General features: G+C 37.6%; 5 protein-coding genes across 6 annotated transcripts in view; 3 read left to right on the top strand and 2 right to left on the bottom strand.

The window, feature by feature from the left end:
• Positions 1-21,817: 21,817 nt before the first annotated feature.
• LOC140990764 (protein REVEILLE 6-like) lies at positions 21,818-25,490 on the top strand. The gene is made up of 8 exons (XM_073460622.1): positions 21,818-22,113; positions 22,780-22,837; positions 23,286-23,409; positions 23,496-23,672; positions 23,766-23,849; positions 24,345-24,454; positions 24,774-24,833; positions 25,096-25,490. The coding sequence occupies exons 1-8, from the start codon at positions 21,896-21,898 to the stop codon at positions 25,192-25,194; spliced, it is 930 nt and encodes a 309-aa protein (XP_073316723.1). The 5' UTR covers positions 21,818-21,895; the 3' UTR covers positions 25,195-25,490.
• A 357-nt stretch (positions 25,491-25,847) lies between these two features.
• On the bottom strand, positions 25,848-29,954 carry LOC140990554 (uncharacterized). The gene is made up of 8 exons (XM_073460292.1): positions 29,742-29,954; positions 29,475-29,579; positions 28,974-29,152; positions 28,394-28,524; positions 27,838-27,985; positions 27,582-27,748; positions 26,253-27,213; positions 25,848-26,144 (listed from the first exon to the last, which is right to left on the bottom strand). Exons 1-7 carry the CDS (start codon positions 29,819-29,821, stop codon positions 26,263-26,265), a joined length of 1,761 nt encoding a protein of 586 aa, XP_073316393.1. The 5' UTR covers positions 29,822-29,954; the 3' UTR covers positions 25,848-26,144; positions 26,253-26,262.
• A 22,934-nt stretch (positions 29,955-52,888) lies between these two features.
• Positions 52,889-54,744, bottom strand: LOC140989157 (uncharacterized). The gene is made up of 3 exons (XM_073458274.1): positions 54,403-54,744; positions 53,731-54,298; positions 52,889-53,650 (listed from the first exon to the last, which is right to left on the bottom strand). Exons 2-3 carry the CDS (start codon positions 53,920-53,922, stop codon positions 53,021-53,023), a joined length of 822 nt encoding a protein of 273 aa, XP_073314375.1. The 5' UTR covers positions 53,923-54,298; positions 54,403-54,744; the 3' UTR covers positions 52,889-53,020.
• A 3,821-nt stretch (positions 54,745-58,565) lies between these two features.
• LOC140989362 (small ribosomal subunit protein eS10z-like) lies at positions 58,566-60,562 on the top strand. Its single transcript, XM_073458562.1, has 5 exons — positions 58,566-58,659; positions 58,773-58,821; positions 59,023-59,302; positions 59,581-59,716; positions 60,285-60,562. Exons 1-5 carry the CDS (start codon positions 58,657-58,659, stop codon positions 60,339-60,341), a joined length of 525 nt encoding a protein of 174 aa, XP_073314663.1. The 5' UTR covers positions 58,566-58,656; the 3' UTR covers positions 60,342-60,562.
• Positions 60,563-68,216: 7,654 nt separating this feature from the next.
• LOC140990637 (glutaminyl-peptide cyclotransferase) overlaps positions 68,217-72,089 on the top strand; it is a 4,335-nt gene continuing 462 nt past the window's right edge. Inside the window, exons 1-9 of one of the 2 annotated variants that reach the window (XM_073460429.1) lie at positions 68,217-68,588; positions 69,017-69,073; positions 70,000-70,035; positions 70,198-70,262; positions 70,565-70,628; positions 71,315-71,432; positions 71,525-71,622; positions 71,725-71,795; positions 71,881-71,908. In XM_073460429.1, coding sequence (XP_073316530.1) covers positions 68,310-68,588; positions 69,017-69,073; positions 70,000-70,035; positions 70,198-70,262; positions 70,565-70,628; positions 71,315-71,432; positions 71,525-71,622; positions 71,725-71,795; positions 71,881-71,908 — 816 coding nt within the window. In that variant the 5' untranslated portion in view covers positions 68,217-68,309. The remainder of the gene's footprint in view (positions 68,589-69,016; positions 69,074-69,999; positions 70,036-70,197; positions 70,263-70,564; positions 70,629-71,314; positions 71,433-71,524; positions 71,623-71,724; positions 71,796-71,880; positions 71,909-72,089) is intronic. The other variant, XM_073460430.1, reaches the window with a different exon arrangement.

Here is a 72,089-nt window from a genome sequence, read left to right as displayed (position 1 = left end):
TTGTGAGTTGACCAATTTTTTATTTAAATCTTCTAGGTGGCCGAAATTTTTAAGTAGAATGGAGGTAAAAATATTGCTTAAATATTAATTATTGATGATTTAGTGTGATGAAATTATCTCTCAAGAATAATAAATAAGAAAAGGTACTTAAAGAATAATTTGCCCCACTATTTAAAATCATTTTTAAAAAAATAAAGAGGAGGGCCGAAACTTTTTTTTTTTTTTAAAAAAAGGAGGGGAAATATTTCTTAAATTTTGTATTTTAATTCTTTAGAGTTTGATCTACCCATTAAATATTTTAGTGAATAAATAAATTAATTAAGGAATACCATTATCTTGCATGCATGGATAATTCTTTAAATTTTAAACATTAATTAACTATCATATTAAATTATAATTTCTTAATTAAAATAAGTCTAGATTAACTTATCTCAATTGATCACATATTTTATTTTAGGCTTTTAATTAAATTATTGAACCTAAAAGAATTCATTTACTACTTATCTCTAATTAATTAAATGATTCCCCTAAACTTTCTTTTACAATAAATTAAATTATTATTTATCTTAAATAAATTCTAGGAATATTTTCTTAATATTAAAATTTACCTCTTTACCCTAACTCCGGTCCGGCCTCACTTATTTAACTGGAAAAAGGTAGCAACTAAACTGCTGCAAGAAATAAATATATTTAAAGAAAAGAATTTAAATACTCATGCAATAAAATCATTTTAATTTAAATACTAGGAATTATGCATGGCTTATACGTACACTAATTTACGGGTTCTGCAATCTTATCCCCCTTAAAAGAAATTTCGTCCTCGAAATTAAACTCACCAAATAACTCGAGGTACCGACTCCTCATCTCTGGCTCAGACTCCCACGTAGCTTCCTCCTCTGAATGGTTAAGCCACTTGACTTTAACTCGCTTAATCAGTTTGTTCCGAAACTTCTTTTCCTGTCTGTCTAGGATCTGCACTGGTCTTTCCTCATAAGACAGGTTCGGAGTAAGCTACAACGGCTCAAAGTTCAGGAAATGCGAAGGATTTGAGATATACTTCCTCAGCATAGAGACGTGGAACACATTATGTACTCCGGCCAGATTCGACGGAAGAGCAACACGATAAGCTAGCGTCCCAACTCTGTCAAGGATCTCAAATGGTCCAATGAATCTCGGACTGAGCTTCCCTTTCTTCCCAAATCGCATGACACCCTTCATAGATGCCACTTTCACAAAGACATGGTCGCCCACGGCGAACTCTAAATCTCCCCTCCGCTGGTCCGCATAACTCTTCTGTCGACTCTGAACAGTCCTCATTCTGTCACGGATCTGGGCTACTACATCGACAGTCTGCTGAATAATCTCTGGACCCAACTCTGCTCTCTCTCCTACCTCATCCCAATGAACAGGAGATTTACACTTGCGACTATACAATGCTTCATACGGAGCCATTCCTATAGACGACTGAAAGTTGTTGTTATAGGTGAACTCCACTAATGGCAAGTTCGACTCCCAACTCCCGGAGAAATAGATAACACAAGCACAGAGAAGATCCTCCAAAATCTGAATAACTCGCTCTGACTGCCCGTCTGTCTGAGGGTGGAAAGCTGTGCTAAACAACAACTTCGTACCCATCGTCGAATGCATACTCTTCCAAAATGAGGAAGTAAATCTGGGGTCTCTGTCAGATACGATAGATACTGGAATACCATGAAGTCGGACTATCTCCCGGATATACAACTCTGCATACTGAATCATGGTGAAAGTCGTCTTAATAGGCAAGAAGTGCGCTGATTTGGTAAGACGATCAACAATCACCCAGATAGCATTTGATCCTCTGACTGACTTCGGTAAACCGGTCACGAAGTCCATGGTAACATTCTCCCACTTCCACTCGGGAATAGGAAGAGACTTGAGCAAACCTGCTGGCCTCTGATGCTCTGCCTTCACTAACTGACAAGTCAGACACTCGGATACAAACCGTCTGATGTCTTTCTTCAATCCTGGCCACCAATATAATAACTGCAGATCTTTGTACATGTTGGTACTCCCAGGGTGAATAAAGTACGGTGACATATGGGCCTCTGATAGAATATCCGCTTGAATGGAAGCACTGTTAGGAACCCATATCCTGTCTCTGTATCTCACAATACCGTCACTAACTGAATACAAGCCACTGCCCTTGGCCTCATCTCTCTGCTTCCACTTTGCCAACTGCTCATCTGCTGACTGACCACTGCGAATACGGTCAATGAGAGAAGACTGGGTCGTCAAGGTGGATAGACGGGGAACTCTACCTTGAGGATATGCCTTTAGATCACACCTCTGCATCTCAGACTAAAGAGGTCTCTGAATCGTCAAATGGGCCATCACTACAACTTTCCTGCTCAGTGCATCCGCAACTATATTAGCTTTACCCCGGTGGTAGCTAATGTCACAATCATAGTCTTTCACAAGCTCCAACCAACGCCTTTGACGCATATTGAGCTCTTTCTGCATAAAGAAGTACTTGAGGCTCTTATGGTCGGTAAAGGTCTGGCACTTCTCTACGTACAAATAATGCCTCCAGATCATCAAAGCAAATATAACGGCTGCCAACTCTAGATCATGGGTATGGTAATTCTTCTCATGAGTCTTCAACTGACGAGAAGTATATGCTATCATCTTCCCATGCTTCATCAATACTGCGCCAAGACCAAGTTTCGAAGCATCGGTATATAGAACAAACTCACCGGGCCCTGATGGCGTGGCCAAAACTGGTGCTGAGATAAGAGCTTGCTTCAAAGTATCGAAGCTCTTCTGACAATCATCGCTCCACACAAATTTCACATTTTTCTTGGTCAAAGCTGTAAGTGGAAATGCGATAGATGAGAATCCCTGAATAAACTTCCGGTAATATCCTGCTAAGCCAAGAAAACTGCGAATCTCAGATGCATTCTGTGGTACAACCCAATCTCTGACTGCTGCAACTTTTGCTGGGTCTACTTCGATACCACTGCTAGAAACAATGTGGCCTAAGAACGCCACCTTCTCCAACTAGAATTCACACTTACTGAACTTCGCGAATAACTTGTGCTTCTGCAAGGTCTGCAACACTATGGTCAGATGTCTGCTGTGATCCTCTTGATTCTTCGAGTAGACGAGAATGTCGTCTATGAACACTATCACAAACTGATCAAGATACGGCTGAAATACGCGATTCATGAGATCCATGAAGATCGCTGGCGCATTCGTCAAACCGAATGACATCACAAGGAACTCGTAATGGCCATAACGAGTCCTAAAAGCAGTCTTCGAAACATCAGTATCTTTCACCCTCAACTGGTGATAACCGGAACGCAGATCAATCTTGGAGAACACCGAAGCTCCTTGCAACTGGTCAAATAGATCTTCAATCCTCGGAAGTGGGTATTTGTTCCTCAGTGTCACCCTGTTCAACTCCCGGTAGTCAATACATAGTATCATGGATCCATCCTTCTTCTTCACAAACAAGACTGGTGCGCCCCATGGTGAGAAACTCGGTCGAATGAACTCCTTGTCGAGAAGTTCCTGAATCTGCTTCTTCAGCTCTGCCATCTCTGTCGATGCTAGTCGGTACGGTGCTTTTGAGATCGGTACCGTACCTGGCATAAGTTCAATAGAAAACTCCACCTCTCTCTCGGGTGGCATACCAGAGACGTCCTCAGGAAAAACGTCTAAGAAATCTCTAACAATCGGAACATCTGCGGCTGACTGACTAGGTGTCTCGGGGACAGATATAAAAGTTGCTAAAAATGCCCGACACCCCCTATGCATGAGCTTCCTAGCCTGGACATAAGGAATAATGCACGGTAAGGGAAAGTACATGTTCGGCTCAAATAAGAACTGTGTCATCCCAGGCGGTCGGACTAGAACAGATCTCCGCTGGAAGTCTATCAACACTTTGTTCCGCAATAGCCAATCCATGCCTAATATGATGTCAAACTCTGGCATCGGCAAGACAATCAGATCCGCATAAACAAGGGTGCCATGAAGCTCCAGATCTATGTCTCGGATCACATTGGTGGCTGTCATCTCCTCCCCCGAAGGCAATACCACTGAGTAGGCTACATCTAGCCCAACGGTCTTAACTTTAAGAAAGTTCGCAAAGACCTCAGAAATAAATGAGTAAGTAGCCCCTGAATCTATCAGGGCTTTTGTAGCTGAGCCAGCTATGAAAATTCTCCCTGAAAGGTTAGAACACTAGGCTGAACCCAATAATCACAAAACTAACTTAAAGACATGCAAAGGCCAAAGTTCTTCTAACTTAAATTCTCCAAAAATAATACTAAGTATAGCATGCAATCCTATCGCAATACTAGGTTCAAAACCTCACCCAAAACATTAAATCCCAAATATAAATTTAAAGCTTAAAGGTACCTGTCATAAGCATGGTATCGGGGTTCGTCTCCGCTGCATGGAGAGCAAATACCCTGCCTTGGGTAGGCAGATTCCTCTGAGGGCACTGCGGTAGCACGTGGTCTGAGCTACCTCACTTGTAACACTTCCCAGAGCCATACATACATACTCCAGGATGGCGGCGTGAGCATTTAGGACAAATCGGATGCTCAATAGGCTTAGGGACTGCGCGTCCCCGCTGCTGCTGCTGGTGGTGGCCTCTGTTTCTAGGCGGGCCATGGAAAGGCCTCTTATTCTGCAGCTGAGGAAGAGGGCGGTGCGGTACCTGGACTGGTCACTTGCCCTGGCGGTCTCTCTCGATATCACGCTGATCTTGCTCTGCGGCTAGAGCTCTGGAGACAGCGACCTCATAAGTAGTAGGGTCAGATACCCTAACATCACGGCGCAAGATCGACCGTAAACCCACCAAGAAATGCATTAACTTGGCCTTGGCATCATTCGCGATCAGGGGTACAAAATGACAGTCCCTCTCAAATTTACAGATGAACTCCGTAACAGTCAAATCTCCCTGTCTCAGGCTCATGAATTCCGTGGTCAACCTGGTGCGCACTTTCTCAGTAAAATACTTTGAGTAGAATACCTCCGTGAAACGCGCCCAACTCAGTGTAGCCAAGTTTAGGGCTACTGATGCTCCTTCCCACTATAAGCGGGCATCTCCTCCGAATAGGTAGGTGGCACAACGGACTCTTTCCGCATCTCCAAGCTCCATAAACTCGAAGATAACCTCGAGGGACTTGATCCAGTCCTTGGCAATCATGGGGTCCGTCGTCCCTGAAAACTCCTTAGGACGCATCTTCGTGAATCTCTCGCAGACAGCCTCAGGCCCAGTCGGCCTGGTCGCCACAGCATTGTTCCCCGCAAACTGTGTGAAGAACCGAGTCATCCCAGCTAGCATCTGGGCATTCATATCTGGTGGAGGAGGTGGAGGTCCGTGCCTCTCTTGCCTCTGATCCTCACCGTCCTCATGACGGTGCTCAGCATCACCTCTCGGGCGTCCAACCTGGCGTCTAGGCGGCATACTGTTCCATAGCTTTGCTCCTTTTCTTTCTTGCTTTCTTTTCTCTCTTCTTTTCTCCCTAGCTTCTCACGTTTTTCTCTCTATTTTTGCCATTGAATTTTTCGAAAATATGGAGAGATGGTATGGCTAGGAGACTAAATGGAAATTTGCAAGATCAAGGGGGAAGAATAAATCTTTCTAGCTTTTTAATTTGTGAGATAAGGAAAGGGTTTGATATCAAAGATTTTGAGGGGTAATTAGGAGGGTGCATTGGGTTGAATTTGAGTCTAGGTACAAGGGAGAAAATAGCTTAATTAATTATTTGATAGAGATTTAAAAGTGGAGAGAATAACTTCCTAGGAAAAATTAAGGGGAAGAATAATAAAGAATGAGTTGTTAAACAAAATTAAATCTTTTAAAATAGGGGTGGTCGATTTTTAGCTAAAAAAAATAAGGAAGAATATTGCTTAATTGTTTAATTATTGAGGATTAAAATTGAGGGATTATCTACCAAAATTTTGGATAAGGAGATCAAAGTTGTGAGTTGACCAATTTTTTATTTAAATCTTCTAGGTGGCCGAAATTTTTAAGTAGAATGGAGGTAAAAATATTGCTTAAATATTAATTATTGATGATTTAGTGTGATGGAATTATCTCTCAAGAATAATAGATAAGGAAAGGTACTTAAAGAATAATTTGCCCCACTATTTAAAATCTTTTTTAAAAAAATAAAGAGGAGGGCCGAAACTTTTAAAAAAAAAGGAGGGAATATATTTCTTAAATTTTATATTTTAATTCTATAGAGTTTGATAAGAACATTAAATATTTTAGTGAATAAATAAATTAATTAAAGAATACCATTATCTTGCATGCATGGATAATTCTTTAAATTTTAAAGATAAATTTACTATCATGTTAAATTATAATTTCTTAATTAAAATAAGTCTAGATTAACTTATCTCAATTGGTCACATATTTTATTTTAGGCTTTTAATTAAATTATTAAACCTAAAAGAATTCATTTACTACTTATATCTAAATAATTAAATGATTCCCCTAAACTTTCTTTTACAATAAATTAACTTATTATTTATCTTAAATAAATTCTAGGAATATTTTCTTCATATTAAAATTTATCTCTTTACTCCAACTCCGGTCCGGCCTCACTTATTTAACTGGAAAAAAGTAGCAACTAAACTGCTGCATGAAATAAATATATTTAAAGAAAAGAATTTAAATACTCATACAATAAAATCATTTTAATTTAAATACTAGGAATTATGCATGGCTTATACGTAGTCTAATTTACGGGTTCTACATTAAAACTGGAACATGCAGAAGTATTCAACTCAGAAAAGATGAAGGCTGTTAATGCTACCGTGACCTCTCTTTCCCTTGCTATATAAGAGATTAGAAAGAATAGAGGCTTAGCTGAAAGTCTCTCTGTCACCAAAGATGTAATCAAGAAGAGAATTGACTTCGTGGAGACATCTGTTTTCCGAAAGATAGACTTGATGCAAACCACTATGCTGAATGCAGTATCAGACGTAGCCACTTCTGTTAAAGTTCTGTCAACTGATGTTAAAAGATTATCTATCAGAATGGAGGCGTTTGACAAAAAGGGGGAATAGAGACCTAAGCTACAGTCATTTACTTGTACATGGAATCACTTATACAGATTATTTCATTCTTTCATTGTACGAATCTGTACACGAAAGTTATTATTTTATCTACAACCGATTTGAAAGAAGTTTATTAGCTTAACTGATCAGTTATCATTTGCTTAGTGTTGTCAAACACCAAAAAGGGAGAAATTGTTGGAAACTTAATTTCGGCTGTTTGACAAACCATTTATATACGGAACGAACTGATCAAATATTCGTATTAAGCAACTGAAGTATCACGTGAAGTATCAAGGCAACCGAATCCAGCTGAACTGAACTTTCGAAGTTAACTGACTAATCAGTTAGAAACTGATCAGTTGAACCTAACTGGATTCCTGAAGACAGCTAACTGATCAGTTGGAAACTGATCAGTTGATTCACTCAGCGTAAGCTTAGCAGCTACTTTCATCAGCTGATCGCTCAGCCTTAACACGTCATCAAATGAAAGGGATGTTCAACCGACATCAGTACAAGCAGACTGCAACTTGCAGTGGAACGCCGCATTTCAGAGTCTACAGTGTACGATTGTCAAAAGAATATCGACGTGGCAAATCAACGGATATAAAATTCAAATATTATATCAAGTTACCGTTGGAAGAGAAGCCTATAAATAGGCGACTAGAGCAGCTGAAGCACACGATACACAAGAACTACTATTTTACTCAAGTTGTTACTCTGCTGAAATCAAAAGCTCACTCTCTTACTAAGTTCTATCTGTAGCATTCAAGGCTACCATCTTTGAGCTTGTTAGCACACTGTAATCTCTGCTATATTGTTAAGTTGTGCTAAGATCAGTCACGAACTGAAATAGTCTGTTGTAACTAAGAGTTTCAGTTGTGGTATTGATAAGACCAAACTGAAGTGGGTCAGTACAAACATTGTATTCGATCAAAGTCTTTTAGTAGAAATCCTATCTTCGTGCTAGAAGAGGTGACGTAGGAGTTATTCCATTCTCCGAACATCCAGAAACAAATCGCGTGTTTTTTACTTCAGTTACCTTTTATTTTAATTGTTCTATCTTTCATTCAGTTTACTTCCGCAACTGTTTTTTCAGTTAAACTGATTGTCATTTACTTATGAGATATTAAGTTTCAGTTTGTCATTAAACTGAACTCAACCTTCGAAAAACGAACATAATTTGTGAGTGTTTATTCAACCCCCCTTCTAAACACATTTCACTTATTAACCAATCCTTTCACATTTAAATACATTCAATATTATCGTTGGAAGCAAAGCCTATAAATAGTAGAGAAGATCAGATGAGAACAAGTTCTAGCAAGTTACAATAGCTACAATCAAGAATCAAGTTTTCAAGAACAAATTCTGCGCGCACATTCATTCTAAGTAAACTATTGAAATCAGTTGCGAAAAGCTCACACTTATCAGATATATTCATAGCTTTCAGGCTATATTTTGAGCACCAAACATTTATTGTTGTTATATTCAATCTATTTTAGATCAGTTGTGCTTAGAAAAATACATCAGTTGCGTACTGATAATATTGTATTGATACTAAAATTTCAGTTTGGCAGTGTTAAGTCCAAACTGAAGTGAGTTATTACAGTTGTTGTAATTTAATCAAAGTCTTTTAATAAAGATCCTATCCTTGAGATAGAAGAGGTGACGTAGGAGCATTTGAAGTCTTCGAACATCCATAAATCTTTCTGTTCTTTGTTTTCAAGTATTCAATTTGTCATTCAGTTTATTTCCGTACTATTTCAGTTAACTGATTGATATTGACTTCAAGTATTCCATCTATAAATCCGATTACCATGTCTTCCTTCAATAAGATATCCATGTTTTCCAGAGAAGAGTTTGATGTCTGGAAGATAAGAATGCAGGCTCACTTAGCTGCATAGGATGATGACATGTGGTACGTCATAACTGACAGACCAATGAAGATATTAAAGGCAAATACAGTAGTTGCCATAACTGATGGTGCTCCCCATCGCATAGAGAAACCACGTGAAGAGTGGACAACTGAAGATAAAAGAAAAGCCAACCTGGATAATATGGCTAAAGATATTATGTACAAAACCTTGGATAAGGTTACATTCAGTAAAATCAAAATGTGTAGAACAACAAAGGAAATATGGGAGAAACTTATCCAGTTATGCGAGTGAAATGAGAAAACTAAAAAAAATAAACTCTCCGTCGTACAGGAATTTGATAATATCAAAATGAAGATTGGAGTGTCGATGAATGAGTACGAAGAAAGAGTAAGTAGCATTATAAATGAACTGAATTCACTTGGGAAAGTGTATTCAAACAAAGAAGTTGCTTTAAAGGTAGTTCGAGGTCTTCTCAAAGAATGAGATGTTAAGACCATGGCTGTGAGAGAATATAAGGACCTGAACAAGGTTGAATTACATGATTTGTTTGCTAATCTCAAAGCCTATAAGTTTGAACTACAACCAAGATGAGAAGTCTGTTGAACAACTGAGTAATGACGCGATGTCATTATTTGTCAAAAAATTTGGTAAAATTATGTGAAGAAATCAAAGCTCTTTCCAGCGACAATATCAGAAGAATAATTCAAAGGAAGAGCCAAATGTTTGCTACAACTGTGGCAAGACATGACACTTTATTGCTGACTGTGCTAAACGAAAGAAGGACAGTCGGCATTTAACTGAAAAGGAAAGAAATTAGTTGGATACAGAAGATGAGATAAGAATGAGAAAAGATCATTCAAGAAAAGACATGAGGTCCTGCTAGCTGAAGAAAGCAAATAAAAATGGGCAGAGACTGATAGTGAAGAGTCATAGTCTGAGAGCTTGAGTAGCTCCAGTGATGAAGAGGAAGTAAAGTGCCTAATGACAGATGATGCAAAACCGGAATCAACAAGTGAACAGGTATTTGATTTTAGTTCTACTGACTTTACACGAGAAAAACTTATTTCCACACTTCATGACATAGTTAATGAGTATCACAAGCTTGCTCTATCATTTGAAAAATCCAAAGCTAAGCAAACTGATCTTCAGGACAACAAAACTGAAACTGACGAGTCAATTGAATTGTTGAGTCTAAGAAGGGAGATTGCAAAGCAAAAAACAGAAATGACAGAAAATCAATCCTTGATTCAACAGTTAAAAACTGAAATTTCAAAACAAACTGATCTAATTCAAGCATGGAACAAGTCATCAGTCACTCTGACTGAAATGCAAGGTTTACAAAAATCAGTTACTGACAGAACTGGTTTGGGCTTTAACAGTCATGATGAAACCACTGCAAGTGATGCAATGCCATAGTTGAATGAGAACGAAGGGGAGTATATTACCTTTGTAAAATCAACTGTGGTACATGAATTTTCAGAACCAAGTAAGCCTATTGTCCAACTGATTGAAAATACGGACAAGGCAAAACGATATGGAATTGGATATAGCCCTGAGAGTCCAACTGATTCACGAAGCTTTTCACCTAAACTGTTCAGCTACAAAAATCAGCACTCTAGGAATGACTATTACAATTATTACAACTGTAAGCCAGTTCAGAAGAGATATCGGAAGAACAATCAGTTGAAAAAAGTTAACAATCATATTGTTTCATCTGCATACAACACACCAAACACACACAAATCGAGAAAAACCATTTGAAACAAAACAACTGGAAAGTCAGTTAGACTAATTCAAGTCTGGGTTCCTAAAAGACTAATCAGTTTAGGACCCAAATAGATATGGGTACCGGAATCATTTATTGTGTGTGATTGCAGGTGACAGGTACATCAGCAAAAGAATCAATTGGATACTTGGACAGTGGATGCTCGCGACATATGACAGGAGATGCAAATTTGCTATCCAAACTGATCAAATATTCTGGTCCAAACATCAGTTTTGGCGACAACTCTAAAGGTAGAATTGTGGGTAAGGGTAAGCTTATCCATGATAACATTATCATTAATGATGTCTTACTTGTTGATAATTTGAAGTATAACTTGATTAGCATCAGTCAGTTACGCGACAATAATCTTTCAGTTCAGCTCAACCAGCACACATGCACAGTTAAGAACTCAACTGATGAGATCATTATAACTGGCAATCGTTGTGGTAATACTTACAAAGTCAGTTGTACTGATCAACCAATTGCACCAGTTTGTTTTATAGTTTCAAAATCTTCTAAGAACTGGTTGTGACATAAAAGGTTGAATCACTTGAACTTCAAGTCCATCGCTCATCTGAGTAATCATGATCTTGTAACTGGTCTGCCTAAGATCGATTTTTTAAAAGATAAAATTTGTTCAGCACGTCAGTTTGGTAAACAAGTAAGATCATATTTCAAAAACAAGGGTATTAAATCTTCCTCCAGATGCTTAGAACTGCTGCACATGGATCTTTTTGGTCCTATACCAGTCATGAGTTTAGGGGGAATGAAATACACCTTGGTAATTGTTGATGATTTTTCAAAATTTACTTGGGTAATTTTTCTCAAATCAAAAGAGCAAATCGCTGCACAACTGATTAAGCTTTTCAAAAGATTATTAAATGAAAAATCAGTTAGAATTGAGAGAATAAAGTTTGATCGAGGGATTGAAGTTTTCAATCAAAATCTTTCTCAATTTTTAAAAAATACTGTTATTAAGCATGAGTTCTCAGCAGCTAGAACACTTCAGCAAAATGGTGTAGCTGAAAGAAGAAACCGTATGCTTAAAGAAGCAGATAGAACAATGCTTGCTGATTCTGGTATTTCTCAAAGATTTTGGGCAGAAGCAGTAAACACTACATGTTATACTCAGAACAGATAAATGATTAATCAAAATTATTTGAAAAAAACGTATGAGATCTGGCATGGACAGAAAAGTGTGGTGTCCTACTTCACAATATTTGGCTGCAGATGTTTTATTCACAATAATGGAAAAAATCTTTTAAAAACTTTTGATACTAAATCTGCAGAAAGAATATTTCTTGGTTATTCATCAGTTAGTAAAGCTTATAGAGTGTTAATAAAAATACTTTAAATGTAGAAGAGTCAATTCATGTTGTATTTGATGAATCTGCACTAACTAATAAGCGAACTGATCTAGTTGAGGTAACTGATCGCTTTACAGAAATCAGTTTGGAGGATGGTAGTCATAGTCCAGTACGGCGAAAACTAGGGGATTTCATAGATCGATATGCGATTCACTCTTGATAAATAATTAAAGACATTTAATTACTTCACTAAGTAGAATTAGTTTGGCATAGCTCGAGAGGGTGTGTTCAATTGAACAGGAAATCCTGTCGGAAGCGTAAATCACTATCGAACGAATTAATTAATGAACGAGGGGTAGGTGAACTGAAATTCTCAACAAATTCACTTCTCATTGAATTTTAATCAACCATTCTAGACACTATATCTCATTATTTAATTCCTGAAACTTTTTATTTGCATTTTTATTTGAGTATAGTAGTAATAAACAACCATTCAAATTTCGTTGCTAAAGATTTGATAACTAGAAATAATAATTGTCAGATACAGTCTTCAGTGGAACGATACTCGTACTCGCGTACATTATACTATTATTTGACATCGTGCACTTGCGATTAATTTTTGAGCATACAAAATCATATTTTTATTAAAGATTCCACAGTGCAAGTTTTACTCGATCAGTGGCTCGATCATGGCTCGGTGGAATTAGGAGTTGGCTCGGTGATCTTCATTAAGGGTCATATTTCAAATGTAATGAATAAAAATCAGATCCATGGGTCCACGGGTGCGGTTCATGGCTCACAAGGGTAGTTTAGGTAATAAAGAGTCTATGTTTAAAGTTTGGGAAGAAAATATTAAGTTTGGAGTTTATTCGGGAATTAAACGCCTCACGAATCGTTAATTAAAGAATTAATTGAAAAGTCTCGAATTAAGCTGAATAAAATTATGAAAAATTAGATTTAAGCTTAAATAATTATTTGGGATAAGCCCATGTCATTAAAATTTAGAAAAAGATAAAATCGAGAAATTTTATGTCTAGGGACAAAACAGTCATTTTACACTTGAGAAATACGTAAAAGTTTGGCAGCGTCCCGAAGGATCATAATGCATGTTAAATGATTTAAAATGATGATTTTGATGAAAATATGATGTTTTATGATTTATGATAAAGCTGTGCAATTTTTACTGTTAAAATGCTATTTTTGAAAAGTTATGATATTTTATGCTTCTAAAAGAAAATGAAAAATATTTTGAGGGATGTGAATTGACTGTGACAAATGATATATGATATATGATTTTGTGGGGATATCGAGAGGGCCAAGGCCCTAGAGGGACCCCATTTACGGGACAAGGCCCCAGAGGTGAAAGAGGATCGGTTACGGTGCCTGGATGCGCAACGGAAATTCGAAAATCATGTTTTCAAGCAAGAAAAATCGAGCACCCATTATTGTGTGTAGCAAATAACAAAAACACAAAATGTCATACATAGTGCGTTAAGAAATGTACCTATCAATCAAAAAGATTGATTATTGGCTCCAACTAAGTTGTAAACAACTTAGCTCTTGAAGGTAGACAATCTACAAGCTTCCCTTGAGCAGTCCTTGCTCAAATTCCTTATTTTCTTCAAATTAGATCCACCACTAACTAGGAAGATCCACTCTAATTTTGCACTAGAAAAATTAGAGCATTTTTCTTTGAGATGTGTATATTTTTTTCAACTATTGAAGAAGGAAAAATGAGAGAAAAGAGGATGAAAATTTCGGCCACTATGCTTGGAGGAGAGAGGGAGGAAAAATTTTCTTGGTGCTTGAAAAAGTTAAAGTGCATGTGAGAGACCTGCCTTGTTTATTGAAAAAATTGTCTCCCAACTCTTCACCTCCCCATGCATATTATTTGGGTTTGTAACATTTAGAAAGCCTATGAACTTTTATTTAAATATCTCAAACACATTTGAGATCAATTAAATCTTTACTTGAATTTATTTAACCCACTAGTTGAATAATTATTTTCAATTGGGCTCTTCAAGACCCAATATTATTTAATTAATTCAATATTTTAATTAATTTAATTATTTGGACTCTACTAGGTCTACTACTGTTTAATTAATTCAACACTTGAATTAATTTAATTTAGTCCATAACAATGTTGATGAAAATCACAACTTTCAAATACATTATTTATTTGAGCCAACTTTGAATTTAGTAACACTTTCACAAATTAAAAGTTACATTCTCCGTAATCCTCTTATAGAAGTCATACTTCTATTTTTTTTTGTGCTTATAAACTCTTTTATAAGCCGTTCAACACATTGAACTATTTTCCTTCTCAACTGGATCTAGAAAGTTAGCGTTTGTGTGATCCTCAATGGTTCATTGATACAACTAGCAGTGGGTTCACATCTCAATGTGATTCAGGACTAAACATGTCCTTTATGAGCATACCCAAATTGCTCCATTCTTACTAATCAACTCATTGATAATAAGAACGTCAGAACTCAAGTCTGATAGTACCCAACCAATCATGTTAAACGCCTAGCATCATCGCTTACATGATTCCCTAGGTATCAAATGATAATGCCTGCAAGAACCATTCTATTATGGTTAGCGTACAGTACGGTCCCTTCATCTCGTATATCCCGACCGATTCGACAACTATGGGTATATTGAGAGCTGCCAAAGAATCGATACTATGTGTCATGTCGTAGTTGCATCGATGGTGTAATCAAAGAAACCCCTTTCTTAATTACCACAAACACTCTGATCAAATATTTCAAACTACATACACATGAGATCACATAGGATATCTATATCCGAAGGTAAGCGGTAAATCCCCGACTACAATGCATAGACTTATATATGTTTCGACAAAACACCCAACCTTGCCACCTGATGACCCCATATGAGTTGGTAAACAAGTCAAAGTGCAATGCTAGCATATAGAGTCACAATGTTGTCCCAGGTCATAAGTACTAATGTTGTACAACCATAAACTAGGACGTTTCCACTCGATAAGTGAGAACCACTTGGAAAGTCCTTTATGGAGGGTTGTTCAGTGCACTCTACAAGGAGCACCTATCTGCATGCTCGGACATCACAATGTCCCCTACCAATGAAACATGGTACTCACATCGCAGATACTAGTCTCAAACTCGAACGGCCTTTATCCTTCTTAACGGCGGCTGAATCGACTAAGAACTGTTTAGAATATACAGTATTCCAAATTTGAGTTTCATGATACTCATCATATTAGCATCTCATATTCTTTCTACTATTTGTATATTCAAGGACTTTATCTATGCAACTAACATCGGTATACAGATAAAGATGTGCCAAAACAATAATTTCAAATATTATTAAAATAAAGATTGTTTATACATAGAGTTTCAATGTGAACCCTCGGCCAACACTTGGCTCGACGGGCACATACTCTAACAAGGGGGACCCCAACGATTGTATTTCCATGGTGGAGCCTATTGCTCACCCCCATGGGCCATGTGGAGCTGAAGACTGATCAGTCGACCAAAGGATAAAAGCTAGTCACTTTCAAGGATCAAACTTCACCCAAAATGATAAAAGATTGAAATCTTTACGATTAAATGATTTTTCGATATATGATTTATTTATGCTGAAAATGATTTTAAATGGTTTATTTATGCTCAAGAGCTATTTTAAATAGAAGTATGATTTTTAAATGCTTGTGATTGTATATGTATTATTTGCTACTCATGTTTAGAATGTGCTGAATCATTGGACTCGTTAGGTTTGTAAGATGCATGATTTGATGATTTAAGGAGGCGCTGGTGCTTAAGTGGATCGAGTGTAGCAGTACACTCCCGAGGGACCTTTATGTTTCCGCACTAGTTTGATAGATAAAAGATTTAAAGGATTATTGTTAATGATTTTATTAGAGATTTTTCTATGCTTTAATTTTATGTTAGTTGATCTTTTTAAAGGTCGACGTAGGAGTTTTGGTTAGTTGATGATTTAGGTATATTTTTATACACTTGAGATTTTATATGTTAAATTATTATGATTTACTAAAATGTTAAGTTATTTTATTAGTAATTTTTGAGTTTATGATTTAAAAAAAAATGTCGAGGTCTTTTCAGTATTGATGTACGGATACATTGCCCCTATATATACAAGATCAAGACCATCAACATACAGGTGTGGAAAAACTAGTGTGTGCGGATGAACACAGATAAGAGAGGGCACGCATAATGCGTATCAGCTTACAAGAAGCAACTAGCCCAGATTTGAGGGAACACTTCAGTGTGTTATCATCTTAGATTAGAAGCACAATTCTCTCAGTGTGTGAGAACACCTTTGTGTTGTATTCATAAATCAGTTCTCTCGCACGCACACACAATCACTCACATATACACACAGAATTGAGCTTATCGAATAGCTGAGTGAGTCTTGCACAAAGACATTAAACTTGTGTATGTAGTCTTTAACACATAGACATTAAACAAGTGTTGGCTGGAAGGTGTTGCCTTTAGTCTTGGCCAGGAGTTCGGTTAGGTAGTAGCGTAAGTCCTAAGCTGAGTGGGTTTGTACAAGACGTTGTATAAATCAAAGTTTTCTAGTGAAACCTATCCGAGGAGGTAGAAGGGGTGACGTAGGAGCAGTTGAAGTCTCCAAACATCCATAAACATATCTTGTGTTTTTAACTGTTTAACTATTACTTTAAAACTGATTTAATTAGTTCAGCTAATATCAGTTCAGTATCTCCCTTATTTCAGTTATTCAGTTTACACAAGCTAAAAGCTTTAAACTGATCAGCTTTTTTAACGAAGGATTACTTCAAGTATTTTCCGTTTGATTTAAAACCAAACTCGATTTAATTCATCGGTGTTTACATTCTTAGAATATGAGTTATTGCAGCTCATTGAGAATATTATGTTTTAAACATCCTTGCAGGTGCCTAGAACTGATCCCATCAAGTTGTCAAGGCACTTCCAGGACTGCTAACATACTAAGTTTCAAAAATGACCTGCTCCCAATCACACTTATCGAACGTCTTAAAAACCTAATTGTAACCATTTCTTAGATGTAAACTCGAGCTCAAATCTTAACTTCTATAATTCACTTAAAACTTAGATCGGAGGCCCCGTTTTAGTCCGAATTTAACCAAACTTAAACCATATTTCAAAGGCTCCTAACCAAACCCTGTAGGACCCAATTAAACCATCAACAAACTTGAACACAATGACATATCCACACCCAAAACGAACCATGCTCCTCAAAATCAAATACTCTCAAGTGCAGGACTAACGCATAGGCGCTGGCTGAGTAGCGTCGCGGCGCTTGTAAGTGCCTAGGCTCCATGCATCAGCGCTGCGGCGCTATAAGAGCCGAAGCTCAAGCGCTGCGGCGCTAATCCTGTGGACAAAAACCCCAATTATCGACCTCAAAGCCAAACCATCCTATGCTCATCCGGCCCGGACTAGGCTCGAACCAACCCATCCCAGACCACAACCAAACCTTCCTACACTGCCCTAGCCATTACCTCAACCCCATGCCCTTGAATACACTTGAACCACCCAAACTCTCCAAAACCAAGCCACCAACACGGAAATTTCGATCGGTTCTCATACCAACACAATCCAGCTATGGTATCAGCACTTAGAACTCCATAAAACTTCTTTAAATCGTCCCCCACCAACAAAGCTGGCAGCCCCTTCAACCATAACAAAAACGTGAGAAAACAAGTGAAGAAAACTCAAATTTTTCATGTAAAAGCCATGTAAATTCGGTGCATAATGGTAGATCGAAAAATATCCTGCATAAACATTCAAAATGCATATTGTGATGTGATCGATGAGAAAAAGGGTATAAGGCGTGCCTTATTGCAAAAACGTATGAAAAACAATGACCAACTGAGTGAGAGACGAATACCGGAGGACGGGGCGACGTTTCTACCAACTTTTCTTGCAAAATGGGAGCCAAAGCTGCTGGTGTTTCGAGAGGGGATGGCGGCCGAGTGTGTGAGGGAGAGATCATGGTTTTGGGGGTCGGGTTTGATATTAAAATAAGTGTATATTGGGCCCATAATTAAAATTAATGAGGATGTGTAGGAGTCTAGGCCCAAAATATAATAAAATAGGCCCACTAAATCCAATAACACACTCGTAAAATATTTTGTTTAAATCCATTTTCAAAAATATTACCCAAACGCACCCTCAAAAAGTCATCCGCTTTGCTAAAAATCGTCTACGGGTTAAAAATAAGGTTCAACGTGTAAAAATACTGCAAAGGGCCGATTTTTGAAATTTTCATAACAAATACACCATATATTAAATAATTAAAAATAATTATTTAATAAAAATATTTGTCTCAAACTGTCCCCGGTCTCCATTCTTTGTTCGAGCGTGAAATACTGCTAAAAGTCTAATTACATGCAATCTAGTAATTCATGAAATAAAAGCACATATTCATGTCATAAACATGTATTTAAAAATCATTAAATAAGCATTTTAATAAAATCCTAATGTAACGTACCGTATTTTGAACAACTTTAAAATTTGAGAAAAAATAAAAATTTTCTTAAATAAGAAATAAATCTTCAATTACGATAACACTAAATCGTTCATCCAAAATATTTGCAACAAAAATTCACAAATAAAGTTTGCTAAAAATACGTGTTTAAACATCGTAAACAAAAACGTGAAATCAGAGTATTTGAACATGCATAAAGTCTTAAAACATGGGCGGTCCTCGGGTTTATCCTCCTGCTCAGTCCAAGCCGGCTCATTTGTCCCCACCTCTCGTTTCCTCAAAGTCATCCTCACCTGTATCGATCAAGTCTAGTGAGTCTAAAGACTCAACACGTATAAACTGGATATAACAAGTAATACGTAATAAAACCACATGCATATTTAAAGTAGAGAGTACATACTTGAAACATGAACATAATAACGTAATCATAGACGTGCCATCAACGTAAAACTTTTCATAAACATACTTGCATCATACATACTTGAACATGCATAAACTTCATCATTTTGCGTAAAGATATGTTTCAAAGCAAGTGACCCATACATAAATGCGCCTGATCAGACTAAACCACAGTACTGGGCTGACAGGAAAAATCTACTGCTACATACATGAGATCCCCGGTCATGCTTTACCAGGTGGATCGGTCCCTGGTTATGCTTTACCATTTTCCAATCCTGATCTAAATCCGGTCATGCTTTACTGGGGTGGAGATGTCCTCGGCCACGTTCACCGACTTCCAAACCCGTTCATAGTTGGAGAGGTCCTCGGACATGTTCTCCGGCTTCCAAACCCGTTCATAATTGGTCACAAGACATTTAGCATACCTCAAAAACATAAAATATTTTTTTTTGCACGTCGACCATACCTCCTTGGCGTTGAGGGATTCGTTGGATCTCGCTTGGGACCACTGCTGCACATAATAATATGAGTTCAAACACTTATCTTTCATAACTTAGACGTATTAGTCATGCTCACACCCGAAATGAAAAATTTTCTTATGACGTTCTAAATTTCTTGGGACTTGACCTCGTTTAATCATCGTACTAAATCATGACATCAAACCCCAAAACAATCCCTAAAAAAAATAAATTTTTTTTTGGAAGACACTGACCCCGTGTAAAGGTCCGGGTTTGAGTCCGTGTAGGCGCTGGAAATTCACATTTCGGAAGAAACAAGGGCACGGGCCCCGTGTAAGGGTCCGACTTTGGGTCCTTGTACATGCGGGAAGGGTAAACCAAGGGAAAAACACTACATTAGTGGCTTATTCCTCCAAACTCAATCATACGGTTCATGAACTAATACCTCGAGACTCATCCTAGGATACTATGGCATTGACTCAAACCCGTACAAACGTCCCAAACGACGACACACACCAAACAACGCAACACCACCCGTAAACACGACATTTTGACACCAAAACGCATCCTACGACTTCTAATGCAATCAAGTGCCTATCGACACGAACCGACACACCAAAAACCATCCCAACATCATACTCAACATACTTAAATGCAGCAGTGATCACCCGTCGATCCCAAGGAAGCCTGCAACAATAAAACTTCAAGAACACCTTTTCAGAAAATTGCAGTTTGAGCAGTCCCACGAAAACGATCATAACTCACTTATTTTTTATTCAAAAATTTTGAATTTACTGTCAAATCGAAGGTATTAAAAAGTTCTACGTTTTTTATGTTGAAAGTGTTTCCGAAAAAATGACCGAAAAGTCGCAGTACTTAAAATGACAGCAAATTTTGAGTTTTGAGATCCGAAAATCATTTCAAAAGCGATCCAACCAATTTTGCTCAAACTTTGCACAACAATAATGAATTTTTATACATAATAAACATAAGAACATATAATATAACAAGATCGATGCAGAAACAAAAGATTATACATGCCTTTTAATATTTAATGTTACCGAAACGACGATACCGAAGCGGAACGAGTGCGAGGTTGATCCGGAACGATTTGTAGCTCGATTCTCTTGAAGAAAACTCACGAAAATTGGTGGAAAAAATGAAGGGAAAGGGGGCGGCTGCTGATAACCTTAAGAACCCTAAACTTCTTATAAAAAAAATTGAAATGAAATGTGTATGTGTGTGTTGTATGTGCTGGACGGTTAAGGGTGTGTGTAAATGTGTGTGCGCGTGTGTTAAGGGGTAATTAGGGGATAAAATTGCTTAAAAGATAATTAGCATGCTATTTAAAATACTAATAATCACTTAATATACTAACCAAAATACTAATTCTCCACAAAATACTAGCATCTTAAAAATTGAAATAAAATACAAAATTGATAAACCTTTTAAAATTCTGAAACTTTAAAATCACCTAATAATCAAATTAGGCTTTTAAAATGCTAAAAACTAAATAAAACATTTAATATGTCCCAATCCTAATTTAAAATAAAATACCACATTTTAAAATCACCAAAATCGTTGCCGGTCTCTTTTCCTCGATCCTGCATCGAATAATCGCCTGAAACATGAAGTTCAAGAAACATTTTAACGTGCATCACAAAACATAAAAAATTTAAATAATGCAAAGAAATAAATCATGTATTGCTAAAAATCATTTTAAACTTGAATAAATAATTTAACAATTAAATAATGCATGTGTTTTACGTGTACTGAATTTGAGCTCTACACCTAAATTCGCATTAAGTCAGATTACGTCGTTTGAATTTCTAGACCTTATAGTTATAGTTTGATCTTTTTATTTTTTTTAAAAAATTATAATTTTTAAAAAACCGACTCAAAAACATTGCAAAATTTTTTTAAAAAATTAAAAAGTTGAATATGTTTTTCCTCGGCGCATAAGATTATATAAATAATATGAATTTAATGGAATTTTGAGCCATCGAAACTAGTAAATCCAACATATTTACATGTAGATTAAATTTAATATAAAATATATGTTAATATGAGTAAATTTACTTATGAAATATGATACTAAGTAATTTTTTTAAGTTAATATTTGAATAATAATTTTATTATTTTGATTTCTTTTAAAAATGCTATTATAGTGGGTGAGATGATTTGGAAAAGAGAATTTGATATTTGTCAAAAACCTGTGTGAGACGGTCTCACGGGTCGTATTTGTGAGACGGATCTCTTATTTGGGTCATCCATGAAAAAGTATTACTTTTTATGCTAAGAGTATTACTTTTTATTGTGAATATGAGTAGGGTTGATCCGTCTCATAGATTAAGATCCGTGAGACGGTCTTACGTTATACCCAATCTTTGATATTTGTCAAAATTTATTTATCATTAATAAATCTCTATAATATATTTGAATCAAAGTACGGTAGTCAAGTGTTGTTTATTTGTGCCATGATTCGAATCTAACTACGACCGAACTACTGTTTCATCTCAGCTGAGGAGAACCCGGCGCATGTTATCACTCACCACAAACCCACCAGATAGCTTCCCCTTGGATTCGGCGGCGATGGCCTTGCCGAATCTCGGCTCCTTCTCTTCTCCCGGGGTCTCCAATGCCATATGTTCGCCCGACGACCCGAATAAGAAGATCCGAAAGCCCTACACCATCACCAAGTCGCGCGAGAGCTGGACGGAGCCGGAGCACGACAAGTTTCTCGAGGCACTACACCTGTAAGTTTGGAGGTTCAAAATTCCCTTTTTCACTTCAAAATTCCGTAATTTATTGTTCTAAATATGAAATTAGGGTTTTTATTTGTGTGGTGTTTGCCGAGAGATGAGGGATGAGGTCTCCTTATTTGGATTAGTTCGAATTGAAGGCTGTGGTTTGTGCGGTTGCATTAGGGTTTATGAGTTGTGCAGTGTGGATTTGAATTGGAATCACCTGAATTGGGAAATATGATTTCAGAATATCATGAGTTTTGTGAATTTCATCCTTTTATCTCTTGTGGTTTGAATTATATTTATTTTTCGTACGACGGTGCAACATTTTAGAGATTAAATGAGTTCAAATGAAGTAGTTTCTCAGCTAAATTACCGAGTATATTGTTGATTCAACCAGTTATTTTGACGTCGAGGGAAGGTTCATAGATCTCGTGACTTGCTCAATTTCTTCGAATGAAAAATTGTATACTTGTGGGCACTTCTGGATGCAAGATTAGTTGTTATAGAAAATAATGATGGGATTTTATATGTTTCTATCTTTAAGGTTGTGAGTTGCTTCATTACATTGTCACTGTCTATTGCACGATGTTTTTATGTTTTTAGTTATTAAAGTGTTCTCGTTTTTTTACCTTTGTGGTGCAATTATCGGATTATGTTTGTTTTTGCTGATAACAGTTTTGATCGTGATTGGAAGAAGATTGAAGCATTTGTTGGATCAAAGACAGTCATTCAGGTTATTTCTTATCTTCAGCTAGCCTATATACTCCACAGCTCCATTTGATCGTTTTGTAATGCAAATAGTCAATGCATTATTGTCCCCATTGCGTCTATATTCTTCCTGGACTATTTTTTCAGAAGTTTTTGGTGTGAAGGAAACTTATTTCCTTGATTGTTTGAGGGTCGTAAAAAGTTTTGATTTTTATGCAAGTACGTCCCTGCTAGGTTTAATAGGAAAATTAACCTTTTATTTTCCGCTGCCGAAATTCATTTTTGTTTTATAGGTTATACTGCCACTGGTTTTTTGCATGTTTTGCCATATTGAGTCCAAGAGTTATGCGTTCGTCATCGAACAATTTTTTTAACATAGTTATGGCTAATATAGTAATATTTTGTTACATTGGACTTTAAAAGCAAAATATTTCTGTCACTGTATATATGAGATGGTTTATAACTTTTTGTAGATTCGTAGCCATGCACAGAAGTATTTTCTGAAAGTTCAAAAGAGTGGAACAAGTGAACATTTGCCTCCACCTCGGCCAAAAAGGAAAGCTGCCCATCCCTATCCGCAGAAAGCTTCTAAAATTGGTATGATTTTTCTGTTAAACTGTGAATTCTGAATGCTGGAAGCTGGGATGTATGATAGCTTAAAAATTGGCTTGATATGTTTTTAGCAACTGCGGTCACGCAAGCAGTGTCAGCTTTCCAGTCATCCCCTGCTGTTCCTGATCCTGGATTTGGAAGGAGGCCCAATTCTTCACCGTTATTGATGCATTCTGATGCTGCAGCATCCAACCATAACTGGACAGACAATTCTGTGCACACTACCAGTTTGTCACATGCAACTAGAGGTCCATTAATTTTTGTTGCTTATATGAAAAGTTATTTTATTGCTTTAGCGTAATAGTATCGGTAGAGAGGTCCAAATGTCTGTTGTGTTGCAGATGATGTAAAATTTGCTACACAGTCACTGCCCAGTAATTACTATTGCAGCAGCAATGAGAGCACTCCACGTACAAGGCCAACAGGTGAGGCGACAGAAAATATTGATATAGAATGCGAATGAATGGTGATGTCTATGTTGTATTGGTTTTTTGTTTCATTATACATCGACCGAATCTATCTTGGTCATTTCTTGAATATCTCGTGAAATTCATTTGCTTTTTTAAGTTGATGGTATATATTGCTCTTAAATTCTTGCACTGCCCGATGTCTAAATCATTATTATTTCCTGGATACCAAAGGACACTGTTTCCTTTATAGATGGATTGCTTTCTGGTAGCGATTATCCACTCTTTCGTCTGATATTCCTCACCATTGTCTGCCTCATGCATTCTGCTTTTCCTTTGAACTTGTTCTTTTTTACTAATAATAGGTCTGAGCTTTTCATTATCATGTCTGTCATATCTTAATATGATCAATAACTTATTGATTAAATGGGATCCATCGACCTAGTGGTATCGATACCATCTTTAAACTGATGCCTTCAGTTGCTTATCACCTTTTAATTCTGTCTTATGCAGTTCTTCCTGATTTTGCTCAAGTATACAGCTTCATAGGAAGTGTCTTTGATCCAAATGTGACGGACCAATTGCAGGAATTGAAGAAAATGGACCCAATTGATGTTGAGACAGTATGATATCATTTTTACCCAATTGAAGTTATTATTTTGATAAGTGAATGTAAAAAATTCCATATAAATATGTTGTCCATCTGCATTTAAAATGTTTCAAAGAAGTCATGAGTGACACTGTAGATGAATCAGGAACAGAGAATTGAATTTATTAAATTCTCAATGTTCATTTTGCTTATGATAACATATTTACAACTCGTTCATTCCCTCGCTCTGTCCGATAGATAATACTATCATCTTTGTCAAATATTCCAAAATCAATGCTTTAGTTTTTTTGTGAATGCCTTAGCATCTTACAATCCCTTGGAATCTTGAGCAGGTGTTATTGTTGATGAAAAATCTATCCATCAATCTGGCCAGTCCTGATTTCGAGGATCATGTAAGTGCTAATTTAGCATTTGGTTCAGCACAAGTTTATCATGCAGTCTCTCCTTCCTATTTCCCTATACTTGAATATGCTTCTTCCATCTCTACTATTTGTACTGTCTTCTTTTGGTTTCTGTTATCACTTAATCTTCAACGCGTAAGATGTACATGCAATGTTTGCCATTAATTCGTCTCCATCTTTCCTTGAAGGCATGTATTAAGGTATAATGAGCTGGTGATATTTTTTTACTCACAATATCATTTTACTATTGCAGAGAAGGTTACTTTCATCATACGAGATCGACTCGGAGAAAGATAGTGCTTATGATGTAATTGATCACATCCTTGGTAGTGAATCTGAGGATGCGACGTAATTTATGATGGTATTGGTGTGCGTATGCTCCTTTGGTCATTTTAGAAGTGAGGTGCACCATGGATCCATCAGTGCATGAATGGCGCATTCATCTGACTTTGGATGTCAACTCTCTTTAATGACAGGATAGGGGCAAACTTTTGGAGACTCCCCACTCCTTAGAAAAGTTGTCAATATTATGTATTTGTTTGTATTGTTTCTCGTCACAAGTTTTGTATCTCTACTATGTATTTAATGGTTATGTATATATTGTAGCGTACATATAAATTATTTGTCTATAAATGCAAATTTTGCCTTGTTACTGTAGTTAAATTGATGTGTTCAATTAGTTTGATTGTACTAACAGGCAAGTTTCAAGAAAATAGGCGACGTTCTACATCACCATCCTGGGTTTCGATTTTATTGCCTATATCCTAAAGGCAGCTGGGAGAAATAATTGTAAAAACACCTCCCACGTGGATGTCATTGTAAAGTTCACCGCATAGCGGTTTTTCAGTCGCTACCCAGATAGTAGTATCTTGAGGAAGTATCCAAGATTCTTATTATTTTCCGGATATAGGGAGTCATTTTAATTCTTTCCTGAAATCAAGTTTTTCAAAACCAAATCCTTTGATACAAATATATCGTAAGTGCAAACCATCCTTAATATCACGCAGCGGAAATGTCAATGTATACAAGCACATTATTGTAAGTTCTCCCTAAACATTTCAGTTTCCGAATCTTCGATCTATGAGCTTATTGTGTTTTAAACCTTTAGCTGTATATACTCCTAATATTCAGAATCAAGATACGTAGGACCGAGTAAGGAGATTACTTAGCAAAAACAGCAACGAAACGTCGATCATTGTTGTAGTGATGTTCTACCGCCTGGTTGTGTTCTTGAATATGGAATACTACAACAGAATTTGTCAGCATATAGCATGCTAGACGCCTTTTGATCATCGAATCCACCTGTAACAGCACGATCGGATCAAACGGATTGGGTGAAGAATCTAAGTTCACAATGCATTGATGACATGGAAGATGCTTGACGATCTCAAATCAACAAATATTATATACCTGAAAGTGATTATCCAAAGCCACGAAAGGTTGCTTTATCTGAAGAATTCCACACATACGGTCGCTCTATCTGATTATGTTGCTGTGGACAGATATACGGTTGCTGTGAGTAATGTACGTCAGAGTCATTAGCTTTTGGTTTTGTTAGAGCTGTTCCGTGGAAAGACGTTGGACCAGCATTAGAGCAAGTATGGTGATATGGACTAGGTGGTAAATATCGGGTGATGGTTGGGGTGGTTAATGGATGGTGAAAATTCACTCGATCATTCCCTAGATTGAAATATGGCATTTTTGAATGGAGCATATCATGTGATTGATGTTGCAGAGAATGCAGCTTCCCCCAAGTAACCAATCTTGGGGCGTCAAGAAACGGTTGAACTTTAAAACTGTGTTTTGAAGAATTTAGAGCTTCTGGATTTTTTGTGATCTTGGCCGCCAAATGTGATGTTGATGAATCATCTTCCCCCCAATTACAATTAATTGAAGAAGTTGGGAGAGGAGGAAATATGAAATCATCGTTTGTGATCAAGGTGTCTTCATCTGGCAAATTGATTTCAGCACCTGAATTGGCTTCTTCATCTGAATTGTACAAAATATTGAAGTCCAAATTTTCTGGTGAATGGTTTCCAATTTTTGAATTTGATATGTGATAGACTCGCTCCAGTTGGAGAATTTGTGATATTTCAGCCCATTCATCATCAGAGGGGCATTTGTTATCCTTGATTATTCCCAACTCAACATTGTCTCCCCCTCCTTCATTTGTCCAGGAGGCTTCACATTCACCAAGAATCGAATTTAAGTAAATTTCTACATCTGAGAAAGGAAATTCATACTCAGAACTGTCATCTTCTGTTGTGCAACGGACTAAATCTCCTTGGTTATTCTCTATTGTGGAGAAACATGGTTTCTTAAAGACTTCCATCCCATGTTCTGAACAATAATCAAGAAGTTGTGATGTCTTCTGCATTGATCATGAAAGAGGGAATGGTACATCATCATAACGAGCGATGAAATAGCATAATGCCTCACATTCTTGGTTTAATTTCTACTCCTTTTACACCAATCTATTGTGATAGATCAGTTACAATGTATTTCTCGAAGGAGCGCATGCACTGACAAAAAAATGGCGATTATATGATAGTATAAAGGAGAGAAAGTAAAGAATAAAGCAACACCTTGGAGTTTTCCTTTACCTAAGTAAAAGACCTGCTATCAGTAATGTTTCTGAAACCTACACTATATGATAACCACAAAGATATATAACACAAATAAGGAATCTAATAAAGCAAAAAAGCCAGAGACTTGATCCAAAAGAGGAAATATGAGTACCTCAATAAGATTTGTAGGGCAACCACTATTAGTTTGCAAATGACTTGGGGGAGGATTATTTGGCGGTGCTGTAGAGCGTCGGTTGCTGGAATCTGTAACACTAAAACTCCCCATAATTTGGTTGGCGCCAGATCCTTTGCTGCTATTTTCTTGAGCAACACAAGCTTCTAGAAAATTAAAAGCAACATCAGAAATTTCCACAAATCCCATAAATCTGTCTAAGGTTACTTTTGCTTAAGCATGTTCTCAACCTTACCGGTCTTATCCAGGACAAAATTATCAGCAGTTGCAGTCTCACATTGCTCAACAGTCACTGACCGCGATTTCTCCAGGAAGGGTTCCTTCTTTTTTGCCAAATCAGTTTCCTCAAGTGAAGCATCAGAGTGAAATTTCACATTATCAATCTGTTAAGCCAAAATGATCTCAGCTCGTCTCAACATTATATATATCATGGAGCTCACATTCATGTTTATTTAAACGGAAATTCAGTAAAAGATGCCCCCCCCCCCACCCCTCAACCCAGAACAATATGCATCTATGCTGGGGATATGATATCTGGAAATTTTTTTTCAAAAAAACCAACTTAATCATTCTGATTACGACTAAATACAGTGGCAGCAAAACTTTATGTTCCAGGTTCTTAAATCTTTTGCAGGCATTTCCTTTCTTCAGCACTTAGGACCAGAGAAAGCATTTTCCAAATTGTATGTCAGGCCCAAAAGGGTACAGCGACTGGGACAGAACTCGACGGTATCAGGATTAGTTGAACAAATAGAGGCTACTAAGAAAGCTTCAGAAAAAAAATACCAGACCTTGAGACAATGCGGAGGGCGGTAAGGGTTGCCACTCTTTCGAAGTTGAAATTGGTCACATTTAGGGGCCGAACTTCCAGCTTGATATCCACTTTGTCCGAGTAAAGGCTGAAATGTGGCACCTCTCTTCTCTGTGATACAGATTAGATAAATTACGTAATCAATGCTATCAGAAACCCATAAGAAAAGGTAGCTTCCAAACCATTCTGAACAATATAACAGTTAGGTAGGTATCCAAACGACTGCTTTGATCATGCAATTGTCAAACATTACAAGCAAGACTTATTTATAGAATCATATTAATTGTTGAAAGAAATATGTTTCTTAACAATAGGCCTTGGTGACTTTTTGGTTCTTCTACAATAAACATGAGCAGTCTGGGCCAAACAGATACTTAGAATTCGTGGCACACAACGTACAACAACATGTTTATCATTAAATCATGAAAATATCTACCACTCCTCGAGAAATATCCAGAAATCCTGGTAAAAAATTAACAGTTCTACAGATATTATTACGGGACATGAAAGTTCTACTATTTGAAAACTGTTCTTGCAGGTGATTACAAATAATTGCTGACCTGAAGGGAAAGTTATTTGTGATTGACTCCCTTTACTAAGAACGAATGACCGACAATCCCACCTTTCAGCTGGTAAATTAAAATTCCATCTCTTGGACGGCAACGGACACCAGAGTGATGGATTGCTAGATCTCCTTTTGCCTTCTATTTTATCCTCCTCAGATGCACCATCTAGTTCACTACTTCAAATGAGCATCAAATTAGGAATCATTAAATAACACAGCCACTACATTTCTAACACAACTCCGGCGTCAACTACGAATACTGCTACAAAGTCAGAATTCATAATCGTTCAGATAAAAGCTAACTACTCCTGTGAAGTTATGAAATAAATAAATAAATAAATAAACATAAAAAGAAGACCATGGAGCCTAGCTAGCGATACATAGTTTACAGTTAAACAAAAAAAAATTCAGCTCAATGCTGGATCCTTGGCATAAATCAGGTCGTTTACTCTAACCTCTGGATCACAAACAACACCATAGAAGGAGTTTCACTTACCGCAAAGTTAACAGATCAAAATCTGGAGGTAATTTTCCGCGAAACTCCTTATCGCAAAATTCCAAAAGAAATGCTCTCGTATACTTATTATTCGACTGTTTGAACCTGCACGGTCAACAACATAACATTTCCGTCCGTAGAATATCGGTACAATTAACCAAATCACAAGCTAAGCTGCACGCATGAACTCAATACAACGTCATAATGCAAAAAAATTCAAGCATTGCCAACACCGTTAAACTACAATCAATTGGCGATAGAAATTACACTGGAAACTGCTCCGAACTCTGCTCCAACCCCGGAGTCTCCAACTCCGGTAAACTTCGGTCTTCAATTTCTTCGCTCATCTCACGGAGCTCGATTACGCTTTGGAAAAAAAGAAAATGTGACTAAAATGCGCAGATTTGTGCTGAAAATAGTCGTGAAATGGAGTTTAAACAATAGGTTTGATCGTAGCGTTTTGAGGAAGAAACAGTGATGGAAAGTAACCGCATGCACCCTGTGATAGCCAGTCTGAAGGTCTGAGTGAAGTTTAACACATTCTTAGTGCATTATATACTCAAATATTTTGTGAGCTCTTATCTCCACGTCATAAATCAAATACTGCATTTACATTTATAACCCTCACTGTTATTTTATCAATGAGTAGGTCTCTTGTTAGACGTTTTCACGAATTTTTATCTGTGAGACGGGTCAATCCTACCGATATTCACAATAAAAAGTAATACTCTTAGCATAAAAAGTAATATTTTTTCATGGATGACCCAATTAAGAGATCCGTCTCACAAAATACGATCCGTGAGACCGTCTCACACAAGTTTTTGTCTTTATTAATATTCATGTATATTTCCAATATTAAAATAAATTGATTGTATATTTTATTTTTTAATCTTTAACTTAATATTGAATATATATATATACACACACACACACACAAACATCTAGTACAAATAATTTATTATTAAAACTTTATTTTTAAAAAATAGTTCAACATAGCAATACGAAATTTTATATATTACGAAATGATACAAAATATTTTATAAATTATTCATTCACTCTCAAATAATGATAATTTTTTATAATGTTGCCTGTGTCTTCGGGGAATGTTGTCTGTGTTAGATTCTACAGGATCTTGAGACATTGTGAAATAAATGAAGTGTTCGGTGTATAGTTTTTTTGGTGGTAAAAAGATTGGTGTTGAGGTTAAAATGAGTCATAGAAAAATGATGTATTTATAGAATTTTTCTAAAAAAAAATTGTCGCAACGGGTAAATTAACTGTTGCATTAACGGACAAAAATGGAAGCTACGTTCATTTACCAAATTGAAGGAACGGTCGTTTACCAACGNAAAAAAAAAAAAAAAAAAAAAAAAAAAAAAAAAAAAAAAAAAGCTGAGCTTGCAGCATGGATGGCTTCCACCCGCTGAACGCACGATGCAGCTCACGCTACCTGCTCCAGTTTTTAAATTTTTTTTTTTTAAAAAAAAAATGGGAAAGTCCGGACACTCAGTGGACATTTCTTACATTATTACATGAAATTAAAATAATAATACTATGAAAATTATACTTATTTTTTATATGTCAAATATTCACAATTGTTGAAAACATACGACAACTTAATTCTCGAGATCTAGTCTTAAATTTGAGATATTGTACCGAGGAAATAGTGTTTTTCTATCACCACGGTTCGAACATCGACATCTTCCATAATCGATTTAGGATTTGTGTCACTTTACTGTATGGGTGATGGCAGCTAATAATTTTTCTCAGAGTTTCTAAATCACTTAATTGTAGTTTCCTATTTCGTTGCATGAGTTTTTACAATTCAGATAATCTATGTGTTGGAGTATTATTTTAATTAGGCTCAAAAATAAACAAGCTCAAGTCCAAGGAAAACAGAATGAGCCCATCAATAATTTAAATTAATTTGATTAAGTCAAAAGACATGCAAACATGAGAAGATAGTGGAGCAGATAGAAGAGATTATGGGAGAATGAAGAAAACTGACAGCAGCCAGAAGAAAAGAATCGGCCGACACAGGGAAAAAAAACACAATTCTACGCACAAAAATCTGCAAAAAGCTCTCTACTAATTTTCAGTCTTCAAGCATTAGTTTTTAAGCTTTTCAGTAGTTGTTCTAGCATTCTATATCTTCTCGTTTTAGATTTCAGCAATAATTTATTATATTTTTCATGTTTTGATGAATTCCTACAGTTTTTGTAAACTCAAAATTATGTTAGGGAATTATTTCCATCTTCGCACCTGGCACGCCCGCAAATCAAATATTGTGCAAACAATTTTTGGCACGCCCAATAGGACCCTCACTATGCCGCCAAGAAGACAAGAAAACGTCAATCATAAGAGCGGGGAGACTTTGGCTAATCAAGAAGGAACTCAGGTTCAACAGCCTGAGCAGCCTGTTGTTGAACCACAGGCTGAAGAAGTTGATATGATCAAGTTTCAAACAGAGTGATGGAGGAATTGACTACTATAAAGATTGAGAAAATTTCACAGGCATTATCTAAGGCAATGTCTGACTGTTTGAAGACTCTACTGAGTAAGCTGAATCAGTCTATCCGAGGGGAGAAAAATACCACTACCAAAGAGATTGATCAAGGAAGCAACCAGGTCCATGAATTTGACCAGGGAGTAGGAAACTCAAGGGCTGACGATCCTCGCCGCCTAGAGTTCACTCTCCCAAGTCAGCCAGAAAGAAGGTATACACCACCTCACGGGAGAGAAGAGACCTTAGGGGGGAGAGCCCAACCATATTCACGTGCTCATGGAGTGGGGAGCTCGAAACAACCAGTTACTCAAGTGTACAGCGTGACAAATCGTGACAAATCCTCTGTACCAACCAGAAGCTTATGATGATATATCACACATGGATTATCCAGGAGTAGATGGGGGCTTCCCAGGAGGTAATGTTGGTTTAAATGCAGGGTTTCAGTCTCGGGGGTCAAATTATTACCATCACCCACTCTCAGCTCGGAACATCCACGTAGTTGATCTAGAAATGGTGAGAGAAACTGTTCAAGAGCTATATGGGCTAGCCTTGAGGCAGATAGGCCGCCAGAAATTCCACAAACCATATCCAGACTGCATAGACGTGAATAGCCCATATCCAAGGGGTTATAGATTTCATGATTTCAGCTTATTCTCCGGGGAGGCACTACAAGAAAATATGAATTCAACAACACATCAAAGACAACGGTTTTTTATTAAAACCGTTGTGTTTTTTCTTTTAACGACGGTTTCAACAAAAACCGTTGTCGTAGCCTAAAAAAATCCGCTCATAGAAAACAATTTTTTAAAAACCGTTGTCTTTTAGCATTTTTTGGAGGTCAAAGACAACGATTTTATAAACTGTTGTCTATTAGCGTGTTTTTTGGGGACAAACCACAACGGTTTTTTACAGTTGTGGATTAGAGTGTTTTTTGGACAAACAACAACGGTTATCTTAAACTATTGCTATATTTAGCGACGGTTTTGCTTAAATCATCGTTATATTTAGCGACGATTTTTTAAAATAGCGACAGTTTTAACAAAAATTGTCGTTAATAGCGACGATTTTTGCTTAGCGACGGTTTATTGAACAACCGTCGCTAATACTGACGGCTTTTGCTTAACCGTCGCTAATAGCAACGGTTTAACAAAAAACCATCGCAAATTGTCTATAAATATCCGCGTTTTCGGTCCATTTTCCTCAAAACGATAAATTCTTCTCTCTTAGACGATTTTAGTTTCGATTTAGGGTAAGTTTTTTCGCTTCAATTATTGATAAATTTCCAAATGTTAGTTAAGATCATGAATATTATTATCTTAGTCAGATTGTAAGTTTTTTGGTAGATTTATTAAATTATAAAAGGAAATTTTTTTATTTTACGTAAAAAATTAGCGACGGATTAGACATTAAATTATAAAAGGAAATTTTTTTATTTTACGTAAAAAATTAGCGACGGATTAGACATAATCCGTCGCTAAGTAGCGAGGATGTTTATCTAATAAGCGACGATTTTTAAAACTGTCGCTAATTTTAGCGACGATATATCTTAAATCATCGCTAATGAGCGACGGAAACCATATCATAAACCGTCGCTAAAACCGTAGCTAATTAACGACGATTTTTGAAAAATCGTTGAAATATGATAGCTACGACAACGGCTTAAAACCATTGTCATTGAACGTACTTTCAACAACACTGTCAGTTACAACAGTTTTAAATGACCTAAATTTTAGTGTTTTTGTTGTAGTGAGGACGGCCAGTCCAGCATGGAACATATAGCTAGATTCACCATGCAGTGCGAGGAACTAGCCAACTTGGAGAACTTCAACAATTTAAAGTTGCGGCTATTCCCGAATTCTCTCACAGGAACTGCATTTGCTTGGTATGCTTCACTATCCAGAAATTCAATGGTGAGTTGGCAAGAGATGGAAAGACAATTTCACATTCAATTCTATAGAACAGAGCCAGAAGTGTGTATTGCCGATTTATCCAGGGTCACCCAAAAGAAAAGAAAATATGGGATTCTTTTATCGACAGGTTCAAAAAGATGAAGAATAGGTGTAAGGTGTTCCTATCTGAAACCGAGTTCGTGAAGATGTCACAAAAGGGGCTGGATTTTTAATTAAGGAAGAAATTCCAAGGTATGAAGTTCAGGAATTTCTTTGAGCTGGCTGCCAAGGTTGCTGAATACGAAGAACTATTGCGGGAAGAGTCGTACAAAAAAAAACTGCTATGGGGTCTTATTATCAAGAGGTGGAAGATGTGATATTGGCATAAATTCGAGCAGCTGGTTCTTGTACAGTTCCCCTGCTAAAAAAGAAACTGACATAACCTGAGAAGAAGAATAGCCCCCAACTCCCCAAGGATATGCAGTACACGTTTGACATGTCAAAAACCGATGAAGTTTTTGATTTTTTCGTAAAAGAAAAATTCATCACTTTTCCACCGGATCATAAGGTGCCGCCCAAGGAGAAGTCAAAAGGTCGGGAATATTGTAAGTACCACAACTCTTACAATCACGCTATTAAATCTTATTGGGCTTTCAAGAACATTTTGCTGGACAAAATTAACAAGAGAATCTTGAAGTTCCCTAACAAACAAGAATCAATTGCAGTGGATGATGATCATTTTCCCCCAAAAGCTTCTATTAATGAGAATGTGACAGATTTGAGAGATCTTCTCAATGAGAAAAAATGCCGATCCTTTTCAGTGAAAGACCGAATAATCAAGAAATGTTGGATCTCGAAGGGTCAATTTTTTGAAGCTAATGGAAGGCATATTACTGATCGAGTAAGAACATATAAGCAACGTTTCCCCAGAAATGGTGGTGAATCTGCGGCCTAGGCCGAGGAACCAACATTTCTTCTAGAGACCAGTGTGTGAGAATCAAGGATTCAGAGGGGAGTCATCTCATGAGCATTACCAAAGATACTCGTACAAGAGAAACATATGTAGAATTGAGTCGCGAAGGGTGGAAACCAAGAAAGTATCAACTGATCAAGGCAGAGAACGACGTGTGGATGAAGTTTCAAAAGAGAAAATGATGGAGATCAGGGGAGAAAAGCCCAGGTATGTCCTTCCAGCTAGATGCGAGTTCAATGAGTCTTGGAGAGTGACCCAACACAAAAAGTTCCCTAGGCCACCTACTAGGACTCAAAAGAAACAACTGTTGAGAGAAGGAGCTATTGCAAGAAGATAAGAGTCCGCCAAGTTGAGAAATAAACCCGTAATTGATATTTCAGCCACCAGAGATTCAGCAGGGAGTTTGATAGGATCGATTAACGTAACAAGAGTGTTTAGAAAGGGGGGGTTGAATAAAAACTCACAATTAAAACTGATCTTTTCGAGTTTTGAGTTCAGTTTGGTGAGAAACTTATTCTCGGAATCTTGCTGGTCAATGACAATCAGTTAAACTGAAGTAGTTGCGGAAATTAACTGACTGAAAGATAGAATACAAAACTGAAATAAAATACACAAGGATTGTTTTTGGATGTTCGGAGATTTCAATTACTCCTATGTCACCCCTTCTATCTCAAGGATAGGATTTCCACTAAAAGACTTTGATCGAATACAAGATTTGTACTGACCCACTTCAGTTTGGACTTATCACTACCAAAAACTGAAACTCTTAGTATTACAAAATGTTCTCAGTGCGTAACTGATCTTAGCACTATCGAATTTAACGATTATTACAAAGTGCTAGTGAGATCAAATTGTAGCCTTGACTGCTACGAATAAATCAAGTAAGGGTGAGCTAAGATTTTGACAGAGTAACAGCAAGCTTTGAATAGAGTGATCTATGTCTTCTTCTATTTTTCAGCCGTTCTTCTATCATATTTATAAGCTTCCCTTCCAACGGTAACTTGAGATATGTTTGAATCTTTGTATCCGTTGATTGCCACTTCATCATTCCTTGGGCATTGTTTGCTTCATTTATTATAATGCGGCGTCTTAATTCTTTAGTCGAAATGTGTTGTTCTAAGCTATATTGATTGAATTGCGGCGTTTCATATTCAGTTGTAATCTGCTATGTCTCTTTGTCTGTTGAATGTTCTTTCCCGAGACATGTTTAGTTGAAGGAAGCATACGGCTGAATATATCAACTGATCGGTTTCCAACTGATCAGTTTTTTTCATTAGATCTGCTGATTTCAGTTGGTAAGTCCAGTTGCTGAATATAATTGCGCGTATCAGTTGGTTGATCAGTTTGTCAAACTTCAGAATTTAGAGTTTGGTTCATATTTTGTCAAACGCCGAAATTTCGTTTACAACAACAACTGATCAGTTTTCTTTATTAGATCTGCTGATTTCAGTTGTTACGTCCAGTTGCTGAATATAATTGCGCGTATCAGTTGGTTGATCAGTTTGTCGAACTCCAGAATTTAGAGTTTGGTTCATATTTTGTCAAACGCTGGAATTTGGTTTCCAACAATTTCCCCCTTTATGGTGTTTGACAAACTAAGTAAATAATAACTGATCATCTGAAAACATTGTAGATAAAATAAGAGGTTGATCTTGATCAACTGAATAATAATCCACACAAATACAAGATAGACTTGTAGAGATTTTTCTTCAACGAGAAGATTTCTTCTGTTGTTCTAGAATCTCTTTGATTTCTTCCCTTTTTTTGTCAAACAACTCCATCTTCAAGGATAATTTTCAAACATCTGTTGATAGAAAGTTGACAGAGTTAGATACGTTTTCAACAGCAGAGGTTAAAGCGATTTGAAGTACATCTATCTTTTTGATACGAGTGTCTCTACAACATCAACTCTTTTGCTGATAGAGTCTTGAGTCACTGAGAGACTCTTAACCAAACCTCTGTTCTTCTGAATATCATCCACTGTTCGAGAGAGAGATATTAAAGCATCTTGAATTGTCGTCAGTTTCTGATAGTTGAATTTTTCAGAATGTTTCAGTTTCAGAGAATGCTCTAATTGAGTATGCTGAATCTTGTATACATGATTGATCATTTCATTCATATTCAGCTGAATGTCCTTAATTTCTTCAAGAACTTTATCAAGATCTGTAGAAAAATGAGGCGGAGACTGACAAGACGTTCCTGGTTCCGTTGACCCTTGATCAAAGACCACCATGGTCTTATCAGATATCATCGTTTCAGAAACAGTCTGTGCTGGAACATCTGTTTCAGTTACTGCCACTTGGACTGTAGGAGGTGAAGATTGATGATGATCAGCAAAGATACTTTCCTGCTGAATAGGAGAAACTGCAGGATCTTTAGTTGATTGATCATGAGCTAATGCATCTTCTTGAAAATCAGCTGAGACTTGAGCTGGCTCATCAGTTGGAAGTTTTTCAGCAGTAATCAACCCAACCTCCATATTTTCAGCAATCNTTTTTTGGACTGACACGTGTCCCGAATTTGAACAGTCACGAACAAATGTACTATGCCCGCTTCAATTCAGTTTTCTTTCTTACGCATACAATCAGTTCCTAAGAGCATACTAATTCCAAAGCTTATCTTTTACGAATTTCAGATCATTTTATCTTTCGAAATGGCGAATCAAATCCCAGCTCACATGTTGAACGCTATGGCCATTGATTTTGACTCAGTTTTATCAGTTCAAGAAGCTGATGTTAAGAACGTCTTTCTGAAGATTGAATCTGCTGGTCTCAGGATGTTTTTGGGACAATCTTCGCAGGAGATATACCCCAAGGAAGTAAATTAATTCTATCTGAAGGGGTTTGTCACTACTGATGGAAGTATCTCTGTAACTGTCAATGATCAGCTGTTGATCCTATCTGAAGAGACCTTCGGAGATATTTTCTCTTTGCCAACTGATGGGTACGTCAGCTTCTCTGAAGTCAAAACATCTGACATTGAAGAAATGCAATCTTTGCTGTCTGCTGATGGGCGGAAAATTAAAGTTTCCGATCCTAAGAAGGAACTGAAGCATGAGGTTCAGTTATTAGCCGACATTGTGGCGAAGGGCATATTGGCTAAGGCCGGCTCTTATGCTGCCCTTACTCTTGAGAAATTCCAAGCGTTGACCATCATCATGGGAGGGAAGAAAGCTAACTGGAGGCACATTATTTTCAATATTTTAAGGAATATTCTTCAATCTGCCAAACAATCAAGAGGCTTTGCCATTCCAATCAGTTATCTTCTAAAACTAAAGGGATTGGTAGCTGACAATGCTGGAAAATCATCAAAGTTCAAAGTCTTCACTGCCAAGAACATCTTGCCGCCAAAGACCAAACTAGACATTTCTCCCAAACAGTTTTTGAAAACCAAACAGGAGGTTANGGCCTTCTTGACTGGTGTTGGAGCAGGTGGTTGCGTCCTAACCTCCTGTTTGGTTTTCAAAAACTGTTTGGGAGAAATGTCTAGTTTGGTCTTTGGCGGCAAGATGTTCTTGGCAGTGAAGACTTTGAACTTTGATGATTTTCCAGCATTGTCAGCTACCAATCCCTTTAGTTTTAGAAGATAACTGATTGGAATGGCAAAGCCTCTTGATTGTTTGGCAGATTGAAGAATATTCCTTAAAATATTGAAAATAATGTGCCTCCAGTTAGCTTTCTTCCCTCCCATGATGATGGTCAACGCTTGGAATTTCTCAAGAGTAAGGGCAGCATAAGAGCCGGCCTTAGCCAATATGCCCTTCGCCACAATGTCGGCTAATAACTGAACCTCATGCTTCAGTTCCTTCTTAGGATCGGAAACTTTAATTTTCCGCCCATCAGCAGACAGCAAAGATTGCATTTCTTCAATGTCAGATGTTTTGACTTCAGAGAAGCTGACGTACCCATCAGTTGGCAAAGAGAAAATATCTCCGAAGGTCTCTTCAGATAGGATCAACAGCTGATCATTGACAGTTACAGAGATACTTCCATCAGTAGTGACAAACCCCTTCAGATAAAATTAATTTACTTCCTTGGGGTATATCTCCTGCGAAGATTGTCCCAAAAACATCCTGAGACCAGCAGATTCAATCTTCAGAAAGACGTTCTTAACATCAGCTTCTTGAACTGATAAAACTGAGTCAAAATCAATGGCCATAGCGTTCAACATGTGAGCTGGGATTTGATTCGCCATTTCGAAAGATAAAATGATCTGAAATTCGTAAAAGATAAGCTTTGGAATTAGTATGGTCTTAGGAACTGATTGTATGCGTAAGAAAGAAAATTGAATTGAAGCGGGCATAGTACATTTGTTCGTGACTGTTCAAATTCGGGACACGTGTTAGTCCAAAAAATTTGAATAAAAATATGTGTAAGTGTGCTGTAAGCGTGTGTGCAAAAAGTGAGCGGTTTAAAATAGGCCACGTTATGAAACTGCAGTCACGTCAGTTGATTTGGAATATAATAAATTTGTTAACTTATGTGAGAAGATTTGTAAAATATCCAGCTGAACAATCAGTTGGGAAACTGATTCATTTCAGTTGAGAATTCACAAACAATTGTCCTCTCAGTTAACATTTTCAAAAACTGATATTCCCCCTTAATCGGTGCATAGAATAATTAAAGTGACGATATAAAATAAATTTAAGAGTCAGAAAGATTATTGTTTGCTGAAACGTTGACGGCCCTCCAGCTTCCATGAATTTCGGCTATAAATAGAAATAACACGGTTAGTTTCAGTCATAGTGGTGAAAATATTCAAGACAAAAAGAATGGCAGATACGAGTAGCTCGAGTGCTTCGCTGTTTGCTCTGGAGGCCAGGAAGGCTGTTATAGAAGATGAAGTCTTCTATAAGAGTCTTCACTACTGGGAAAAGTTACAGAAGCTTGAGTTCCTGTACAATACTGGGAAGGCTACCACTCCTGAACTGGTGGCACAGATGAAAAAATTGCGGGAGGATGGTCATATCTATCAGCTAATGCTTCGAAAGGAACTGAAAATCCTTAAGCGCATAGCTGTTTCTCAGAGCTTTGACAAGACATCTACCGCACCTTTATCCGCTTGGTTGAAAATGTGGATAATTGTTGTAGAGGAAAAATATGATGATGTAATCCGTGCAAACGTTTATGGTTGAATGAAGTATTTATATGAGCTTAAATTTGTTTTTCTCTTTCCTGCAAATGATAAACTTCATCAGTTGTTATATATATGAATTGCGAACTTTAAACAGATGAACTGATGAAAGACTAACTTATATCAGTTGACTATGAACTGAAATCAGTTAAGCATTAAGTAATAAATGACAAACTGATATCAGTTGATAATGAACAACTGATAAATAAGAAGCCTGGGTAAATGAGAAAAACGCTTCGGTTGACTCGAGACTCTTTAGCTTCTTCAACATTTAATGTCATCTGTCTATAAAAAAGACGATAGAGATAAAATGTGAGATAATAACAGTTCAATATGTCGGATTCAAGTAATTCTGATGCATGCAGCAGTACGCATATTCAAGTTACTGAACAATTAAGTCCTTATTTAGAAGAGTTGAAGAAAACGATGGAGGAATATGTCTTGACGAAAGTGATGTCAACATGGTTCAAAATTCATGATTTGCAGAGGATAAGTAGTAGTGGTGCTGCTCCTTCTCGTGCTCAAGCAGCAACAGCAAGAAAATACATTGATCGTTTTGAAGTCAAGCATGTTACAGACCTGGTTGATGACAATGTTCTGTTACATGCAATGCTATGGAAGGAATGACATGTAATTGAGAAGATTTCTACAACTGAATCATTTTCTAGAATCCGAATTTATGAGTTGAATTATTTGATTACAGAATGGCAAGATTCAGTTGGTTCTAAGTTATATTCTGTAATATGGAATCGATTTTATTCTTAATAAAGTATCATTTCTAATTTGTTGTTGTGTTCTGATTTTCTGCAAATAATTTTATTAGTAAGACAGCATCAATAATAATTTTAAGACAAGTCAATTAAACCAAGAATATTGCGAAAGTAAGAAAACTTAGTCTCGGGTAATGGTTTGGTGAAGATGTCAGCTGCTTGTTGCTCAGTTGAAATATACTCCAGTCTGATGTCCTTCTTCAAAGCATGATCTCTAATGAAGTGGTGCCTGACATCTATATGCTTGGTCCTCGAGTGAAGAACTGGATTATAGGTGATGACAATTGTGCTCGTATTGTCACAAAATATGGGCGATTCATTTGTGATTACTCTATAATCTTTCAGTTGTTGCTGGATCCAGATCAGTTGTGCACAACAACTACCAGCAGCAAGGTATTCTGCTTCAGTTGTTGAAGTAGCTATGGATGTTTGCTTTTTGCTGAACCAAGAGATCAGTCTGTCTCCTACAAACTGACAAGATCCACTTGTACTTTTGCGATCAAGCTTACATCCTGCATAATCTGCATCTGAATATCCACCTACATTGACAGTAGAGTCTTTAGAATACCATAACCCAACATTTTGTGTACCCTTAAGATATTTCAAAATTCTTTTAGCAGCTGAGAAATGTGATTGCTTAGGATTTGCTTGAAATCTAGCACAAATACACACAACCAATACAATATCAGGACGACTGGCAGTTAGGTACAACAATGAACCTATTAAACCTCGATATAATGTCGCCTCAACTGATATTCCCCCTTGATCAGTGTCCAATTTTACTGATGAGCTCATGGGAGTATTTGCAGCTGAACATGATTCCATGCCAGATTTCTTCAGCAGCTCCTTTTTATATTTAGTTTGACTGATGAATATACCAGTCTTCAGTTGCTTCACTTGCAGTGCAAGAAAGAATGTCAGTTCACCCATCATGCTCATTTCAAACTTATCCTGCATTAGCTTAGTAAACTTTTCGCATAATTTGGGGTTAGTTGACCCAAATATGATATCATCAACATAAATTTGGACTAATAAAATGTGATCATTCTTAGCAAATTCGAACAAGGTCTTATCAACTTATCCAACAGAAAAATCATGATCAGTTAGAAATTTTGAAAGAGTTTCGTACCAAGCTCTGGGAGCTTGTTTAAGGCCATATAAGGCTTTGTTCAAATGATATACATGATCAGGAAAGTTGTGATTTATAAAACCTGGAGGTTGTTCAACATATACTTTCTCTTGTAGTTGACCGTTTAGAAATGCACTCTTTACATCCATCTGATATACCTTGAATTTCTTGTGTGATGCATAAGCAAGAAAAATTCTGATTGCTTCCAGTCTTACAACTGGAGCATACGTCTCATCATAGTCAATTCCTTCTTCTTGCCTATATCCTTGCGCCACTAATCTTGCTTTGTTGCGTACAACTGAACCATCCTCGTTCAGTTTATTTCTGTATACCCATTTTGTACCTATAATAGTTTTGAAATTGGTCTTGGAACTAAGTTCCAGACATTGTTATAAGTGAACTGATTTAGCTCTTCTTGCATTGCATTGACCCAGTTAGGATCAGCAAGAGCTTCATCAGTTTTCTTCGGTTCTAGTTGTGAAACAAAAGCTGAATAGATAAATAAATTTAGTACTTGATTGCGAGTTCTTACTGGATCAGATGGATTTCCTATTACCAGTTCAGGTGGATGTGATTTTCTCCATCTGTACTCAGTATTTGTTGTATCAGCAATTTCTTCAGTTGGTAACTGAACACAGTTTTCAGTCTCAGTTGGTGCTTCGTCAACTGGTATTTGAATGTTATCATTATGCTCTGTCAACTGATCATCAGCAACGACTTCCTGCACATCTGATTGGTCCAGTACTTCTGGTTCAGGTGTTTGAAGTATGTTTTGATAGCCATGACTTTCATTTTTGTCATCATCTTCCAAACTGATATCTGTAAGTCGATCAACTAGCTCAACTTGATCAGTTGGCTTATTAGTTAGTTCAGTTTCATCGAAATCAACATGAGCAGATTCTTCAACATTTAGGGTTTTCTTGTTGAAGACTCTATAGGCTATACTAACTGATGAGTATCCAAGAAATATTCCTTCTGCAGATTTAGCATCAAACGCTTTTAAATAATTTTTACCATTATCAAGAATAAAACATCTGCAGCCGAATATTTTGAAATAAGTAATTATACTTTTTCTTCCATGCCAGATCTCATATGGTGTTTTCATATGATTCTTATTAATCATTGATCTGTTCTGAGTATAACACGCAGTGTTTACTGCCTCTGCCCAAAATCTTTGAGAAATACCAGAATCAGCAAGCATTGTTCTGGCAGCTTCTTTAAGAGTCCGATTTCTTCTCTCAGCTACACCATTTTGCTGAGGAGTTCTGGCTGCTGAGAGCTCATGCTTAATTCCAGCATTTTCTAGGAAATTTGAAAGAGTTTGATTGATGAATTCAGTTCCTCGATCAGATCTGATTCGATCAATTCCAACTGATTTTTCATTTAAAAGTCTTTTGAAGAGCTTTATTAGTTGCGAAGCAGTATGGTCTTTAGATTTGAGAAAAATAACCCAAGTAAATCTTGAAAAATCATCTACGACTACCAAGGTGTATTTCATTCCTCCTAAGCTCATGACTGGTATAGGACCAAAGAGATCCATGTGCAACAGTTCTAAGCATCGGGATGAAGATTTACATCCCTTGTTTTTAAAAGAGGATCGTACTTGTTTACCATACTGACATGCTGAGCAAAGTTTTTCTTTTGAAAAGTCTATTTTGGGCAAACCAGTTACAAGTTCATGTTTACTCAGATAGGCAATGGATTTAAAGTTTAAATGATTTAGTCTCTTATGCCACAACCAGTTTTTAGATGATTTGGAAGCAATAAAACAAACTGGTGCATAAGTTTGATCATTCCAACTGACTTTATATGTGTTTCCACAACGTTTGCCAGTTAGTATGATTTCATCAGTTGAAGTTTTGACTAAACATGAGTTTTTGTCAAATTGTACTGAGAATCCACTGTCGCATAACTGACTGATGCTAATCAAGTTATACTTCAGGTTTTCTACTAATAGAACATCTTTAAAAGTAAAGTTACCATGGATAAGCTTACCCTTACCCACAGTTCTACCTTTGGAATTGTCCCCGAAACTGATGTTTGGACCAGTGTATTTGATCAGTTGGGATAACGCACTTGCATCTCCTGTCATATGTCGCGAGCATCCACTGTCCAAATACCATATTGAGTTCTTGTTTGTACCTGTTACCTGCAATCACACATATAATATAACTTGGTACCCATATCTATTTGGGTCCTGAACTGATTAGTCCCTTAGGAATCCACACTTGGATTAGTCTAACAGACTTTCCAGAAGTTGTATTCCAAATGGTTTTTCTCGGCTTTTGTGTGCTTGGTGTGTAGTGTACAGATGATACAATATTTGTTTTAGCTTTATTCAACTGATTGTTCAGTCTATATCTCTTCTGAACTGGCTTGCAGTTATAGTAATTGAAATAGCTATTCGAATAGTTCTTGTGAGACATCTTTGATGACTGACTTTGTGAATCAGTTGAGAATTTTTGACTATAACCAATCCCATATCTTCTAGCCTTTTTCATATTCTCAGTAGGTTTCTCAATCAGTTTACTGGGCTCAATTTGTTCTTGTATCACTGCTGTTTTGACAACATGAATGTATTTCCTTTTGTCTATTTTTGGCTTTGGTTGAGTATCATTTGGATATATTTCTCCTTGAGTGTTTAACCCTAAATCAGTTTTATCAGAAACTGATTTTTGTGAATTCTGCATCTCATTCAGTGCAGTAGATGACTTGTTCCAAGACTGAATGAGCTCAGTCTGTTTTGAGTTTTCAGGAATCAATTTCTGGATTAATGAGTAATTTTTGTTTCTCTCTGCTTTTTACTCTGCAATTTCCTTTTTTAGACTCAACCCATCAACTGATTCATCATTTTTGGTTTTATTGTCTGTGGGATCAGTTTGCTTTGCTTTGATTCTTTCAAAGTATGATGCAAGCTTTTGAAACTCATTAACCATTTCATGTAGTGTTAGAATGAGTTCTTCTCGTGTGAAATCAGTTGAGCTGAAATCAAATACCTGTTGGATAGATGATTCTTCTTCTGCATCATTAGCCATTAAGCACTTGACTTCCTCATCACCACTAGAGCCGCATGAGCTTTCTGGTTCTGACTCCTCACTGTCAGTTTCTGCCCATTTAGATTTGTTTTCTTCAGCTAAGAGTACCTCATGTTTCTTTCTGAAGGACTTCTTATCTTCCTTGGGTCTTCTTTTGTGCTCATATGATTTCTTTCTTCTATCAGTTGAGCCTTGACTGTCCTTCTTGGGTTTAGGACAATCAGTCATAAAATGACCTGATTTGCCACAGTTGTAGCAGGCATTTGATTCATCTTTGGAACTGTTCCTTTGGTATGGCTTCTGGAAGTTTCCTTGATTCTTTCTCATGAACCTTCCAAATTTTTTGATGAACAATGACATAGCATCACTGCTCAACTGATCAGCATATTTCTCGACTGAACTGATTGGTTCTGTTCTGACAGCAGCTAGAGCAGTTGTGGCTGCAGGGGTAGATGGTTCTCCTTCTCTGGTTTGCAGCTCAAATTCATAAGCCTTTAAATCAGCAAACAGATCATGAAGTTCAATCTGGTTCAGATCTTTGGACTCCCTCATAGCCATGGTCTTGACATCCCATTCCTTGGGAAGATCTCTCATTACCTTCAGTGCAATCTCTTTGTTGGTATACACTTTTCCAAGTGCATTTATCTCATTGATGATACTGCTTTCTCTTTCATCATACTCGTGCATTGATTCTCCTGCTTTCATTTTGATGTTATCAAACTTTTGAACAGCAACAGAAAGTTTATTTTTTTTGGTTTGATCATTTCCTTCCCACAGCTGGATCAGCTTTTCCCAAATTTCTTTGGCTGACTTACACATCTTTATTTTGCTGAAGGTTACTTTGTCTAGCGTTTTGTACAGAATGTCTTTAGCCACATTATCAAGATTTGCTTTTCTTTTATCTTCAGTTGTCCATTCATCTCTGGGCTTTTCTATTCTTTGTGGTGCCCCTTCTGTTATGGCAACTGCTGTATTTGTTTTTAGAATCTTCATGGGTCCATCAGTTATGACATACCACATGTCATCATCCTGTGCAGCTAAATGAGCCTGCATTCTGATTTTCCAATCATCAAATTCTTCTCTGGAGAACATATGAATTTTGTTGAATGAAGTCATGCTAGCAAGTTTTATAGATCAAAAGTATTCAAGAACAAGATTCAACCGCTAGGATCGATTAACGTAACAAGAGTGTTTAGAAGGGGGGTTGAATAAACACTCACAATTAAAACTGATCTTTTCGAGTTTTGAGTTCAGTTTGGTGAGAAACTGATTCTCGGAATCTTGCTGGTCAATGACAATCAGTTAAACTGAAGTAGTTGCGGAAATTAACTGACTGAAAGATAGAATACAAAACTGAAATAAAATACACAAGGATTGTTTCTGGATGTTCGGAGATTTCAATTACTCCTACGTCACCCCTTCTATCTCAAGGATATGATTTTCACTAAAAGACTTTGATCGAGTACAAAATTTGTACTGACCCACTTCAGTTTGGACTTATCACTGCCAAAAACTGAAACTCTTAGTATTACAAAATGTTCTCAGTGCGTAACTGATCTTAGCACTATCGAATTTAACGATTATTACAAAGTGCTAGTGAGCTCAAATTGTAGCCTTGACTGCTACGAATAAATCAAGTAAGGGTGAGCTAAAATTTTGACAGAGTAACAGCAAGCTTTAAATAGAGTGATCTATGTCTTCTTCTATTTTTCAGCTGTTTTTCTGTCATATTTATAAGCTTCCCTTCCAACGGTAACTTGAGATATGTTTGAATCTTTGTATCCGTTGATTGCCACTTCATCATTCCTTGGGCATTGTTTGCTTCATTTATTATAATGCGGCGTCTTAATTGCTTTAGCCGAAATGCGTTGTTCTAAGCTGTATTGATTGAAGTGCGGCGTTTCATATTCAGTTGCAATCTGCTATGTCTCTTTGTCGGTTGAATGTTCTTTCCCGAGACATGTTTAGTTGAAGGAAGCATACGGCTGAATATATCAACTGATCGGTTTCCAACTGATCAGTTTTTTTTATTAGATCTGCTGATTTCAGTTGTTAAGTCCAGTTGCTGAATATAATTGCGCGTATCAGTTGGTTGATCAGTTTGTCAAACTCCAGAATTTAGAGTTTGGTTCATATTTTGTCAAACGCCGGAATTTTGTTTCCAACAACAACTGATCAGTTTTCTTTATTAGATCTGCTGATTTCAGTTGTTAAGTCCAGTTGCTGAATATAATTGCGCGTATCAGTTGGTTGATCAGTTTGTCAAACTCCAGAATTTAGAGTTTGGTTCATATTTTGTCAAACGCCGGAATTTTGTTTCCAACAACAACTGATCAGTTTTCTTTATTAGATCTGATGATTTCAGTTGTTAAGTCCAATTGCTGAATATAATTGCGCGTATCAGTTGGTTGATCAGTTTGTCAAACTCCAGAATTTAGAGCTTGGTTCATATTTTGTCAAACGCCGGAATTTCGTTTCCAACAGAGTTAATCCAAGTTTGGAATATTGGATACTGAGGATAAGTTAGTGGACGATGATGATGATTTGTTAAGTGAAGATGATGATCGAAGAAGAAAAACAATTAATTTTTGTATTGGAGAGTTTCACATCACTGTGGATTGTGCCACAGGAGTAGTGATACTTCCAGAGAGGTTTAAAATGATGGAAGAGGAGAATGGAGAGTTGATGCCCAACCATGCAAATAAACTCCTTGAAGAGAGTTCAAGAGTGATTATTAAGGAAGATCACCCAAATAAGCTTAAACAAGTGATACTTGAGAATCCTGCACCGGCCATGACCAAGCACATAAGGCCGTTGTACATCAAATCCTATGTGAATGGGAAGCCAATGTTTTGGGTTTTGATTGACAATGGTTAAGCTGTGAATGTTCTTCCAGCAAGAATGTTAAAAAATCTGGGCAAAACTAAAGAGGACTTGATTCCTACAGAAGTTTTGGTTGCTGCATTTACAGGGGAAACCACCAAGACCATTGGAGTATTCCTTGCTGATGTTACAGTGGGTAGCATGTTGTCTTTGTGTGCATTTTTTGTGGTAAACTCGTCCGCCAACTTCCAAGCGTTGCTAGGCAGGGATTGGATCTATGCAAACCAATGCATCCCATCCTCGATGCACCAACTGTTATTATTTTGGAAAAGGGGTGATGTGGAGGTTGTGGAAACGGATGGACAGTCTTTTCAAACAAGCATAAGCGTAGTTGAGGCTATGTATCACAATGGGGATTTTGGACCCATCAAAGTTCGTAGCAAGTGTAAGAAAGAAAGTCCAGTGTACATGCAGACACCAACTCCAAGCTTTGTGTTGGAAAGAATCCTCAAGCCTACTGTTATCGTGCCGTCTAGGCCTATAATTCAACCGTTGATTGAGGAGGTTGATGATTGAGCTGAGTCAAAAAGGAAAAGAGGTAGCTGCAACCTCTATATGGAAGGCGCATGTGCAGCAATTACTGAACAAATTAGAGGAAGAAGAAGCATGTGACACCTATGGAACCGAGGTTGTCCAAGAAGAAGAATACGAAGAGGATGAACTTCAAGTTGATGAATTGTTGATGGCGCCATCTCAATGAAAGATGGCCAACACGAAGTACAAGACCCGTTAGAAGAGATCAACTTGGTGGTGCTTGAGAATCCAAAAGTGGTGTATGTGAGTCAGCTACAAGAAGAGCAGTTGAAGCAAGATTTGATCAGTATGCTGAAGGAGTACAAAGATTGTTTTGCATGGAGTTATGATGACATGCCAGGGTTGGATAGGAAATTTGTCGAACACCGACTTCCACTCAAAGATGGTTTCAAGCCATTTCAACAGTCATCTCGCCGCATGTCAAAAGAAGTCGAGTTGAAAGTGAAAGAAGAAGTCGAGAAACTGTTCAGGGACAAGTTTATAAAACCTATCAGATATACCGAATGGCTTTCGAACATTGTGCTAGTCATGAAAAAGAATGGCAAGGTCAGAATATGCATTGACTTCCGAGACTTGAACTGTGCAACTCCCAAAGATGTGTATGTAATGCAGATACCTGATATGTTGATTGATTTAGTGGCTAGGCATGAGTTGTTATCCTTCATGGATGGAATATCGGGTTACAATCAGATCAAAATACCAGAGGCAGACACTCACAAAACAGCATTCAGATGCCCAAGAGCTATTGGTACGTTTGAGTGGCTTGTTATGCCATTCGGGCTAAAAAACGCAGGACGTATCAAAGGGCTATGAATTCGATCTTTCATTATATGATAGGACATCATATTGAAGTATATATAGACGATATTTTTGTGAAATCTAAACAATATGTTGATCACATCGAGCATTTGAGGAAGAGTTTCCAAAGAATGAGGCAACATGAGTTGAAGTTAAACCCATTGAAATGTACTTTTGGTGTGAAAGTAGGGAATTTTTTAGGATTTTTTGTACATCAGAGGGGAGTCGAGGTGGATAAAAACAAAGCGAAGGCTATCTTGGAGGCAAATCCGCCTAGGTACAAGAAAGAGTTACAACTCTTCCTTGGGCAAGTAAATTACTTGAGACGTTTTATTTCCAACCTTGCAGGGAAGACTAAGAAGTTTTCACAGTTGTTGAAGCTCAAAGACAGTGGGAAGTTCAAATGGGAAGATTCGCATCAGAAAGCTTTTGATGTGATCAAGATATATTTATACAACCCTCCTGTTCTTATGCCTCCCAGGTATGGAATGCCCCTTAAATTATACATCTCTGCTGCTCATGAATCAATTGGATGTCTACTAGTTCAAAATAATCACGAAGGAAATGAGCAAGATATCTATTATTTTAGTAGATTCCTTACTCCAGTAGAGGTAAAATATTTTGTGATTGAGAAGCTATGCTTAACAATGTATTATGCATGCACTAAGTTAAGACATTATTTGATTCAATCAAGAGTGTTTGTCGTGACTAAAATCGATTTGATTAAATATATGCTTAATAGACCCATCCTCTCCGTGCGGATTGACAAATGATCTTTAGAATTGGCCAAGTTTACATTGGTCTATTACCCCCAAAAATCAGTAAAAGGCCACGCTATAGCCGATTTTTTAGCTGATCATCTTTCACTTGACGAGTCTATTGGAGAGCATTTTGGTTTTCCAGTTTGTGGAATGGAAGTTCGACCGTGGGAGTTGAAGTTCGATGGGTCAAGTACAGAAACAACAGCTGGAGCTGGTAGAGAAACCACCCCTCGATTCAGCAAAGGGGAATTCAGGTGGACTCTCTCAACTTGGATATAAACTTAGCTGGTGATTGGAGAGATGACATAAAACAGGTGCTAGAATCTCCAAGGAGAGATATTCCACATGGTTTAAAAATGAGAACTCATTATTACGTCTTAGTGGAGGGAGATTTGTACATGAAGGTATTAGATGGTCTACTCCTCAGATGCATAGGCTTCCCAGAAGCACTGGAGATCATGAAGCCAGTTCACGAGAGAGTGTGTGGAGCCCATCAATTTGGAGTGAAGATGATATGGTTGATAAGGAGGTATGGCTACTATTGGCCATTTATCCTGAAAGATTGCATTAGATATGCAAAAGGATGAGAGCCATGTCAGAGACACGAGAACATCCAAAGAATTCCGGCGGATGAGCTCCACGGTGTTGACAAACCATGGCCATTCAAAGGCTGGGCCATGGACTTAATTGGAAAAATTTACCCAGCATCATCTAAAGGCCACTCGTTTATCCTTGTGGTCACAGATTTTTTCACCAAATGGGTAGAAGCAGTGCCTTTAAAGAAAGCAGAACAATGGGATGTCATTAACTTTGTGAAGGAGAATATCATTCATATATTTGAAATTCCAGAGTCACTAACCACGGATCAGGGAACTATGTTCACTGGTTCAGATATGAGGGATTTTGCAGAAGACTATGGAATTAAATTGATAAACTCATCCCCTCATTATCCGCAATCCAACGGGCAAGCTGAAGCATCAAACAAGGTGTTGATAAAAATTCTGCAGAAGATGATGGAGGAAAATCCCATGGATTGGTCAAGACTACTGTCAGAAACGTTGTGGACATATAGGACATCTAAAAGGACTGCAACTGGGGTAAGTCTTTTTGCCCTCACCTTGGCCATGATGCAGTATTGCCCTTAGAAATTATGGTACCATCAATGCGAGTGGCAAATCAAAACGAACTTTCCTCTGAACACTATAGTGAAGCTATGATTATGGAGCTAGAAGAAGTTGATGAATTGAGAATTCAAGCATATAATTCTTTGTTGTTATAAAAACAGAAAGTGGCAAGGATTTACAACAGAAGAATCAACAAGAAAATCTTTCAAGAATGAACATTGTATGGAAAACCATATTGCCCCTAGAGACAAAGGATAGAGACAGGCAAATGGTCCCCAAATTGGGAAGGGCCATTTAAGGTGTACAAGATCTTGGACGAAAATGCATATCGGCTATCAAGTTTAGATGGCAAACCACACAGGAGATGCATAAATGTCAAGTATCTCAAGCCGTATTTTTCAAGTATGAGGAAAGAAATAGAAAAAACGAGTGAGTAAAGCAAACAGAAAGACTGATATCAAGCAGAGAGTTGGCCATGGCGTTGGCTTGAATAATGAAAATCCAAGTCCATAGTGTCCTTCGAGCAATCGAAAAGAAGCTACATGGTATGGGATTTTAGGCAACCGAGACATGGCTGGAAAGAATTCAGAAGGGCGTGGAAGTTTGTTTTTGACATAAGAGTAAGCTTATTGGCCACTTTTGTATATGTTTAGTTCTTTTGACGTCATGTGATGTAGGTCTTAGGGCCATTGAGGCGAATATCCGTTGTTTACGATTCAACAATGAGATTGATTAGAGAAAGTGGGATAGTATGTAATTTTCATGATTTTGAATGTACTTTGTTTCATTAGCTGGTCGGCCTTGTGGCCACTTATTATACATGCATTCGGTTGATATCTATAATGTTCTTATGGTATGAGAAATCATGATGAGGTAAACCGTACTACCATTCTATAAATTGGTTGTTTACATGTGCAGTGACAGACTTATAAGTAGGCCTTCAGGCCACTTAAAATGTGGCAAGAAAGAACTACACAGAGCGGAGAGTTGGTCTCACCGGACGGAGTAACAAATAATAAAGGAAGAACAAAAGAGAACAAGAGCGCTATGAGAACCACGAGAGAACTCAGAAGTTGACTTTGGTGTAAAAATAGGCTAACTGACCATTTTTGTACGTGTTTAATTTTCTGTTGTAAGACTTTATTTGAAGTAGGCCTTAAGGCAACCGATGTGAATATTTGTTGTTTTGATTCAAAAATGAAAATGATCCATTAAAGTTGGCCAGTAGGCCACTTTTATCATATTGGATTCATTTTGTTTCGATAGGGAATCAGGTTAGGAAATAATTGTGAGCAGGGAGTTTTAAACCAACCTATGGTTTTGTTTAAAGCTATTGAAGTGAGTTGGGTTAATTGGATTAAGAACGAATAGAAACTCTTTCCCAACATCCAATACACAGCATCACATACAAACCCATCTTCATTCCACACCCATCACCCGACAACCACAACATCAAACCAACAATCAACAAATATAAAGCGGAGCCACCGCATGCAAGAATAACAAGTAAACATGTATGTAGGAAAGGAGTCCGACTGAAGTGAAAATGCATATATGTGTATGCGGGAAAAGAGTCTGAATGAAGTGCAAATGCATATACGTGTAGGCGAGAAAGGGGTCCGACTGAAGTGCAACGCATAATTTTAGGGACGAGGGAGTCTTCTTGAGTGAATGCAACACGTAACAGCACATAAGAGTTGAGAGGTACCTGTGTTTGAAGAAGCCCCAAGAGACATCAAGGCGTGAATATCGAATGTACAGAAGAACTGAAGCCAACTCATGGCCAATCTTCAATCCATTATCACCTGCTAAAAATAAACATGTCGATGTATACAAGAGAAACCAATGAAAGAGGGTGCAGAAGAGCAGAGAATAATTCCCCCGGACAAAAACATAAACGACTATTCCCAACTAATGAGTGTCAACCAACTAAACAAAACAAAATTCACGAAAATAAAGCACGATGCTGCTCCCACTTGGCCAGACACTCTGACTGAGTGTTCTCGGCCTCCTAAAGCTTTCTGATCCAGATTTGGTAATCATCCTTAAGGCTAAGAAGCTGCTGACCGATGGCCTGTGAATTTCTCCTATTGTCCAACATAGTAGCCTCCAAAGTCTCCGCTTCATCCAGCAAGGTGACCATTCTGGCTCGGCGCCTCTGGTTCTCCTCCTCCAGTCTCTTAACCTCAGCCTCTTCCGCATCATAACTGACCGTTGCTGCAACAATTTTCTCATGAAGCATCTTGTCATGATTGTCTAGATCCCCTTTCTTCTCACACTTATTTTGGAAAGATGTGCGATGAGATATCATATCGGCACTAGTGGCAAAGGCTGCGTCCGACTGCGAGAATATGGTCGAAAGACCATCAAGTATGTCAAACTCCGAAGCAGCGAATTCTGGAGAAGTTTTGAGAATAGAGATGGATGAAAGCATCACTAATCGTTGAGACTCCCCAAGCTGGTGCAAGCCAAGTCCGAGAAAGTTCCGAACTGCCATCTTGGCATGAATGAGAGCCTCTATGGATGGGGTGCATCTCTCGAGATTAGAAGTCAAAGAAGAAACGTTGTCTGAGAATCTCAGATCAACTTGGCTCTCTAGCTCGCTGATAAGTCTGAGTCGCGTTCTCCGAGATGTAAGATCCTATCGAATAAACAAAGTCGAAGTCAGGCATGACAAGTACTCAAAACATTTAGTAAAGAGAAACAGACGAAAGGAATTACCATGGAGTGAGTAGCCACAACAGGTAGGGAACTAGGAGAATTTGGGCCAAACCAGGTAGTAGATGAGAACTCGTGCAAGACAAATGCATCATCATCAGCTAAAAAATCATTTGTTCGTTTATCAGAAACACCAGGGTTATCGGTAAGTTTGACACCAGGGGTTCTAGCGTGAGAAGATCCCTCCCCAGGCATAGCAGGGCCGAGATCAGCTTCGAAAGCTTCATCACTGTCAGAATCCGTGGCACTAGAATCCTTGGGACTCAATTGCTTGGAGACAGGGGTGAATCATCCTCGACAAGGACAACCGGATCGTCAAGAGTATTGCTGATGCGAGTGATCAGTCTAGTCGAGCGGTGAGTCGGGTATCGCTGACCCACAGTCTGAGGCCTAGAGGCAGATTTTCCTATCAGAGCAACTTTAAGAACAACTTTTGTCTTCAGAGGTTGCGGTTTTTGTGACACAATGACCAAATCCTGTTTCAATTTTAGACTCCCATGGGTGTCTACTTTGGAAAGTTTGGCAGCAACAGAAGTGTCCTCATCTGAGATAAGATCTCGCTTGCGATTACCTGCAAGAAATACCAAAGTAATATTGAAATGCCAGATTTTGATAAAAAAAAAAAAAAAAACTATGCCAACGTTAACAAAAGTGAAAAGAGATGCCAGACAATACCACGTTGATGGATCACTGATGGAATCAGGTCGAGATATCGAGACCTCCACCAGACAGCGAAGGGCTCAATCGTTTTGTGGTTTAGCTTCACGATGGAACCAAGAAATCTCTGCGGCAGCATATAAGGAGCTGCACGGTAGCCTTGGAAAGTCTCTTAGACGCAACTTCTGAGGCGATGTGCATCAGGTCCATCGGGAAAGACAGAATAACATGAGGGATCGCCGGTGAAAGCCAAAAATGATACGCATACAAAGATGTATTATAAAATTTGAAAGACCAGCTGGATTTGTCATTGTATGGCGGGCGAGTAGAGGAACAATCCACAAACAACAACCTCTGATGGATGTATTGGGTCAAAAAGTAAGGCAGCGATGTCGTCGGGAGAGTGACCATGGAAATCAAGGAAAACTCCAACCCAGAGAGGCCGTGTCAGACAAAATACACTGGGTCGCCATGGCAGATTGAGTGATTCAAGCTTCAGATACTACAGATAGTTCATTAGCTCAGGGGCTGAGAGGGTCAAACGGTTCCCCATCAACGACGTGGTATGCAGCATGGTCGGGGGACTCGCGAGGAAGTCTATCACACCGGAGAAATAGGAGAAAGCCCATATATGTAGAAACCACGATATTCCCCCAATTTAAAGATAGGGTCACAAAAACATGACTACCAAATTATAAGCCCGACCAATACTAAGAGAACACGCTAAAGGTAGATACTCAGAAGAAGGCTTGCCAGACGAAGGGCAGAATATGTAATGGCAGACCAGCACCCAAAGAAACATGGTGTGCTCAACTTCAGAAGGAATACCGGAACACAAGGACCATTCTTTGACCACAGCCTTATAAGAAGGGTAGCAATAGCGAGTATGGGCCAAGGTAGGAGCAGCAAGGTCATCAACGAAGTAAGGGGAATCAGGCCCAACCACAGGCAACCCCAAGAATAAGGATATGTCGTAAAGGGTTATGGACAATGGGCTAAAAAGAAAGATGAAGAAGTTGCAAGAAGGGAACCAGAACCTAAGAATGCAATCGAATAAAATGGACTGTCTGGTTATTTTCATCTTGGAAACCATGATCAGAGGCCAAAATCCCTGATGGCTCCACTGCTGCCCAAAGTGAGGCTCTAAACGGTTTATCCATTCGACCCAACCATCAGGAACCTGCAGCCAAGACTTGAACTGAGATGGTCCGCTGTGAGGCAGTAGACGTCGGGAGAGAAACAAATCCCTAGGGAGTAATTAAGGCAAGGGAAAGAACAATTGATGGACCGGTGGGGGGAATTGATTGTCCGAGTATGAAGGATGTCAGACAGGGCCGATGGTGGCACAGCCAAGAAAATTCGTAGCTTTGGTCCTCCAATCCAAACAACAGTTAGATAAGAACACTACGATATAAAAAGAAAACAGACAACCATGCAGGAGAAGCGGTCCATACCCAGCCTTAGCGATAACCGTAGACTGGCGAAAGACCCCGGAACCAGGTGAAGGTTGATTAACAGTAGGTACACCTACTAGAAACGCATTGGTATCTCAAACATGTTTATCAAACAGATGAATTACAAGCCAAGCACATACCGGACGCCGTAGAGGAGTGAATAACGGGAGTGTCCATCGCCGAGGTGAGGATCGAGGCTGAAATGATAGCGGGCACAGATGGAACAACTACTTCCGAGGACGGAGTCAGCATATTGGAAGCAATCAGAGATAGGGATGATGCTACAGCAGACAACCTAAGAAACAACAAGAGTATAAGCAAAAGCATAGCCCCCACATTTTTTTTAAGCAAAAAGCATCACAGACCTAGTTCCTTCATCACAAGTGGGAATGGCAACCGAGGCGGAATCGGATTCAGTAGAGTGTTTTGGGTCGCAAACCACTGCATGCTTATGAGAAATGTTCAGAAAACTAATTGTTACTGATATGTGCTACAAAACCACACTATGGCCACCCCACCACACCCACGAAACGAAGGCCAACGAATGGCCGAATGATGCCAAATCCACGCTTCCCCACAACAACCAAGCGTCAAAAGAATTAGCAAAACTATTCTGATAAACAATCACCCATCCCTTGAAGCAGATAATACACACTCGTCCTTCATACACACCACTAAATCATCATACAAAACAGGAAAGAAAATGCCAAGTCGATCAAGACAACCAACAATATTCAACATTCAAGGTGCCGAGAAAATCTGAATAAAGTTCAAGAAAAAGAAAGGAAAAATTACCCATGGCAGTGGTGGGCAAAATCGGTTGCGCTAAGAACTCCATGGAGGCCGGTGCTGCCAAAAGTGGGATCGACGTGGGAGCGGACAACGTGGAAGGAACAGAGACAACCAGAGGAGTGTCTATAACCATCATGGCTGCCGTCAGGTGGTAACCCAGGCCGAGAGGGACGTTCGCCCTTGTGGAGGAAGATGGCCCAACGCTCGTTGGAAGACCCGGCGACAGAAAGGAAAGGATGGAGACCTACAGCGGAACCAGCGAACCCGACGGGCGACGAGTTAGAGGGGACATCTGAGACAAAAAGGGCACCAACAATGCTCGATTCAGATGGGCTCGTCGGAGAAGAGTTTGAGCCATACCGCGTCCTTGGGTGACAATGGAGCCGACGACAGATAACGATTGAAAGGATCTTAAGTGCGGCGATCTTCCACAACGGCATCGAAGAGTAATCGAACAAGAGAGGCGGAGAGATTGAAGAAAGCGGGCTTGGAAGTTTGAATGTGGAGAGTGAGTAAAGCGTGAATGAAAGAAACCAAAAGACAGTGGTGTGAAGTCCACTAGTGAATGGGCTTGAGTTATTCAGTCCACTATCATAGCCCAACTCACAGACAAATAAAATCGCGGGCCACTACAAATAAGGTTGAACTGGGCTGATATACAATCATTTTGGCCCAATGAGCCAATGGTTGCGGGGGGCATTTGTTGGAGCAGCATTTTAATTAGACCCAAAAATAAACAAGCCCAAGTCCAAGGAAAAAAGAATGAGTCCATCAATGATTTAAATTAATTTGATTAAGTTAAAAGACGTGCTAACAGGATGAGATGTTGGAGCAAATAGAGGAGATCATGGGAGAATGGAGAAAACTGACAGCAGCCAGAAGAAAAGAATCGGTCGACACAGGAAAAAAACACACAATTCTACGAACAAAAATCTGCAAAACTCTCTGCTAATTTTCAGTCTTCAAGCAATAGTTTTCAAGCTTTCTTGTAGTTGTTCTAGCATTCTAGGTATTCTGGTTTTAGATTTCATCAATAATTTATTATATTTTTCATGTTTTGATGAATTCCTGCAGTTTTTGTAAATTCAAAATTATTTTAGGGATTCATTTCCATCAATTTCCAATAATTTTCTTCATTTTGGCATTGCATTTGTTTTATGATACTAGAACTAACGGTCGAATGTAGAATTCACGTCGCTTGAATAGTTAGAAGTTAGATTTTACTGTTTTTCACACAAGTTGGTGCAACTTCGCACCTGGCACGCCCGCAAATATCAATATTGTGCAAACACTATGAGTTATAAACCAGAGTAATTTACTATTGTGACTAAATCTTAACATGATTTGTTTTTTATAGGACATTCTATTTGGTGAAGTAGGTGAGTATTATATCAATAATTATGAGTTTGATCTCTTACCAACACTTTCTTATGTGAGTTTGTCACATCGGGTTCGCCCAATGAGTTTTACTGTCTAATGTAATTTACTCGTTACCGTGTTAGCTCAGAATTTATCTAGCGCACACCGAAAAATAACGATTGCAAGTTCCATCGTAATTAAAAAAAAAAAACCTCTGAATATTATTTGATTTGAGAACATATATTAAAAATCTAAATTATTTTTAAAATGAATAGGGCTCTCGGTCTTGATTCGAATAAAATATAACCTAAGGTTGCGTTTGGATCGAAAACTTTAGATTTGATGAAGTAATTGAAAGAAGAATTTGAAATTACTTCATATTATATTAAATTTAAATTTAATCTCAATGGCTGAAAAAATATCTGGCTAATTTGAAACACATTATCGAGGATTTTGTTAAATTCAATTCATAATAGATGGATTAAGTGGGAAAGCATTTGTCGGTCGTTTCATTGGGCCTCATTTGGGAATGGGCTCATACAAAGCCCATAAGTTAATTAACCCAAATCTATAAATACTGAAACCGTGTAGGGTTTTCGTTTCGCATCCCCTCGTAATCTTCTCTGTGTTAGCTGCTGTATCGCAAACTGCTCAGTACTCAGTAGCCATGGTGAAATTGCTCATCTCAATCATCTCTAAGCGCTATTTTTCTGTTATTTTTCATGTACTCTACATGATTTACGTATAAATTTATTTGTCATTGTAATGAATTTTCTGTTTCAGATCATCCCGGAGAAGAACAGGAGAGAGATCTCAAAATACCTCTTCCAAGGTCAGGTTTTTGTTGCTGTTATGTCTTCGCTTCGAAGCCCATATGGAAATTTATGTTTTGTGCTTGTCAGTTTTGATGCTTATTTTGGTGTATTTGTTCGGAAATTTCTTTAGTTTGTTGGATGCAGTGATATGTTCTGTTGACATGCGAAGATTTATGAATATGCTATTTCTTACACGATTTTCTTTTTGTGTATTTCAGAGGGTGTGTGCTTTGCGAAGAAGGATTATAATCTCGCGAAGCATCCGGAAATTGATGTGCCCAATCTCCAGGTGATCAAGCTGATGCAGAGCTTCAAATCGAAGGAATATGTGCGTGAGACATTCGCGTGGATGCATTATTATTGGTACCTTACCAATGATGGCATTGAGTTCCTGCGCACGTACCTCAATCTGCCATCGGAGATCGTGCCTGCCACGCTGAAGAAGTCTGCCAAGCCCCTCGGCCGTCCAATGGGTGGTCCCCCTGGTGACCGTCCACGGTAAATAAATATAATTGTATTTGGTTTCGTATTTATGACTGCTGTGGGATTGAGTCAGGTTTTTATGTCCTGCAGTTTGATTTTACTTCTTATTGTAGCTGTGGTATGTATTTAGGATCTTAAGAACGAGCTATGTTTGTTTTCTTGGTCTTTTTTACGTGTTAGGTATATTCATGGGTTAGTTTGTCTTTATTTTGTTTTGGAGGAATGGACTTTTGAACGTGTTTAATAACATTTCCTCAGATATGTTAGTTTAAGTACTTGGTTTTGTGGTACAGTGGACCTCCAAGATTCGAGGGTGACAGGCCAAGATTTGGTGATAGAGATGGCTACCGCGCTGGGCCAAGAGGACCACCAGGTGAATTTGGCGGTGACAAGGGTGGAGCACCAGCTGATTACCAACCTGCCTTCAGGGTAATCCTCGTTCTCTTGTTCTGATATTAATTTTCATTGATCAGGGTTTTCTTCTTTTCTCATGATATTTGTCAATATTATTTTTGGTTTGATAGCATAGTCTACCCATAAGTATTTCAGGAATCAGGATGCATAATTATTTTAGTATGGCAGTTAACTTCTTATTGTTAGACTAAGCAACTAGGCTTAATGGGATCAATCAATTTTGAGTATTTATCAAGGCTTGTTTGAGCTTGTTATGTGCACAGACATCATGATTACATATCGTAGTTTGTTATTGGAGGTAGTTGAATATCACCTTTCCCTCTTAGAACTTTGGTCTTAACTGAAGTGGGCTGTGGGGGTGCAGAATGTTTCCGTTGAGAATAAATTTTCTGGTATGCATGGTAATTTTTGTTATTGGAAATAGTTAAATATCACCTTTCCTGTTACATTTTGTTTCTTCACAAACCGGTTTTACTTATGAGTTTGTACTAAAGAGTTATTTTCTTATACTAGACGTGAAAATGAATAAATCGAACTCTGTTTCATATCATATAGAAACATTAATTTTTCTTTAACCTAGCAGGGTTCTGGTGGACGTCCTGGTTTTGGTCGAGGTTCTGGTGGAGCACCTCCCAGTTGATGTCTTTTGTTTGTTTTTGTAGCTTTTACTTTCGGTGATCATGAATACAGATGTTGGAATCTTGTGGTGCCTAAACTTGCATTTTCAATCAAACGCCTACACTATCTACAGTTTGCTTTTTATTTTATTTTGTATCAGTTCAAACGGCCAAGAAGGATACACTAATTTTGAATTCTGGGTTGTTTTGGTGCTTGAGAAGGGAGATTCTGCTTAAGATTTTACTTCCCTTATAATTGTAGAGGTGGACGCTTGGGTATCGGGTACCCAAAGGAGTCGGGTTATTCTTTCAAAATGTCGGGTTCGTATTTGTATACGGACCCTTCGGGTTAGTGTGGGTACCGACATATATTGAACATTGCAATTCTTGTTGTGTTTCAGATTTTGATGTAATTAATCATATTAGTTAATAATTAAAGGAATATTACTCAGAAAAATATGAAAATGCAGACAAGTAGATTACTCTTTTTATTCTTTTTGTACTTTAATCTAACTATATAAACAACATTCTTTGTAATCTTTATCATCGACCTTATAAGACTGTAACTTAAGTTTTTACCAACTCTTTTTATTTCTTCATGATATCAGAGTTTCTATCTCATGGATCTGTCAATTGTAGAAAAGAATTATTAATCCATTCACAGCTTTCGTTTGTATAGTTTTTCTTTGGTAATCACGTATAATTTCTTCTTTGCATTGTATCTTTTTTATTTGTTCGATTTTGTTTAATTTTGGCATCATGACTATTCGTAAAGACCCATTCTCTTCAGTCGATTAATGTTTACTTGGATGGAACAAATTATTCGTATGGGGTTATGTTAAGAAGAATTTCTTGCGGGAGAAATCGATGTGGGCTTATGTCACAGGTGTGCGAGACAAGCCTACAGACCAGATGAAGCTTGACTATGCTGCGTCATTGGATGTTTGGGAAGCAGATACTTCGAAAATTATTACGTGGATTAATAATTATGTTGCGCACTCAATTGGTGCTCAATTGGCAAATACGAGACTGCTAAGGAGGTTTGGGATCATCTAGCACGCTTGTATTCGCAGTCTAATTTTGCTAAACAATATCAATTGGAGACAGATATTCGTGCCCTTAATTCGAAAGATATGAGCTTCCAAGATTTTTATTATGCTATGTCGAGACTCTGGGATCAATCGGCATTAACAAAATCTGCAGAATTGCGAGCATTCTCACTTTATATAGCTCGGAGAGAAGAACAACGATTGGTACAGTTTTTATGGCAATTCGGAATGATTTTGAGGATCTGCGTGGGACGATTATTCATCGCAACCCTCTTCCTTCTGTTAGTTGAAGAGATTCATCTTAAGTCTCACGCTGACAAGAGGATAATCCTAATTACACCATTTGTTTTTTGCAGCTCCCCAACGACCTCAAGCTAATCAGCAAAACAAGTCAAACACAAAGGTTTGTCAAAATGAGTGTATTTTTTGTAAATAGAATGGGCACTGGAAAGCTCAATGCCCATTATTGTTGAGTAGAGGAAAAGCGCAACAGCAACAACAACGATCACATAACACTCCACGGAAATCACAACAGCAAAACCCATCTCAGAACACTCCATGGAAACCTGGTAATCTATCAAACCAGTGGACATATTGACCACTTCGGTCTAGCAATGCAGTGGCTGCACCGTCTTTTGATCTGTTTTTATTTGAGCAGTTTCAACAGTTCCTTATTTCACAGTTTCATGCAATGTCAGCTTCTTCACATATAGGTTTGTCATCCTCTAGCACTTCAGGTACATCTTCCTCCGTGTGATCTTGGATTCTGAAGCATCTCATCATTTGTCTCCTGATTTGTCTTTTTTTGTTTCTTTGTCTTACAATTCTTCAATTGAAATTGTGACTGTCGATGGTACACTGATGTCATTAGTAGGCATTGGTTCTCTGGTTACGTGTTGTTTATCTCTTCCTGATGTATACTATATTCTCAATCTTACATTTAATCTTGTTTCGGTCAGTCAATTATGTTGAGTCTGGATACTTAGTCTACTTCTCTTCCTCAAATATGGATACTTAATCTACTTTTCTTCCTCAAATTGTTATGTGCAGGACCCGCGATCCCATAGGTTGATTGGGGCAGGCCGTAGACAGGGGGCAGTTTATGTTTTGGATCATCTCAGAGTACCAGATGTTGCAGCATCTAGTGTGTATCTATCTTCTTTTCGCTTGAATCATTCGTCTTCTGATTTTTATTTATGGCATAATCGTCTAGGCCACGTTTCCGCGTCTCGTCTGCAATTTTTAGCGTAACAGAAGCACTAAGAACTTTCAAAATTAATGATATTTCTGATTGTAGTTGTAAGGTCCAGGAAATTTAAATTTTGTAACCTGAATGTATGCGATCTAAGGTTTTATTTGAAATGTATGTTTATTTATTTTGATGCATTACATGCATAATTATTGCATGATAGTATTCATTTCACGATTATTTTTAAAAGTTCATGCATTAGGGTTTCTAGATACATTTTGCGCTCAATCGAGGAACAGAGACCGGAGAATTATCAGGAAAATTATTTTTATTACATGTTTAATTTTTATTTAATATTATGAGGTGTTTTTGAAAAATGGGTCTTGGTGGGTATTTTTACTCTCCGGGTCGTAAGTTTTATCGGTACGCAAATTTTAATGATTCGAAGGACTTTTTGAGGGCTCGGACGATATTTTCAAAATTTTATCAAAACGAAATATTTTTCGAGAGCATTTTTGGGCTTGTTGGGTTTGTTTTATTGCTAAATAGACTTAAAAATCATTTTAATCCTTGTAAAATTATAATTAAGGATCCATTAGTGCATTTTAAATAAACCTAAACCTACTTTCACTAACGCTAAACTACCCTTAACCTTAGCAGCCGTCCCTCCCCTATCATAATAGCCTCCACATGAGAAAAACCAGCAACAGGAACGCTCCTTCATTGTCTTTCAAGAAAAGGTCTTTCCCCGCTCCTCCAGCGCCTCCTCAACGTGAAATTCTTCAATTTTTCGTTCATAAATCATCAAGACACGCCATGTATCTTTATTTTTTTTGCTTCATTCACGCTATATACCTGCTGCATGTGTGCCATGGTCGAAATGTTATAGATCTGGGATGTACAAACGCTTATGGCTTCTGTTGTTATGATTTTCGTACATATTCCTTTCACAACTCACGTTATTTGTTTACCATGGTGCAAGGAGCAGCCGAGCAAGGGTCTTTAGGGGCTGAATATGTCGAGGAGTATGCTGTCACTAGGCTGGAGTCGAGATCTGGTGTTGTACGCTGGAGGCCGTGAGTCGTAGGGCCAAGTTTGGTTCGGTTTTGGGGAGATCACGTGAAAGGGGTTTGAGCTGGCGGTGCAAGGGCCGATCCAAGGCTTGGATCAGACCCTGGTGCGTCTGAGACATGGCTTAGGACGGCTCAAATGCTACTGGAGCCACACCTGAAGCCGATCGATAGCGGAGAAGGGAGGTTGGCCACGGGTGTGACTAGCGAGTGTAGGCGAGTTACGGCTTTCATGGGGCTGTGGCCGTGGGTTCAACAGGTCCAGAGGGATCCTTGGGTGGTCAAGGTAAGACTGGTTCGGGGCTGGTCCTCCTGGTCGTGAGCTAGATGCGAAATTATGGAGCATGGTTGCATTAGGGTTCGAACTTGGCACTTGCTGGAAATTCCAGCATCTTGTGGCCTCGTTTTCGTGGGTCTTAGTGGGTTGGAATGTGAGGTTTAGGGGCTGGTAAGATGTATTTTAGGCATGGTTTAAGTTTGGAATAATTTGGTTAAGTTTCGGGTCGATTCGGGTTAAAACAGGACCCCGGTCCAAGTTTTAAAACGAATCGAATAAGTTTTGAAACTGACTTAAGTTTACGTCTAAGAAATACATTTAAATATGTTTTGGGATATTTTAAGGAGTTTGGTAAGCTTTGGATCGAAATTTTGAGGTCCATGGGTAAAACGGTCATTTTGGGTTTCCAGGTGCAAAATGGTCATTTTGCACCTGGGGAGAGATTTTAGTCCCGGCAGCGTCCTGAGCACATATTTGTCATGTTTTTAAATGTTTATGCATCATATATATGATTTTTATGAAATTATGAAAAATACATTACATGCTCGATTTTAAGAAAAATTCACGTACGTGCATGATTTTTATAAGTGATAAAAATGATGATGTTTTGAAGGATGTTAATTGGTTGTGACTAACGATGTATATGTAAATGCTAATGATGAGGCCTAGGCACAGTGGATGGGTAATACTTGATGTCCGACAGCCGCCGGGTACCACAGTTTTATGTAGATGGATCAATCGTACAACGATGAAACGATAAAGATGATACGAATGTCACAACTAATGAACTAAATTCAATTAAAGTAAATGCATAAGTATTTGATGATACGATGAGCTGTTTTGACACGCTATGATTTTAAAGTTCATGAAAGGTATGTTGATTACAGTATATTTTTCACTGCTGTATGTTATGTATATGTATTTGCTATAATGGTACATGTGTGTTGAGTCTATAGATTAACTAGATGTGATTGATGCAGGTGAGCATATTGATGAGGAGGCTGGAGGTGTCGAAGTCTGAGTAGGCAGGGCTGGGTGTGCGTACATGACCCGAGGACCTCATTTTTCCGCACATCACGATTTTATGAGATTTGAGAGGATTTGAACATTTTTATACATTGGTTTTGATAGGTTGATGATTACAAGGATTTTTACTCGTTTATGTTTACGCATATTCTGTTGGACGAGTTTGGTCATTTTAAATTGCACTATTTTAAATTGTCAAATATTTACGATTATTTTTAAATAGTATATTTTTCAGTAGGATTGCATGCATGTAAAACATTTAGATGTTTATTTTCGAAAATGTGAGCTGTTACAAAAAAAAAATCCGTATCTTAAATTAGTAGATGTTACAGTAGTGGTTGTAAACTGGCAAAATTTTCCGCTTTATCTTTTTATAAAAGTCTTTCGTTTTCTCATACTCCATTTGATCTTGTTCATTCAGATGTGTGGGGACTATCTCCTGCTCCCACGAAAGGGAGGTCAAGATATTATGTTTCTTTTATTGATGATTGCACTCGTTATTGTTGGGTTTATATGATGAAACATATGTTTGATTATCTTGCTATTTCATTTATTTTAAAGCTATTGTGAAAAATCAACATTCAACTGTCATCAAGTGCTTTCGTTGTGATTTGGGGGGTGAATAAACTTCTAACTATTTCTCTTGTTTGCTTGCTTCTGATGGTACAATACGTCAAACCTCGTGTAGAGAAACCTCTGAACAAAATAGTATTGCATAAAAAAAACATAGACATATTATTGAAACAACTCGCTCTTTCTTATTGTCTTATGATGTTTCTAGTGCGTTTTGGCATGAAGCAATTCTTACTGCTGTTCACGTGATCAATAGAATTCCAACTTCACACAATTCAAGTTTTTAATCCTTTGAAAAAATGTATGATCGTGCTCTTGATTATTCTTCATTATGTGTTTTTGGTTGTACCTGTTTTGTTCTCCGACCACACATCGAGCGCAATAAGTTGTCTCCACGTTCTGCTCTGTGTGTTTTCTTGGGTTGTGGTATTGGTCAAAAAAGATATCGTTGTTTTGATCCAATTAGTCAAAAACTGTATGTCTCTCGTCATGTTGTGTTCCTTGAACATATTCCATTCTTTTCTATACCTATTAGTTCGCATAATATGACACATGCAGATCTTATTCGTATTGACCCTTTTATCTCCGACACCAACAAAACCTTGCCCACGACAACGCCTGAGACTGCTGCTCCTCCAAATTCTCCTACGACAACCCAATCACTTCCTGGCATTGCGGATAATCCTCAACTCTGCCATTCCAACCGCGTTCGTAAGTTTACTCAACTACCTGATTTTGCTTACTCTTGTTATTCTAGCTCTTTTGGTTCATTTGTTGCCTCTGTTCATCGTCTCTCAGAGCCTTTATCCTATAGCGAAGCTGTTGGTAATCAATTTTGGCAGAAGTCTATGGCTGAGGAACTGACTGCTCTTCATCGGACTCATACATGGAATTTGGTTCATTTGCCACCAGAAAAGCACGCATTGGATCTACAAGATCAAAACCAAATCTGATGGATCAGTTGAACGATACAAAGCTCGTCTTGTTGCTAAAGGTTACTCTCATAATCATGGCATGGATTATAAGAAAACATTCGTCCTCGTTACTAAAATGACGACAGTTCGTACTCTAATTGCTGTTGCTTCTGTTCGTCGATGGAAAATCTCTCAGATGGATATCAAAAATGTCTTTTTGAACGGTGATCTTCGCGAAGAAGTTTTTATGGCTCCTCTTCCTGGTGTTTCTCACCAACCTGCTAAAGTTTGCAGACTTCGCAAGGATCTTTATAGTCTCAAACAAGCTCCCCGTGCTTGGTTTGAGAAATTTTCTATAATGATTATTTCACTTGAGTTTATTCCTAATAATTATAATTCCGCATTATTTGTCAAGTGTACTCGTGCAGGTCGTATATTTTTGTCTTTATATGATGATAACATGATAATAACTGGTGATGATATTGATGGTATTGAGGCTTTAAATTCTAAGTTAGCTCAATGCTTTGCTTTGAAAGACTTAGTTTTGCTACGTTACTTTCTAAGAATTGATGTTGCCTATTCTCTAAAAAGTTATATTTTATCCAACTCAAAGTACATAGCAGATCTGTTTGAGTGTCCACGTCTAACTGATAATAGGATAGTTGATACTCCTCTTGAGACTAATGCTCGGTACTCTTTGTAATTTATATCGTATTATTGTTGGCAGCTTGGTTTATCTCACTGTGACTCATTCAGATATTGCTCATCCTGTTCATGTAGTAAGTCAGCTTGTCACTGCACCAACTACAGTTCACTGGGCTGCTGTTCTGCGCATTCTCAGGTATCTTCGGGGCACTCAGTTTCAGAGTCTTTTATTTCCTTCTACTTCTTCCTTAGAGCTACGTGCATACTCTGATAATGATTGGGCTGACGATACCACGGATCGTAAGTCGACCACTATCTTCTATATTTTTCTTGGAGATTCTCTTATCTCTTGTAAAAGTAAGAAACAAGTTGTTATTTTTAGATCATCCACCGAAGCCGAGTATCGTGCTATGGCTTCAACCACTTGCGAGATTGTTTGGTTACGTTGGTTTTTTGCGGATTTCGGTATCCTTCTTCGACATCCTAATTCGTTATATTGTGATAATCAGGGTGCTATTCAGATTGCACGCAATTCAGTTTTTCATGAGAGGACAAAACATATTGAGATATATTGTCACGTCACTCGTTATCATCTCCAACTTGGCACGATCGCGTTACCTTTCGTTTCTTTTTCTTTACAGATAGCTGATATGTTTACCAAAGCACATTCCATTTCGCGCTTCTTTTTTTTGTTTGAAAAAATCTCAATGCTTTTAGCTGTAGCGTCGTGAGTTTGAGGAAGGATGTTAAAATATATTATTATTAGTTCTCAATGGTAGATTGATTAATCTTTTTATTCTTTTTGTAGTTTAACCTCACTATATAAACAACATTCTTTGTAATCTTTATCATTGAATTTGTAAGACTGCAACTTGAGTTATCACTCACTCTCTCTGTTTTTTTCATATATACATAATTTACCTACAACAAAAACTTGTCTCAAGTGCATGTGTATCATGCAAAGTAATTATTTTACATTAAAATACAATCTGATAATTAATTAATGAATATATTTTGTAAAATGATATCATATAACATATAGGTTTAATCTTTATTTGCGAGAAAAATTAATATTTTTTTACGAATAGGTTGAAACAAAATTGACAAGTATTTCATAATAATTTTTATATTTATTTATTATTGCAATATATGGGACTCAGTCGAGTCAAATCTGAATCGTACGTTCAGCAAGTAACCTAAACCAGCGGTCGCATCCGAATTACCGCTGATGAGTTCTCTATCTCCGCCATGGCGACCAGATCGCTGAGGAAAAAGTTCAACCGGCGGTCATCGACTTCGAATTCCATCAGTCTTCAAAGTAATCCGATGGCCTTCTCCTCGCCGTGGCGTTTGACGTACAGAAAGGCCTCTTTCTTCATTTCAGCTGTTTTGTTTGTATGTGTTCTTGTTCTTCTAAGCATTTCATGGAACATGCGGAGTGCGTTCGGTTCAGACCATCGTTCGGATCGGATTTACTCTGCTGAAGTGGTGCGTGCGTTTCCTCATGATCCCAGTGCCTTCACTCAGGTCAATTTCTTGTCAATTTACTGTCAGTTTTTCTAAGAAATTGAGGGGGTCGATCAATTTCTGCTGTTTAATGTGATTATAGAGATTGGCAATAGGCTCTTTATGATGTTTTAATCTTGATGATGTTTACTGAAAGCACGATTCTGGAACGTTATTTGGTTTCGATTTGTATTCCTTTGTACTTTGTGGGGGTTGCTATGTTTGACTGGAAATTCTGATAATTTTCTGGTTTACTGTCTTAAATCATAGAGAATTCCTCTTTTCGACCTTCTAACCAGCCTTTGTTCACAATAGAACTTTTTTTATGTTGAGAAATTCTCAAGTTTCCTTTCCATTTCTGGGAAACTGTAAATTCTATTTTATAGAGTTTGTGAGGTGCTGAAAACTTTTGCTCCCCCCATGAGATTAAGATCGTGTTTTGCTTGCAGGGGCTTTTGTATGCAGGAAATGATACATTTTTTGAATCAACTGGGCTCAATGGACGTGTAAGTTATCGTATGATTGGGTCTCGTATGATTGGGTCTTAAGCCTGGGCAATACATTTATGCTTGTTCAGCATGTCGCTCTTATTTTCAAGTTTTTTCTGAGCATCATGTTTTCATATAGGCCCAATACTGTTATAATGTGTTCACCATCTTGGTATTCTAGGTTTGTGTTTAAAAGTATTGGCAATGAAATATGTTTTAAAAGATACTGTAATCATTGTTGGGCAAGCATATTAAATTATAAGCTAAACATTGTACAAGTATCTGAAAATTGTTTCATTTAATCCTCTAAATATCATTATGTTGAACAAAAGGATAATATGCATTAGCTATGCTGGCTAGTATCACAGAGTTTCGCAACAAAAGTATCAATTTATAAAAAAATATTGTAAGATTCCATTATTTTGACAGATAGCATTTGAATTTAGAAGCTTTTAAGTTATTAAAACCACCTCTAAAAAAAACTAAAAATAGTTGAGAATTTCAATTAAAAAGTGGTTAAAAAAAGTACTTTCTGGAAGAGCTAAGATGTGGCTCTTGGGCCTTTACTTAAGTTATTTTAAGTAAATAAAAGGAAAATATCCTTTTACTGTGGTATTCAAACATTAAAACTGCTTCTGTTTTTATTTTAAAAGCAGCACTTAAATATTAAAGTATTTTATAATCTACATCTGTATCCAAACTGGCCCTTAAAAGCTTGATTCCAATTCATGTACAAAGTGGTGCTGACCATCACATTTTATGCCATTCTACCATGCCATTTATTGGAGAAACTGAGGCAAAGTATGGATGATCCATTGCATACTGCTGTAGACATTGTATGTGACATTTTTTATAATAACTATCTTTTCCATGAGTACATAAACAGCACTGTGAATTTTTGCTTTGTGCAATTTATTGTTTTCTTATTCTTATTTCTATTGCAGTCATCTGTTCGAAAGGTTGCTCTTGGGACAGGGAAGGTAATATTATAGAGATTGAATACAGAAACAATACATTTAGTTTTGTTTTAATCCATGCTTACCTAAATTAAGTTAGGATGTTCTGAATTTTACAAGCATAGTGCAATATCTACATAATCTGGCTAGACGATTAATAATAGTCCTTGATTTTGAGTGTTGTAGGTTGAGGCCATTCATGAATTGCAATATTCTTATTTTGGAGAAGGATTGACTCTTCTTGGTGAAAAGTTAGTGACCAACCCCCTGTGTTTTATTTATATTTTACCTTTATTTTGTGAATAACGAATCTAAGTATCAGCATTAGAAAAGTTTGGTTGTAAAACACAAAAAACTCATATACTGATAAACACTGTCTCAGGTTATTATATATCATCAATGTTAGAGATGGTTTCTGAATGAACTGTATTTTTCTATCTTTTTTTAGCCCGGGCTTGATTATTTGAACATAATTTTTATTTTATTTTATTTTATTTTATTACGTTTACATGGAGTTCCTAGTTCTGATATAGTAATCCAATGTACTTTGTAGGTTGTTTCAGGTTACTTGGTTGCAGAATACTGGTTTCATATACGACCGAAATAACTTGAGCCAAGTTTGTTCTTCACCTTTCTACTTTTCTGAATCTTTTCCTGTGTCTTATATGCTTGTATATTTAAATTGATATTTTTGAAATGAGGATAAAGGCTAGAATATATTTTAGTGCTATTTTGTTTCTACTTTTGAAGTATCCCCAAGCATGTCTTTCAGTGTTACGTCGGACTTTTTTTTGAATGTGAAATTATGCCACTACCGAGTGAATGGGTTGAAAAATTTATAAATTGCAGTAGCAGCCCGACTAGTAAAGTTGCAGCTATAACTGATGCTTCCCATATTTTACATTTCCTAGGAATTTCTCATGCATTCAATGCTGTAATTGTAAATAATGATACATCCTTGCTCATATGGTCATTTTTTTCTTGTAGGCTAGCATTGAATAAATCTGTGGTGGCATAGTGATTTCAGCCTTCTCATTTCCTGCAGTGTGTTCATGCCCTAGTTTTCTTGTTAAATGGAGGTTAAATACTTGATCCATGAATTCAGTAATAAACTTTTTTCATCGACAATTATTCTAACCAAATCAACGGTTGTGACCCTGTATTGGATCTTGTTTTATTCCTAGACCTCCATTCTCGTGCGATTCATTTGTAAATTTCCAACTATAGAAAAGATCATTTACACCGTCTTAATTTCTTGATATAGCAAGGTCTGCGTGACTTAATTATCTGCTATCATCTGCAGATTGGTACATTTATTAATCAAATGAAAGATGGTTGGGGGTTAGCAACTGATGGCAAAGTTATATTTGGCAGTGATGGAAGCTCTACCTTGTACCAGATTGACCCTCAAACATTTAAAGGTATATATCATTTTAAAGTCAGCATTCATTAGTACCATTTTGAAATTGCTGTAAGTTTATATTGTCGGTTTGCTTTTCTTGAATCCACTCAGTTATTATTAAACAAACCGTGAAGTTCAACGGACATGAAGTATACAACCTAAATGAACTGGAGTATGTGAATGGTGAAGTGTGGGCAAATGTTTGGCAGGTATGACAGAGGACCTCTATGTGCTATTCTTGTGCCATGCTTTTGTTTTTCTTTTTTCATTTTCCTTGTATTTATTTGTATATATATATCCTTTCTTCGTAGACTGATTGCATCGCTAGAATATCGGTGACAGATGGTGCGGTCTTGGGATGGTTATTCGTTCCAAATTTGAGGTTGTGCCTAGCTTTTCTCAATATTAAAGATGAGCTATTCTCTCTAATAATCAGCTCAGCTCATCGTTTGACTTTGATATTACAGGGAATCGTTGCTAGCATCAGGAGCAAGGGTAAAATGCTTGATATTGCTATTTACATACATGATTACTCGACGTCGATCTTCTATGCTGCAATAACATGGATCTAGATGAACGAACCGTAGGAGATAAATCTTTTTGAAATTTTTTGGCGGGAAAACTTTATTCATCTATATTTATGAAACAGAGATGGAATCTGATTAAGAAAATAGAC

The sequence above is a fragment of the Primulina huaijiensis genome, chromosome 12, assembly GCF_012295235.1.
Source record: "Primulina huaijiensis isolate GDHJ02 chromosome 12, ASM1229523v2, whole genome shotgun sequence".
NCBI classification, from domain to species: Eukaryota; Viridiplantae; Streptophyta; class Magnoliopsida; order Lamiales; family Gesneriaceae; genus Primulina; species Primulina huaijiensis.
This window is presented reverse-complemented; position numbering and strand designations above follow the sequence as displayed.

Bases quoted from the DNA above. Each gene is read 5' to 3' on its own strand.
- LOC140989157 (XM_073458274.1), bottom strand. From the start codon at position 53,922: ATGCCTGGGGAGGGATCTTCTCACGCTAGAACCCCTGGTGTCAAACTT. The intron at 53,651-53,730 runs GTAATTCCTTTC...TTTATTCGATAG, and splicing joins TTGTGGCTACTCACTCCATG to GATCTTACATCTCGGAGAAC.
- LOC140989362 (XM_073458562.1), top strand. The intron at 58,822-59,022 runs GTCAGGTTTTTG...TGTGTATTTCAG, and splicing joins CTCAAAATACCTCTTCCAAG to AGGGTGTGTGCTTTGCGAAG. The intron at 59,717-60,284 runs GTAATCCTCGTT...TTAACCTAGCAG, and splicing joins ATTACCAACCTGCCTTCAGG to GGTTCTGGTGGACGTCCTGG.
- LOC140990554 (XM_073460292.1), bottom strand. From the start codon at position 29,821: ATGAGCGAAGAAATTGAAGACCGAAGTTTACCGGAGTTGGAGACTCCG. The intron at 29,153-29,474 runs GTAAGTGAAACT...CATTTGAAGTAG, and splicing joins TTTGATCTGTTAACTTTGCG to TGAACTAGATGGTGCATCTG. The intron at 27,986-28,393 runs GTCTGGTATTTT...TTGGCTTAACAG, and splicing joins GCCCTCCGCATTGTCTCAAG to ATTGATAATGTGAAATTTCA.
- LOC140990764 (XM_073460622.1), top strand. From the start codon at position 21,896: ATGTTATCACTCACCACAAACCCACCAGATAGCTTCCCCTTGGATTCG. The intron at 23,673-23,765 runs GTCCATTAATTT...GTTGTGTTGCAG, and splicing joins TTTGTCACATGCAACTAGAG to ATGATGTAAAATTTGCTACA. The intron at 24,455-24,773 runs GTATGATATCAT...AATCTTGAGCAG, and splicing joins ACCCAATTGATGTTGAGACA to GTGTTATTGTTGATGAAAAA.